The sequence below is a fragment of the Malus domestica genome, chromosome 12 (assembly GCF_042453785.1).
Source record: "Malus domestica chromosome 12, GDT2T_hap1".
Taxonomy (NCBI): domain Eukaryota; kingdom Viridiplantae; phylum Streptophyta; class Magnoliopsida; order Rosales; family Rosaceae; genus Malus; species Malus domestica.
In genome coordinates, this window is record NC_091672.1 from 16,400,868 (window position 1) to 16,464,556 (window position 63,689).

General features: G+C 37.8%; 2 protein-coding genes, 3 long non-coding RNA genes and 1 pseudogene across 5 annotated transcripts; 3 read left to right on the plus strand and 3 right to left on the minus strand.

The window, feature by feature from the left end:
- Positions 1–9,767: 9,767 nt before the first annotated feature.
- On the plus strand, positions 9,768–14,969 carry LOC103423343 (carbonic anhydrase Nec1-like; annotated as a pseudogene).
- An 8,533-nt stretch (positions 14,970–23,502) lies between these two features.
- LOC139190180 (uncharacterized) lies at positions 23,503–24,204 on the minus strand. Its single transcript, XR_011574235.1, has 2 exons — positions 23,999–24,204; positions 23,503–23,825 (listed from the first exon to the last, which is right to left on the minus strand). It is a non-coding gene; the product is annotated as an uncharacterized lncRNA (long non-coding RNA).
- Positions 24,205–25,986: 1,782 nt separating this feature from the next.
- LOC139189988 (uncharacterized) lies at positions 25,987–28,832 on the minus strand. The gene is made up of 2 exons (XR_011573894.1): positions 26,384–28,832; positions 25,987–26,274 (listed from the first exon to the last, which is right to left on the minus strand). It is a non-coding gene; the product is annotated as an uncharacterized lncRNA (long non-coding RNA).
- A 7-nt stretch (positions 28,833–28,839) lies between these two features.
- Positions 28,840–32,138, minus strand: LOC139189987 (uncharacterized). The gene is made up of 3 exons (XR_011573893.1): positions 31,554–32,138; positions 29,940–29,985; positions 28,840–29,035 (listed from the first exon to the last, which is right to left on the minus strand). It is a non-coding gene; the product is annotated as an uncharacterized lncRNA (long non-coding RNA).
- A 4,338-nt stretch (positions 32,139–36,476) lies between these two features.
- On the plus strand, positions 36,477–40,514 carry LOC103436151 (probable pectate lyase 12). Its single transcript, XM_008374579.4, has 5 exons — positions 36,477–37,002; positions 37,107–37,573; positions 38,459–38,762; positions 38,925–39,272; positions 40,193–40,514. The coding sequence occupies exons 1-5, from the start codon at positions 36,872–36,874 to the stop codon at positions 40,386–40,388; spliced, it is 1,446 nt and encodes a 481-aa protein (XP_008372801.1). The 5' UTR covers positions 36,477–36,871; the 3' UTR covers positions 40,389–40,514.
- A 12,476-nt stretch (positions 40,515–52,990) lies between these two features.
- Positions 52,991–56,382, plus strand: LOC139189834 (uncharacterized). The gene is made up of 6 exons (XM_070809070.1): positions 52,991–53,490; positions 53,957–54,022; positions 54,359–54,654; positions 54,868–55,161; positions 55,816–55,933; positions 55,983–56,382. The coding sequence occupies exons 1-6, from the start codon at positions 52,991–52,993 to the stop codon at positions 56,380–56,382; spliced, it is 1,674 nt and encodes a 557-aa protein (XP_070665171.1).
- The last annotated feature ends 7,307 nt before the right edge of the window (positions 56,383–63,689 follow it).

A 63,689-nucleotide genomic window follows, 5' to 3' on the forward strand; every position in this document is an offset into this window, starting at 1 on the left:
TCGAAGCAGGCTTCATTCAGGAAGTGCAATACCCTAAGTGGATCTCCAACATCGTCATCGTTCTTAAGAAATCTGGACAAATACGTGTTTGTGTAGACTTCCGGGACCTCAATGATGCTTGCCCGAATGACGACTTCCCCTTGCCAATCATCGAAATCATGGTGGATGCAACCACTAGCCATGAAGCACTGTCATTCATGGACGGCTCTTTTGGATACAATCAAATTCGTATGGTTCTCGAAGACGATGACTGGCCAAAAGGTATCTACTGCTACAAGGTGATGCCCTTTGGTCTAAAAGACGCTGGAGCCACATATCAACGCGCAATACAGAAAATCTTCAATGACATGCTACACAAAAACGTAGAATGTTACGTAGACGATGTGGTGGTCAAGACAAAGAAAATATCAGATCACTTGAAGGATTTACGAATAGTGTTCGAAAGGTTGCGAAAATACAACCTTAAGATGAACCCGTTAAAGTGCGCATTTGGTGTCACCTCTGGAAAGTTTCTCGGCTTCATTGTCAAGCATCGTGGCATTGAAGTGGACCAATCAAAGATCAAGGCCATTCAAAGCATGCCTGAACCAAGAAACTTGCACGAGCTGAAGAGTCTACAAGGACGACTAGCTTTCATTAGGCGTTTCATCTCCAACCTTGCAGGGCGTTGTCAACAGTTCAGTTGACTTATGAAGAAGGATGTTGCGTTCGTATGGGACGAAGCATGCCACAATGCTTTTGAAAGCATAAAAAAGTATTTATCAAGTCCACCAATCATAGGGGCGCATGTGCCCAGAAAACCACTTATATTGTACATCGCCGCTCAGGAAAGTTCAGTTGGAGCACTCTTGGCACAAGAGAATGAATCCCAGAAAGAATGAGCGCTTTACTACCTTAGCCGAACTCTCACAGATGCCGAGTTGAACTACTCCCCAATCGAACAATGTGCCTTGCCTTGGTGTTCGCCATCCAAAAGCTCAGGCATTACATGCATGCTTACACCATCCACCTGGTTGCTAAAGCTGACCCAGTCAAATACGTCATGTCCAAACCATTCTTAACATGGCAACTAGGTAAATGGGCGTTGCTTCTCAATCAATACGAGATCATCTACATCCCAGCTAAGGTCGTCAAAGGACAAGCGCTACTAAATTTCCTTGCTGATTATTCAATCCTAGCCGATTGGAAAATCTCATATGACTTGCCTGACGATGAGGTGTTCTACATCGACATCTTCCTGACATGGATGATGTTCTTCAACGGATCTGCATGAGCAAACGGAGCAGGGGCAGGAGTAGTATTTATGTCGCCACATAGGCAAATATTACCTTATTCCTTCCAACTAAGCAAACTATGCTCCAACAACGTCACTGAGTACCAAACACTGATCATTGGGCTCCAAATGGCGATCAACATAGGAATCACAGCCCTTGAGGTATTTAGACTCCAAGCTCATAATCAATCAACTCTTAATTGAATATGAAGTGTGGAAAGATGATCTCATCCCATACTTCCGACTGGCAACCCAACTACTACAAAAGTTCGAGACGTGACACTGGAATATGTGCCAAGAAAAGAAAATCAAATGGCAGACGCTCTCGCTACCCTAGCCTTGAGTATGACATTAAGAGAAAATGAAACTACAGACGTGGCAGTTTGCCAAAGATGGGCGATCCCGCTCGTTACTGAAATGATATTGGATGATACAAACGTCATCTCAGTACTTTCAGTCGACGCTAAAGAGTAGAGACAACCGTTGATCGACTACTTGAAGTATAGAAAGCTTCTAGATGATCCTAGACACCGCTCTGAAATACGTTGACGAGCACCTCAATTCCTTTACTACAAAGAAACACTATACCGATGCTCTTTTGAATGAGTACTTCTAAGATGTCTGGGCAAAGAAGAAGCCAATCAAGCCATGGAAGAAGCACACTCAGGTGTATGCGGAGGGCATCAGTCTGGACCAAAGCTACATTTCCAGCTCAAAAAGATGGGTTACTATTAGCCAAGCATGGTGAAAGATTGCCTGGAACATGCCAAAAGGTGCCAAGCCTGCCAATTCCACACCAACTTCATACATCAACCGCCTGAACCTTTACACCTTATAGCTGCCTCATGTCCATTCGATGCATGGGGATTGGACGTCGTAGGACCAATTACGCCAAAGTCATCTGCATGAGAAGTTTACATTCTAGCAGCAACATATTACTTCTCCAAGTGAGCTGAAGCCATACCTCTAAAGGAAGTCAAGAAGGAAACTATCGTCCGTTTCATCAAGGTACATATCATCCATCGATATGGTATGCCTTGCTACATTATCACTGACAATGAAAAATAGTTCTCCAACCAACTCATGGACGAGCTCTGTGAGAAATACAAGTTCAAGCAACACAAGTCTTCCATGTATCATGCTCCGGCCAACGGTCTTGCGGAAGCATTCAACAAAACATTGTGCAACCTCTTAAAGAAGGTGATCGGCTGAACAAAGAAAGACTGGCACGAAAGAATAAGCGAAGCATTTTGGGCATATAGGACAACACATATGACTCGTAGCCAAGCTATGCCTTATTCTCTCGTATATGGCGTGGAAGCTGTTTTACCGCTCGAGAGTCAAATCCCCTCACTAAGGATGGCCATACAAGAAGGCTTGACTAACGAAAAGAATGCAAAGTTACGCTTTCAAGAGCTAAAAGCACTGGATGAGAGAAGGCTCGAAGCTCAGCAACATTTGGAGTGTTATCAAGCACGACTCTCCAAGGCCTTCAACAAGAAAGTTCGCCCTCGTTCTTTTCAAATGGGAGATCTCGTCCTTGCATTACGTAGGCCTATAATCACAACTCACAAAACAAAAAGCAAGTTCACATCAAAGTGGGATGAACCTTATGTAATACGAGAAGTCTACACTAATGGCGCATACTTAATCATGGCAGAAGATAGCATGGAGATCGGCCCTATCAATGGCAGATGCTTGAAGCGCTACTACCCCTAAAACAAATGGACCAAATGCTCCTTGCATGTACGAGCTGAAACTGCAAACGGCACCAAATGCTCCTTGCCTGTACGAGCTAAAACTGCAAACAGCACCAAATGTTCCTTGCCTGAACAAGCTAAAACTGCAAATAGCACTAAATGTACAACCCGCAAGAGCATAAACTACGTACAACACAAAAGAAAAATGTATTTGAACTACGTCATGACTTGATCCCTTATCAATCGAAGGTATGTAGGCAACTTGAAACTTCAAAACTTCAAGTACAGTCACATCATCAATAAAAAAACGCAAACACTTTGAAGAATAAAGAGCAAATTCAAAATGTGAAGACTTTATTTCTTTAAAATGAAGGATTTGGCTACAAAACTTTATTACAATAATCAACAACAAACAAGGTTTAAGGAAGACATTACTAGAGAACTATGTCTTTAAAATTACGAAAATGATCCTCAAGCAGGCCTTCCAAAGTCTTCAAAGTCTCTACATCGGTGGAAGACAAGGTGGGCAACTACATAGCCATGCCTTTTTCTTGCTCTAGGCATGACATTTCCTTCTGGTACTGAGAAATTGTAGCTTCCTGCTTCAAGAGAACACCTTCAAGTCGTGATGCTTCGATTCCCAACTGCTCTCACTCCCGCTCCAACTCTTCTAAACGCACTCGGACGGAAGCTAAAGAGGTCCTTATAACTTGATAATCTTTCAAAACAACTTGCTGAGAAGACCAGACTTAGGCAGTTGATAAATCCATTGCCGCAAGCTGTTGAGCTCTAACATCTGGACTTAACTTCTTCAAGGAAATAGCACGCAAGGAAGAGTACTCAGTAGAGGTGGCCTTATGTTCGGCAATCTGGACCCTCAAGGGCGAAGAATCAACGTTAAGGTTGTCAATCGCAAAAACAAGTTTCGACAAATCATCCTTAAGCAACGCAAAGTCTTCTGATGGGCACTTTGAAATCCTCTCCTCAATATGGCTTTTGACATTCATGGCCGCATTAAGTCTGATGTGATGGATAAGCTACTCAGTACCATGAAGGTTCGACCCTCTTAAAGAGACTTCAGAGCTAGCTGGTAAAGGTGTTGGACTCATGACGAGCCCTTGCATACCCTCACTTACAGCAAACTAGGGCAACTTGGCAAATTCGAAACGAGCTCTGCACCAGGCGGATTCCCAATCTCCCCGTCTGTAGGTAAATTACCTTCAAATAGCATCTCCATATAAGAATGAATGCCTGTGTTAGCCAAATCAAAAGAACAAGAAGGCCCAGCCTAAACAAGACAAAGAAAGATGTTAGAAATCAAAGCTAAAACAATGAAAGCAAAAAAAAAAAAAAAACAAAGTCACAAGAAAGAAGGAAACATGTACATCTTTCTCAAGTGACACATGACCATCAAATTGAGGAGGTCTAAACACTTCATTCTTCTTATGATGAAAATTAACGTCGTTATCAGCATGAACACTTTTCAAGTGGTCGCTTGTTTACAATTTGTTGACGTTATTGCAAAGCAAGTCCATCTTCGCACAAATCAACTTCATCACCCGCATCTTCATAAGCATCCAAATGTTGAGGAGACAAGCATGGGCGCTGAAGAGCTAGAACCACAAGTCTATCTTGCAAAAGAGTTGCACTCGCACAGTCAAGAGGTACCAACTGCGCAGAAATCACAGAACAACCCTCTCTCAAAGCATCATTACGTGAGTAAGGGGAATTAGTACCACTTGCCACCCCCAAGTTTTCATAATGTACCTTTGACCACCAATTTACGTAAGCACGGGTCACCGGATTGTTCTTGAACTCATCCTTGGCCAACAGGATGATAGAAGCATCTATACATGCACGGGAACAAGACTCAAAATGAGTATACACAGCTTGCAGAGACTCTGACTGGGCGTTTTCTTTGAGCTTGCCTAACGCATGTTGGACAAAACCAAATTGTCTACTGAAACGGTGAGGATTATACAGCTGAATGATGCATCGGTCTCCTTACCGCAAAGAAACATACCCCGAGCGAAGACTTATAAGATAAGAAAAGTCTGAGAAGCAAAGACGCGAATCATCTATGATGCCTCACCGAGCCGAGCTAACTCTTGCTAGGTAGTCCATCCTCAAGCCTACACAACTTCTGTACAATGCTTGCGCCTGCGAATCGTCGAGGCTCTTCACAGAAAGCACACCAGAATACTTCATCATGAAAGGCCCCAACTTGACTGAAGTCAATAAAGAAGACCCTGGTTTGCCTAAAGTTGACATAGAAAAATAAGTGCCAAAGTACTCACCTAACCAACCATACACATAATGGTAGAGAAATACTGCAACATGATCTTCAGTGTTTGACGAGTTTAAAACAACACTCAACCCTAGTAAATGTTGGCTAAGACTGGAATAGCAAGGCTAAAAGATTCTCCTGCAGCCATCTTGCTAGCGACTTTAAAGACTCCGGGGCGGATAAAGTTGACATCGTCTTTGGGGAAAACAAACTTACAAAGCCAACAAGCTAAGAAAGCAGCTAGGTAAGATTCTTCCAATTACTATGATGTTATGCCAAGATCCTCAAATACCCTCAACTTGGCAGGGGTACGGCGTCTAGCTGGACCAATGACGCCGGACGGATTCGAGTTTCCCTTAGGCGTGGTTGTCTTGATGCGGCCACTTTTCTTCAAAGATCTTTTGTACTTCATGGCATCCCGATACCAAAATCGGATCCATGAGGAAATCTTCAAGCCTGACTTACTCTGAGACTTCTGGAAAAGCTTATGGTACGCCCAAAACAAATAGCGGCAGCACGCAGGAAACCCTTGGCTGTTGCTATGAGAAAACTCCTCCGCGCTAGGAACAACCTCGTCATAAAACTTTCCTTGCATCGACAAGCCTCCTATCTTGTGGAGATCCCAAAGTGAAATCGACATCTCCCCTTGAGACGTGTGAAGTGTATTAATTGCTAGACACCAATGCTCAAAGAATGCACGAAGGACGAAAGAATGGCGATCATAACTAAACAAAGACACATAGACAGCATGATAAAGGCCCACATTGGTAAGTACATCTTTGGAGCAGCTCAAGACATCTTCAAGCCACTCCCAGTAGAACTCGGCAAAGGCGGCTCCTCCAGTAATCGACAAGGTGCTACTCCAAGTCACAGCTCTGTTACAGATACGTTGGCCAATAAGCTCAAACAAAGCTGGAGAACAAGATAAGAGTTCTCGATGTACACACATTTTTCTTTATATTTGGTCAACAAAAACTGTCACCTCGCAAGATACTTCAGAAGACCACGACTTGATATGCATTAAGTTGTCTTTCGCATGAAGGGTAAGCGCCTTAGAGCCAGTTAACGACACACAAAGCTTCAACGTCGTTCCCCTATCTTGTGAATCAACTTCATTCGCAAGAATGGTGATGGTGTTGCTCTTAAAACACTTAAAAATACCATGGTTGCAACGGAAAGATCAGCCACAAAATTGAGCAACACAACAAAGAAGATAGCTGCAAGACGGTCCTTCCAAGTAGCGACAAGAGGCATGGCGAAGTCACCACTGAGGAAAGTCGTGACCAAAAGGTACAACACAGCATAAACTCACTGCAGTCTTTTGCACAACCCCACACGGTAAAAGTGAAGCACTTTAACAAGCTCCAAGTAACAGCAAGGACGAAGTCACCATCGAGGAAAATCGTGACCAAAAGGCACTACACAGCATAAACTCGCTGCAGTCTTTTGCACAACCCCACACGGTAAAAGTGACGCACTGCAACAAGCTCAAAGCAAGGGCAAAGGAACCTCCGTCAAAACAGCAAAGAAAATCCACCAATGTAGTGAATACCTAAAAAAAAAAAATATATATATATATATAAAATAATAAAAAAAAGGAGTCAAAATCAAAAGCCACGTGAACCGTGTGTGTGTGTGTGTGTGTGTGTGTGTGTGTATGCACACATGACTAGTCAAAATCAAAAGCCACGTAAACATATACATATATAAACACACACGCACACATATATATATATATATGACTAGTCAAAATCGAAAGCGTGAACTCTGTGTGCGTGTGTATTTATATATATATAAACATAACATTCTTTTGGTGCCCAAAAAAAAAGAAGAGAAAGTCATAGCAAAACTTGCGGCAGCAAGCAAAAAAAAAAAAAAACGCAGTAAGAGGTGGTCAATGGTGGTCGTAGCACAATCTAAGCACTCTGCAAATTGAAGGAAATGGAATGGGGATTAGATATCTGTCTAAAACCTTGCATAAAGGTCTATTTATACACAACGGGAAATGAAGAACTTGATATCTGGCACGACAACAAGCATCTGCTTTTCTCCAATGCTAAAGTATCTGCTTTTCTCCAATGTTAAAGCATATGCTTTTCTCCCCAAAACAAGGAACATGGTCCCTTATTTTTGTCTTATTTATTAACCAAACAAAGTGGGAAGCCGAAAGTAGATTTAGAAATGTCAATTAAAAAGTTGATATCCTAAAAAGAGAAAACAAAACGGGGGGGGGGTTGCTTCCATACATCTAGAATAAATAATGATGGCATGTGGAAAGCAAAAAAAAAAAAAAAAAAAATATATATATATATATATATATATATATATATATATAAAGAGTTGAAAGTAAAGAAAGTGTAATGATGGACATCATTACTTGAAAGATGGTGCCATGTGTGGATATATTTGTTATATAGAAGTTGTAATTTTGTGGAGTTTGAAACTCACATGGTGCCAGTCGCACCGGCAGCATTAAAAAAAATAAAAGGTGATGGTGTCGCTATTGGATAGATATACCTTGAGTAAAATAAAAGCTCATTTACTCATATCTCTAAAAATTTACAAAAAAAAAAAAAAAAAAAAAAAAAAAAAAAAGCCTTCACAAAGGTTGATCAGGTAGCGCCTCATCACTCGGCGGAACTCCAGGAAGAAGAGGAGCCAGAGGTTTATTGTTTGGAGTTTCAACACTCGGTAAAACTCTAAAGGACGAAGGCAATAGATGCCTCTGGAGTAAAGGCACAAACATCTGATGGTCACTCTTAATCCGACTTTCGGATTCCCGCAGCTGATCAAGCTTTCTCTTCATGCTCGTCGATTAACTATTGACAAGCATGTGCAACTCTCTGTTCTTGTGCCGGAGCCCTCTAATCTCTTGCTTAAGACTCGCCACCTTAGCCATCAGTGACTCAACTTGACGAGTTCGAGCAAAAAGGCGTTGGCCCATGTTCGATACAGAGCTTGCACACTGAACACTGAAAGCCAAAGAGTCTTGAACAGCCAGCTCATCAGACCGCTTGGAAAGGATCCTGTTATCCTTGGGGGTGAGAAGATTTCTAGCAACCACCGTGGCAGTTATGTCGTTCTTCATCACAAAGTCCCCAATTGTAAGAGGATCGTTGGGGGATACGAAGGATGGGTGCCATATATTATCTTGAAAAGGCATGTCGACATCTTCCCCAATATTCAAATCAAGACAACGATCAGATGGGCAAGCCATTTTTAGAGATGTTAAGGGAAAAGAAGAGGTTGGATAGATTAAGATCTTAGAAGTGTAAGAAGGGAACTTCTATAAGCAGCAACTCTCAAGTGTGCTTTTGAAACACAATTATTACCTCTATAAAAAAATTAAAAAAAAAAAAGGGGCAACAGGGCTGTTTATTCAGAAATCGAAAAGACGCTTGTTCAGAAATCGAAGAGGTGCTTGTTCAGAGCTCAAAGGGGCACCGCTCTCCAAATTTCAAAAGATCGGCTTTCCGAGATTTGTCAGCACCTTTCACATGCAACCTCAGCTTTGCAAAAATCACGGGCAACTTTGTCAAAAATTTCTAACAAAGTTGAAAACACGTGAATCTTACTGTTTCAATTACCCAACAGTTGATTACAAAAGTAAAGGAATAGTGCCACTACTGGCTATTGGGAAATTCCTATATATGTCGACCTCGTCCTCCATAGCAAGGTAGACCTGCAAAAATGCCCAACCCTTCCTACCTCCGATAGTACACTCCCAGTAGAGCCTCTTGAAATACTCAGTTTTCTTCCTCTCCGGGAATACCTCTGCAAACAAATGACACCAAAGCAAAAGTATCTCATATCACCACGGTAGAAAGCAAGAGTATCTCATATCATGCTTTTTTCCTATCTTTTCCTTTACCCTTGCCCTTACCTGCAAGACAAGGAGAAAGAAAGCAATCAGTCGAAACCTGAAATCAAACTTCCGATCTGGAACTGATTGCCCAGAACCTTTGCCTGGTTGCTTACCTAGCATTGCTTTTAAGTGCTCATCGCCGCTGAGAAGTAGTGCTCTGAAAGACCATTTAAATGCAAAGGTTGTATTCCACTCCTGCATCGGGGGTAAATATTGCAAGAGATTGAAGTAGAAGGATCAATGATGAGTTAGAACATATCATTATAGCACGACGCCCTTCCCTGCAGAACCGCATAACCTAGATGGAGGAGTCTAAATCAAAGCCAACCTCGGCATCGTTGCCCTAATCAAAGAGCTCGAGAAGCTTCAATAGCTTTTCGCTGGCACCATCGTCGAAGAGCAAAGCCTCGTTGTGCAACGCTGTCAAATCGCCACTACTTTTTCGAAAGAAAAAGTATCTCATATCATGCTTTCTCCTTGTCATTTTCCTTGTCCTTGTTCTTACCTGCAAGACAAGAAGAAAGAGAGCAATCAGTTGGAACTTGAAGTCAAACTCCCAATCAGGAACCGACTGCCTGGAACCCTTCCCTGATTGCTTACCTAGCATTGCTCTGCCGGGGAAATAGACAAGTCTAGCAGAAGATGCCACATCTGCCTAAAGAACAGATAAGGCAAGTGAAAATGATACTTTGAAGCATGTGGAGACAAGCACAACAAAACATGTGCCAATTCATCTGCTACTTCTTCAAAAGCAAAAATATCTCATATCATCAGGGTTGCAAATACTCTAGATTTGGCGAACTTGTTTTGACCCTCAAATTCTTGAGTCAACTCGCTAGGCGTTATGAGCTGCACGTACCAATTCACCACCCTTGAATCAAATTCTTAAAGATCAAGTCACAAACTTGAAGAAATCAAGTCCGATTCAAGATCAAGTGTCCACTATCCTTGAACCAAATTCAGCTCCAGATAAAGGAGTAAATCCAGACACTTTGGGGTAAGTCTAGAAGAAGAAACCTCTCTGCCCAGTTCAAGAATAAGCCTGTGGAAAGTCAACAATTGGAGGAAACCAGAAAATCCTCCAACCCAGTTCAAGATCAAAGCTTTGGAAAGTCAACAAGCACAACAAAATACGTGTCGATTCATCTACTACCAAAGCCAAAGATCATCTACCACGTGAAGCTCCTTGTGGTCCAATTTAATTCAAGATCAAGCCTCGACGGCCCTTGAAGAAATTTCAAACAAAGTTCAAGAACAAGCCTCAACAGCCGTTGAAGAAACTTCCAGCCCAATTCAAGATCAAGCCTCAACGGCCCTTGAAGAAATCTCCAACCAAATTCAAGATCAAGCATCGATGGCCCTTGGATCGACATCTACATTAAGGGACTTCAAAACGCATCTCCTACATGTGACAAACACATGTATACGACGCGCATTGAAGTGGGGGCATTTGTAGACATCGAAATTTCGGTGAAATAAATGTTGACTAATAATTACAATTTCAACGCTCACGTGTCACATAAATTTTACACGTAGCATGTGACTAAACGAAAAAATCAAAATAAATCAAAAAAGTCATCAAATAAGGACACGTGTCAACACCTGGTAGAAATGATTTATTTCATCTGAATATTATATTCAAAATTAGGCCTTGAAAAATTCTATAAATACAAGGTCATTTCATTCATTTTGGGAGGACCAATTCATAACCAATTCACATTACTCCAATACCTTGAAGCTTTGAAACTCTAAAGCTCCAAAGCGAATACCGAAGGATCAAGAAAGCTCTCTTCGTTCTTCGTCAAATCCTTCTTCAAGATCAAGCCCCGACGCCCCTTAAAGAACTTCCACCAATTCAAGATCAAGCCCCGACGGCCCCTCGAAGAAAGTGTTCATCGTTCATCGTCTGTTCATCCTAAGATCAAGCCCCAACGGCCCTTTGGATCAACAACATCAACAAATCCACACATCCAACCGTTCTTCAAGATCAAGCCCAAAAGCTCTTGAAGATCTGTTCACCCATCAACCTTCAAGATTAAGCCCAAAAGCCCCTTGAAGAAATTCGCACAACCGTTTCGTCAAGATCAAGCCCAAGAGCCCCTTAAAAATCTGTTCGTCAACCTTCAAGATCAAGCCCCAACAGCCCTTGGATCAACAACACAATCCATAAATCTACACATTACGAAGATCAAATCAGAGGCTAAAATTGTAAAAGAGATTGTAACCCCTAAATCATTAATACAAATATTATTTTGTACACGTGTTCTTGTCTCATTCATTGCAGGAATTTCAGTGTCTCTTCACCATTTCTTGTTTTCTTTTATTTATTCTTTTTTTATTCACACATTCCACATCAGTCACAGCTCAAGAAGTTGGTAATGTAGAAAGCAAATATATATATATGTTATTATTCCTTTTTTTATTGTCCTTTTTTTTTTTGTTATGGAAACTAATATGAGAACACACATAAGTTCAGAGGATGAGAGGAATTTTGATTATATTGAAGGGAGCGAGAAGGGGCCAGCTTTCTGGGGAGATATTAAGAGAGAGTGGGCAGCATGTAAAAATGGACGCTTGCAATCTCCCATAGATTTATCAAGTCTGAAAGTTATAACAATCCCAAGCTTGGTGGGGCTAAAGACGACATACAAGCGTTCTAACGCGACTCTCAAGAATAGAGGCCATGCTATGAAGGTAAGGGTTATCTTCATAAATTGTCCATGACGGTTTCAAGAGTCATCATTTTGGTCATTGGTTTCAAAATTAATCAATGTCATCTTCTACATTTTGTTCCCACAGTCTTTGCCGATAAATTTGTTAAACTTTCTATCAAATTTAATAATGAGCTACCTGGGGTAAGAGGTCCAACAAAATTAGGAGAAAATAATTATGCTAGTGTGTAACTCAATAAAAAAAGAAGTATTTGGAGGGTGCAGCTTGAGTGGGCAGGCTATTCAGGATCGATTGAGGTCAATGGCATTGAGTTTACCTCCAACAAAGTCATAGGCACTCACCCTCCGAGCATTCCATCAATGGCAGGAGGTCTCTATAGTGCACCCATAATTAAAGTTAAATTTTAAACAAGTAAAATGAGTTTCTTAATATGTATTTTCCTGTGTTAGGTATGCCATGGAGCTCCACATGGTTTATCAAAGCCCGGATCCGAAAGTGGAAAACTTGTTGGTGTCCTTTACCAGATTGGTCACCCAAATGCCTTCCTTTCTAAGGTAGAATGCTTTCTAAATTATTCAATGTATACCATGTGGCGGTGTGATGGACACATCCAAGTTTTTTTTATCCGAGTTACCTATTTTGAGTACCAAATAGGGAGATGATTTTCATACGCCCTTTTGGATTCTCACACACTCCTCTTTAGTTCTGGCTATCATACTAAATTAAACTAAAACAACTAATATGATTAAATAGGGGTGTATAAGAGGCTAAAAATGGTGTGTTTATCATTTTCCCTAACTAAACCCTCATGACTTATATTATGTCCCGTTTGATAACTATTAATTTTTAGTTTTTAAACAGTTTAGTTTCATTTTATGTGCTAAAAATAGAGAGAAAGTACATGAGAGAAGTGAAGAATGGAGAAGATGTTGGAGTTTGAGTACAAATCTCATTCTATCTCATTGTCTCACTTTGCTTACCACCAAAAATTTCTCACACTTTGTCCCTCTTACCAAGTGATTGGAAAGATAGACCATATGGAGAACAAAATTGGGCATGAACCTTGGGTTTGGGTTTTGTGGTGTGATTAATTATATATAAAATTAATATATATTTAATTATCAAAAGATGTACCTTGGACCTTGAAGCTCGGGCTTTAACATTAAATTCAAAAATTTATTTATTAAATTAATGTCGAACTTAAGTAATCTTTTTATTTTTCAATTGAGAACGTCTAAAAAAAGTCTGAGGAAAACATGAAGTCACACATCCCTTCTGTTGAACAATCACTTCCCCATTTCATACCTGTTGTAAACATGTATATGATTACTATATATACATGCATCTGCATATTACTCAAACACACAGGAAATCATCTTTCATATGATTCTTACCAAAACCAAGCATATTGAGAGAACCACAAAGAAATTCGTAAGAAACTAAGTTTTACAATGCTGAAATCTTAGTTTAGATCGTTGAATCCTAGTGAAGCAGATACCTACAAAACTACAAGCATATAGTATGGCGAATTTTTGTTTCAAGGATATTGCGGTACACAAGCCTCAATCTTCATTTCGTTTGTTTAAATGACTGTCTTGTTTGTTCTAATTCTGTCAATATATATAGTTGCAATTTTTTTATATATTAGATTATAAATTTTCTATGTATGTTTTGTTTTACCCCTGAAAAAAAAAAAATATATATATATATATATAGTGATTGATTGTTGATTATTATCCAACAGAAAGAGAGGCATGGGAGGGAGATACTTAAAAATGAAAGAGATTATTTGAAAATATAAGAAACCCAACTTAAGATACACGTTCATTTCATATATCTTCTACCATCCTTCCTTTACCTTTTTAATTTCTCATTTATTTGACATATTTTCACTCTATTCATAACACAAAAAATAAAACCGAGAAGGTTATCAAGCAATAATCGAGTTATATTCTGCTCAAATAATTTTTGCGCGCAGAAAACTCTGGTTCACTTTATACACACCAAAATATTTTGTTTTAAGCTTTTTAGCCAAAACGGTCCATACGATTTGTATAACTGATCACTTTGGTCATTGAGATTTGAAATCAATAGAAGTGGTCCCTGATTTTGTTCACCATCAATCATTTTGGTCATTTCTTGAAAATTCTTCATTAAATAAGGATAAAATGACAAAAATTTCCTTAATTTTTGTCAAATCATTTTGGTCCATTGTTTATTAAATTGAGGGTATTTTTGTCATTTGTTCCTTATTTAACATAATTTTTCAAGGAATGATCAAAATAATTGATGGAGGATAAACTCAAGGACCACTTCTATTGATTTCAAATTTCAGGGATTAAAGTGATGAGTTATGCAAATCTCAGATATCATTTTGACTAAAAAGCATTTGTTTTATTCTATTTTTTGTAATCGCTAATTCAAAATAATGTACCCTAATACCCTGCATATCAAATGCCATACAACTACCATATCCATTGGACCGTTAATAATTAGAATTGATCTCTAACATGTTGCTATTCTGAAATTCAGTTGATGAGGGATGTAGCATTCATGACTGACCAAAAGACAGAGAGGAGCATTGGGGTGATTGATCCTGCTGAAATAGTCCAACTGAATGGCAACAACTACTACAAATATATCGGCTCGCTCACCATTCCTCCCTGTAGTGAAGGCGTTATTTGGATCATCAGCAAACAGGTAAACCCAAGCCCTTCAACTATGTGTATTAGTGCCTTTCTTTTAATTTTTGTTAGTCTGTTTGATTTCTGCTCCTGAATTACCTACATTTCAATTGCTTCTGTATGCGCCGTTAGGGACAGTTTCAAAAGAACAAATAGATCTTTTTCGAGTGGCTGTGTATGATGTACGTACAAAGACATATCTTCTATCCTTTGTACTTCTTATTTGAAGACTCGAAGCACATACATGCACATCAATTATTTAATGATGTTCTTAAACTAATTGCAGTACGCAGAGATGAACGCAAGGCCAGTGCAACCACGCAATCTGCGAAGGATATTCTCTTTCTATGGCAAAAATGCCGAGAACAAACACAATTGACGATATCAGAGAGTTCATACGTAACTGAAAATAGCGGATTCAAAAATAGAATTAACTCACATGATATTGACGTCTTGGTCTATCTCAGATCTGCAAGAATAAAACATATTTTTTAAATGTAGCTTCATAAATAATTAAATACGATCATTTATCCGTGTTATAGGTAAGCCATACTGCCTATATATAAAATACTTAATGTGATCATTTATCCATGTTATAGTTACGCCATACTACTGTCTATATATACTTAGATGTAATCATTTATCCATATTATGGTCATACAAGCAAAAGTTAATAGTTAGATGTAATCATTTATCCATATTATGGTCATACAAGCAAAAGTTAATAGTTATCAAAAGGTTTGCAGTGTTCAACTACTCCCTTGTTAAAAAAATATAGAGATGCCACGAAAGTTAGATTTATGTACATAAGTTCATAGTTGTCAAAAGATTGGCAGTATTTAATTATTCATTGTTCAAAAGATATAGATACTACGAAAGCTAGATTTATATACATATCTATAGTTATTAAAAAGTTGGCACTACTCATCTACTCAATGTTCACAAAGACTTTTCTTGGTCATATTTGGTCTTGCTAATTTGCGAATGAGCATTTTTCCCTTGGCCATCATGATGTTGAAGCACTGCCTCTTCTTTTTTTGTTTTGTCCAAGAGTTTTCTCGTGCTTGTTGTGTATTAGGACTTGAAGTCTGTAAGTACTCAATATAAAGAACTAAATTCGTCAATTTATTTAAATTTATTCTGAGCTTCATCAAATCAACCAAGAGTATAATTCAGCAAGGCTACATTTTTCATTTTGTTTAATTAAAATCAATTATACTTGTTCCCATCTATTTGCACATCCCTTCAACACTCTCATTGTTATTGTCTGTTGAGCTATATCAGGCATGCATGTACTACTAGAAGTAGGAAAACTATGGCTTTCTTGTATCACCTGTTGTCTATTGCTAAGCCTAGTTTTTTTTGCGCATTGTACCTCACAAATTTATATCGCTAAACAACAAATTGATAGATGGAAGGGGGAAAACACTAATGAAAATGAATACTATTTCAACTAAACCTATACCCTACCAAGCAAACCAAGTGCATACTAACAAGAGGAATGCTAGCTACTTTTCCCACTTGCCTTTTCCCATTTGCCTTTCCCACTCATCATTTGATACATGGTTCCACTTACACATTAAGCTGAATAATTGAGAGTGCTAATATACCCACCCTAATGTCTTATCTTTCCAGCCATCTTATATTCTCATCCACCATAAAAAGTAAAAAAGAAACCTGTACTATTTTCCCACCCACCATTATTCCCAAAGCACCCTTACCCCCAACACCCTGCTCGTTGACCTCCTATTCCGATCATTACTGGCCGCTTAATTAAAGCCCAGATCCTATCATATCAATGCTTGATTTCCTTCTCCTGTAACATGTTTTCCATTATAGTTTCAATTCTTTAAATAATATTTCCAAATATGATGGAAGTGTTGGCTTTCCTTGCTGCATTCATCGGTATAAATAATTAGTCTGAGGTACAAGAGTCCTACTGGGATACTGAGTTCCCATCTATATCGAATACACAATATTACAATTATCACATCCTTTGACATATTACAATATGCTTATAATTAACATGGGGCTTTTGTTTAACAATTTTGAAACAAAATAGAAAGGAAAATGCCAAGCTCGTCAGTCACTTGATACAATCATACACATACTCTGCATTTCCATTGCAATTTGCAAGCTCTGCCTGTGCCTAGCTAGCGGGTTTGTCAACGGTAGCGGAAGTGGCATCTCAATCCGTAATAATCGCCTTCCCTCCAAATGCCTCATCCTCGTCCTCTCTCTCCTCACCATTAACCAACACAAAGTAACAGAGACGTGACCCTCACTTGTGTCACCTGTCCACGAGATCCAGTCTGTCTCATAACCTTGATCACAATAGCATGCTTAATCGTGTTGTCCATTCTGGGGGTTGGAGTTTTGGAAAAGACTGAGAGAGCTGAGAGGAGACGATAAAATGGCAATCCGAGAAGTGTGCTAAATTGCTAGGGACGAGAGAATGGCGCTTCCTTTTTTACTATCCTTATATGTTATTTTATGAGAGGATATATTAGTCCTTAAAAATTTAATAAAAAATGGGGTGGGATGATAAGACATTGAGTGGGGTATAGTAGCACTCATAATTATTTATTTTGAAAACACAAACTTCTTTCCCCCTTTACCCTTAGTAAATTTGATCAAGGAAAATAAAATAATAAAGGATAATGCTAGGGAGACCAAATTTCCAAACCAAATGATGTGTTACAAATAGAAAATAAGCACGTTTGTGATAGTTTGAAAGAATTGTTTGTATTGAAAACTGTAAGGTTACAAGAAAGAGAACTTATACAAGTGGAGAATGTCGTGAGTCACCCGATGAACATCACACACCATGCTTCACACACTAATATTCTAACACCCATACTTTACACAATAACCCATACATATAACCCATGCTTTGGATATTAAATAATCTACCCATACCTATAACCCATACTTTGGATATTAAATAATCTAACACTCCCCCTCAAACGAAGGCTAGTATATTCATCAAGCCAAGTTGGACCAAAAGAGTGTTGAATTGAACCCGAGACAATCCTTTGGTGAAGATGTCTGCTAGTTGATCTGTGCTCCGAACAAAAACAGGTTGAATGACATCAGATTGGGTTTTTTCTCGAACAAAATGACAGTCCATTTCAATGTGTTTGGTTCTTTCATGAAATACAGGATTAGATGCAATGTAAATAGCAGCTTGGTTATCACAGAAAAGAGGCATAGGCAGTGTTCTCTTGAACCCTAAGTCGTTGAGCAAACCTTGCAGCCAAATTAACTCACAGGTAGTAGATGCCATGGCACGATATTCAGCTTCTGCACTTGATCGAGCCACCACACTTTGTTTTCTGCTTTTCCATGTCACCAGATTTCCACCAACAAATGTACAATATCCAGTAGTAGATCTTCGATCAATTTTGGAGCCACCCCAGTCTGCATCTGTGTAGCCAACAATGTGAGCATTTCCGATCTTCCTCATCACGATCCCAGTTCCAACGGTGCCTTTCAAGTAGCGCAAGATCCTTCGAACAGCTTGTAAGTGAATTGATCGAGGAGCATGCATGAACTGACTGACTAGGCTCACGGCATGCATGATATCAGGACGAGTAATGGTAAGGTAAATAAGTTTCCCTACCAATCTCTGGTATAAACTAACGTCTGTTAGCAAGTCTCCATCTAATCCAAGTTTCTCTTTGCAAGCTATTGGGGTTGCCACTGGTTTTGCCTCAAGCATTTTGGACTCTTGAAGTAAATCGAGTATGTACTTGCGTTGGTTCAAGAGCAAGCCTTTACTAGATGAAGCAACTTCAATGCCTAGAAAATACTTCAGAGTTCCTAGATCTTTAATTGCAAACTTTTTGTGAAGAAAGCCCTTAAGTCGCTGAATTTCTGTCAAACTGTCACCAGTCACAATGAGATCATCGACATAGATGAGAACAACAAGTTTACCTGCTGAACTATCTCGCACAAATAGTGAGGAATCTGCATTGCTCCTTTTAAAACCAATGTTCTCTAACACAGAACTTAACTTGGCATACCAAGCTCGAGGAGATTGTTTGAGGCCATAAATGGCCTTGTGTAACTTGCAAACCATGCCCTCTCCTTCTTGTGGATGTCCCGGAGGCAATTGCATGTACACATCTTCTTTAAGTTCTCCATGCAGGAAGGCATTCTTAACATCCATTTGGAATAGGGGCCAATCATGGTTGACAGCAACCGAGAGAAGCACTCTTACCGAGTTCATCTTTGCCACAGGAGCAAAGGTTTCCTTGTAATCAATGCCATAAGTTTGAGTAAAACCTCTAGCCACCAATCTAGCTTTGTGTCTCTCCACTGAACCATCACTCTTAAATTTGGTTTTGTACACCCATCGACACCCCACAGCTCTCATCCCCTTAGGTAGCTTGGTGATGCTCCAAGTTTTGTTTTCATTTAGAGCTCTAAGCTCCTCATCCATAGCTGTTTTCCAGATCAGTTGAGAGTTAGCTTCTTGGAATGAGCTTGGTTCAGATGAGGCTGAAATTTTGCTTAGGAAAGCAGCATGAGACGAAGATACTCTTGAGTATTCAAGATATTTTTCTATAGGATGTCTTGAGGTATAACTTACATAATCTTTAAACCAAGTTGGCTTACCCCGATTTCTACTAGGGTTTCTCCTTGGAGTGATCACTTCAGGAGTAATAGCAAGGTTCTCCTCAGACGAAATTTGATTTTGTTCAGTGTCTTCAGTTGATTCATTATCAACAAGTATGTCAGATGATGAATTACACTCAACTGGATCAATCGAAATTTCATTGTTGCTTGGTTGATCTGGAACTGAAAAATGATGAGGCAGTGCATTGATTTCCATAATTGGCGTGTGGATTTGATCAAGAAAGTCCTCCTCCCCCAGAAGATCTTCACCCCTGGTACTAGCAAAAAAAGGAGTTTTCTCGTCAAAAACCACATCTCTAGACACCAAAAGTTTCATGCGCTTTGGGTCATAGCACTTATATCCCTTTTGAACAGATGAGTACCCTAAGAACAAACACCTTACAGCTCTAGGGTCCAATTTATCTCGATGCAAGGTTTGAATATGAACAAAGCAGACACATCCAAACACTCGAAGGTGAGACAAGTTAATTTTCCTGCCATTAAGTGTTTCAAGAGGTGCCTTGAATTTGAGAACCTTGCTTGGAAGCCTATTAATTACATATGCAGCAGTAAGAACCCCATGGGACCAGAATTTCTTGGGTACACTCATTTGAAGCATAAGTGATCGAGTTTTCTCCAGTAGATCACGGTTCTTTCTTTCTGCTACTCCATTTTGTTGCGGAGTACCAACACAGCTCGTTTGATGAATTATTCCATGACAAGTTAGATATTGAGTAAAAGCATTAGACATATACTCAGTACCATTGTCTGACCTTAAGACTTTAAGTTGGGTTGAGAACTGATTTGTAACAAGACTGTGAAATTCTTGGAACACATTAATAACTTCATCTTTTGATTTCAACAAATACAACCAGGTACATCTTGAGAAATCATCCACAAAGGTGACAAAGTATTTAAAACCATCAAAAGAAACCAAGGGTGCAGGTCCCCAAACATCAGAGTGCACAATCTCAAAAGGTTTACATGACTTGGTTGATGAGACATCAAAGGGCAACCTCGTCTGTTTTGAAAAATGGCAAACTTCACAATCTTGAGTCATCACATTCTCTGAAGTTTTGAAGAGATGTGATTGCACAAGATTAGAGGGATGCCCTAATCGTCTATGCCATAATAGATGATTCTTCAAAAAGCCAACTTGAAGACCTCTAGCTTCAATAGGTTGCAATGAAAGCATATAGAGGCCATCTTTATACATGCCTTCACCAATCTTCTTCTTCGTGATATGATCCTGGAAAATCACATTGAATGGCGAGAATATAACATCACAGTTTAAGGAATTTGTCAACCTTCCTACTGACAGAAGCTGAAATGGAAAGGAGGGCACATATAGAGCAGTTGATTCAACATTAGTATCAATTAACTTGACTTTCCCTTCACCCAAAACTGATACACCAGTTCCATTAGCAACAGAGACAAATTGTGGAATAACTGCCTCTTTAAAGTCATGCATATATCTTTTTATATTTGTAATGTGATCAGTCGCTCCAGAGTCTATTATCCAAACATTTGCAAGTTTTCTGGAAGCAAGTGCAGCACTAAATGAGTTTAGAATACCTGACATGTCAACGGAAGATGACACCTTTGTCTGAAGAAATTTTGCGAACTGCTCAAATAATTCAGTGGTGCTAGCTTCACTGTTTCCCTTATGAAGATTGCTTTCATCTTTCTTCTGAGTGAAGGAAGAGAACTCACTCAAGAGGGCTGAGGGATTAGATGTGAAGTTCCCAACAGTTGAGGCAGTCTGCAAGCGAGAGACTTGATTTGCACTGCGACCAGGTTTGGTTTGTTTGGAAAAGTTAGGCTTAAGGTGTGGATACAACACCCAACAAGTGTCTCTGAGATGATTCTTCTGTCCACAATGACTGCATTGCATCTCTCCTTTCTTTCCTTTGAAAATTTTTCCTTCAAACCTTCTGTCACTTGCAACGAAAGCTCTGGACTCAGGATCACCAACCTTAGTACTCATAACTTTCCTTCTTGCTTCTTCTCGTTGAACGATAGTGCACACAGTATTGAGAGATGGTAGTTCAACACTCATCAATATGTGGCTTCGCAGGTCCTCATAGGTAGAGTCAAGACTGGATAAAAGCTGAAAGACCTTGTCTTCTTCAGCCTGCTTAAGAAGGATTGCTGGGTCTGTAGTGTGAGGCCGATAGAGATTCAACTCATTCCACATAGACTTCAGTCTTCCCAAGTGCTCGATAAAAGTCTTTCCATCTTGATTCAGAACAGAGAGACTCTTCTGCAGCTCAAATATCCTGGCTGCATTATTTTGATTTCCATACATCTCCTTGACAGCCTTCCACAGATCAAAAGCTGATTCTGAAAAGCTGAAAATTTCTGATACCTTTGGGCCCATTGAGTTGAGCAACCAGGACATGACGAGCTGATCCTTGCAGAACCATTCTTCATACTTAGAATCACCAACCTCAGGAGGTACGATAGTTCCATTGATGAAACCAAGCTTAGATCTTCCTCCAAGAGCTAAAGTAATAGCTCTTGACCAAGGAAGATAATTAAACTCAGTTAGGAGTATGGAACAAAGACGTTGATTGGGATTTCCATCAGCTTCACTTGAAGAAACTGATGAAGAACCAAGGATGTTCTCGGATGAAGCAGCAAGTATATTTTCTTCTTCCATTTCAAAAGATTTCAGAGAACAGGTTCTTTAGGAAGCCTGCTCTGATACCATGTGATAGTTTGAAAGAATTGTTTGTATTGAAAACTGTAAGGTTACAAGAAAGAGAACTTATACAAGTGGAGAATGTCGTGAGTCACCCGATGAACATCACACACCATGCTTCACACACTAATATTCTAACACCCATACTTTACACAATAACCCATACATATAACCCATGCTTTGGATATTAAATAATCTACCCATACCTATAACCCATACTTTGGATATTAAATAATCTAACAACGTTAATCAACACTTAAATAATTATCCAATCATCAACATCCACATCATTTGGTTTACAAAATTTAATTTAGAAATTTGATCTAGTATTACCCAATAATAAACCCAAAATGTTTTTCTCTCTCATCCCTTCCACTTCCTCTTGGCTGCCATGGCTTTTATAAGAGCTAATGGGAGAATTTCGAAATTTTAACAATCACCACATTCTTTATTAAACACCGAATTTACAAGCATAAAAAAATGTGTATGGAAAATCATTGGCCATTACATGGATAAAGAATTGATGGGGTTAGTCACTGGCCATGGCGGCTGCTCGGAGGAAAGCGTAGAGAAATGAAGTTGGGGAAGAAGGTGATCCTACCGGGCGGTTCCCTCTCTTCCTATCATCCACACAACAGGCATGGACCGTAGGATATGGCTCTGCCACAGGTTGTGGGGGACGACGGATGTGGAAGGAGAAAGGTCTGCCGGTACGTTATTTGGCTTTTTGGGTTCCTTGTCCGCTGCCCTGGCTCTACTCTTCTCTAAAGGTTTTCCTACTTGGGTTTCTATAATACAAACCGGTTGTCATCCATGCTAATATAAAATCAAACTTTATGGTGGTCGCATTAGAAAACTACTTACTTTGGAGTAGCTTAATCAAAAAGTTTATATATAGATCTGTTTTGTATTGTATTATGTATATATGAATAAGACAACAAACTGAAGCAGGCACGATGACAAGTGACAACGCTAAGATTTAAAGGCCTCCTTTCATACATCAAACAGTTTATATAGATCTATTTTGTACTGTTGTATGTATACATGAATAAGACAACAAAATGAAGCAAGCACGATGACAACACAAAGATTTAAAGACCTCTTTCACACATAAAACAGTTTATTTTCAAGTTGCCAGCATCTTATCTTTTCTTTACTTCTTTCTTTGTGTTTTACGCATGATTTATAGATGGTGCCGTGAAGTGAGGAAGCTTATTCGATTTTGCAGAATTAATGTTTTGGTGGATCATTTCAAGATGGCCTTAGATTGCTTCTTTGCAGTCTTGTTTGTTGTAGGCAATGTGTGGATTTTTGGAGGTCATTCTTCTCGTTCTGATACTCCTCAACTCTACAGGTACATAATGTCAATATGTACTGCGTTCCAGTCTTCTAACATTTCGTTGATTTCTTCTAGGTTATCGAGTCATTTAACGTATCCTGTGTTTCTTATAGGTTATGCAGAGTGTTACATACCTTTAGCTGTATTGGATACGCCATTCATACTATGTGCAACAACTTGCTGCTGCCTGCCTCGCAAGAGTGCTAAATTTTTTTTGCCAAGTGAAAATGCATACATCATCGTGCTTGTGGGTTATTCATTCCTTAAGTTATAACATGCATACTATGTCCAACAACAAGTTGCTGCTACCAAAGATATTTGTTATCAAGTCATGAATTCACATAAAAATAAACCAGAAATTTTAAATAAAAAGTTCTTTATAACATGCATGTTGATAATACCATGAAAAATTCCACTACATTATCCGTGCATATTATTTTCTTATTTCAGATATGAATTTGACATCATCTCTTCCAAAACCACCAACCAAAATCATTTCTCGAAGAGATTATACATAGAAGAGAGGGGAAACTTACCCAAAGCCAATTTCGTGCTGCTATTAGTAGTGAGGTACTGCTCTCTCCTTTTTCTTCTTATTTAGACCCAACAATTTCTGCATTTAATTGCAGAGTGTTCACTCGTAAACCTGAATAATTACTTTGTTCCCCTCCCTGCATTTTCTACAAAAATCAGAAATCAAGTTAAATAAAAAAGTCCAACAAAATTTAAACGAAAATTTCATCTGGTAATTATCAAATATCGAAAAAGAAGATTAAAATGGTCAAAGGAGAGAATCAGAAGAAGACTTGGAACATTAAAAAAAATTAATAATAAAAAAAACAAAGGGAAACACCAGCTAGAGATGAACCCAACATCACCAAACACGAATGAATCATGAAGAAGAAGGGGCCGGCACAGATCGTAGTATTTATGTAATAAAATTCTACAATTATCTAAAGAGGTGGGGAGCAGTTTGTTTCGGTACGGTTTTAAGATAAATTGAAATCGAAACCAAAATTTATTTTGGTTTGGTTCGGTACAGTTTTGGAGTAAAACCAAAATGGAACCAAATCATTTGATTTATGTTCAGTTCGGTCTCAAACCATTTCTGTTTGTGCCTCACTTGTAGGACCGTAATATGCATTAATACGAGTGTTCAATATTCAAACAAACTAAAAAGTTTAAAACGTAGTCATTTGCAAACTAAATGTTTTATGACATTAATACAACTCAATTGAAAAAAAAAATCATGGTCACCATCACCATACTAAAATTCAACTTGAAAGAAAGTTCACCATCAAAATGTCTTTTATCACTACTTAGTACCATCCAATTGAAAAAGTTAAATTTATCATACTAAAATTAAAGTTCAAACAAAGTTCAACATCAAAAGCCTTATGGCATAAGAATTAGTACAACCCGAAAAAATAAATTGTTCATGCAATTCAACAAAAAAGTTTTGGTGTTTCAAGTCACTACTTTGAATTGCTCAACCCTTTTCCTTTTCCTTTCCTTTCCTTTTCTTTTTGGACACTTACCCTTCGAAGGTTTAGGAGGCCTTTGAGCTTATGAACAGGGTTGCGAAGGCATTCGATCTTGAAAAGGCAATACTTGGTAAGACCTTGGACCTTGTGAAAGTGAAACGGATAGATGAGAAACCATTCAACCTTGTGAACTAGAAGCTTGAGATTGCCTTGGAGCTTGCTATTGTGGATGTGGATTAAGAGTAAAAGAAGCGATGCTTGAATTCGAATGGGTTTAGCCATATTACGATGTGGTTGAGTCTATACTAAATGTATGGACTCAACCAAATAAACAATTAATTATATTATGCCACCTAATTGACTATTAAATTAATTCAGTTCCAAATATTAAGAACCGAAACCAAAAAGTTTATTAAGCTTGTGGTTCAGTTTTAAACCGAATCCATTTCAAAACCGAATAGTTCGGTGTGGTCCGGTTGGTCCATGTTTTAGTTTTGGTTTTCAGTTCCAAGTGCCCACCTATATTTACCTAATACTTTGATGTGATTGCGGCGAATGAGAGGGGCGATGTCGAGATGGGGAAAATTGGCGAAGGGGGAGGTGGAGTTTGAGAGGCAATCAAGGAGGTTTCGATATATGAGGTAAGGACGAAAAAGGGAGAGTAGGAGTCGTCGAGGGTAACCAGACCTTTTCCTAGGGATCCTGCAACCGTGTCCGTTCATCGTACATCGTGAGGTCAGAAATCATTTAAAATTTAAAATTCAAATATAAATAGCACCTAATGAAAACTGACCGCATAATGTACGATGAACGGATACGATTGCAGGATCCCTAGGAAAAGGATCCGACAAGGATTCTACGACCTTTATGAGAATTGGTCAAGAGGTCAAGAGAATGTGATCCCACGTGTCAAAGAATTAACAAGGCAAACCGAAGAAAACCTAGAATAATATAAACTAAGCGGGGAAAAATCGGAAACACACTGTTCCTAAGCTACGGAAACCCAAAACTTGGTTTTAGTATATATAATATCATTTATAATGGCATATTAGCTAGGGATGGGCACGGGCCAGGCCAGGCCCAATTTTGAAGGGACCAGATCAAATTCGGGTTTAAAGGATACGGGCTAGGCTGGGCCAGGGACAACATTTTCTAACATAGGGACCAGGCCGAAATGGGCCTGGTACATGGGTCCTTGGTTTTTGTTTTTTTTTTTGAAAAAAAATAAAATAAAATTTGCACAGATTTGCACAAATTGCAATTGCATAGATTCACTACCACTACAGCACTACCAATACAGACTGCAATTATGCAGACTTTGCACAAATTCACTGCAATGATTCACATCCAATCTAAATACAAAGTTCAACATCCAAGTTCATATATTAACAATACATCCAAAATAACAACATTACATCGTCCAACATCGTTCGATACATTAAATTTGAGACATTCAAAATAACATCCGGGAGACATCTAAATATCAAATCAACATACAAAATACCCGAGAGTCCAGGAAATCCAAATTCCGAAGTCCAAAATCAAATAATCCAAAACAACATAAACATGACATCTGCAATAAATTCCAAATTAACATCCAAAACCACATCCAACGTCCAAGTTCCAACAACATTCCTCATTGAATCTATAAGGAAAAATAGAATATAAACATGACATTTTTAATGTCCAACATCATATTATCCTCATTGAATCATTGAAATTTAAAGTTTATTCATTTGAGTTTAAAATATTACCGCAATTCATTTTCCTTTATTCGTTCGAGTTGTTTAAGGAGCTTCAATTTCAGGAACACTTGGTGAGATGGTTGAACTTGTAGATATAGCATTTGCTCTTCTTCTTTTATATTCTTCAACAAAGAACAAAAGAAGCACGTTAATTGTAAACTAATTAATATAAAGTTATAAACCAAACTATACAAAACAAAATAATTACCTTCTTCACACTCTTGATAAAATTCAAGCTTCATCAGACTTGCTTCATACTCAATGTTGCTAATTTGTTCACTTCTTAACCAGTTTTGGAGGCATATCAATGACTCAACTATTTCAGGAAAGAGAGATTATCTAAAGGGGTCAATTACTCTCTTTCCTGTACTAAATGCACTCTCACTGGCAATTGTTGACACTTGAATTAGCAATACATCTTTTGCTATCAAAGCAAGTATGAGATAAGCGCTCCTCTCCTTCAACTTCCACCATTTCAAAACGTCAAATGGTGAACCATGTTGTACTTTCTCTAGAGTGTCAAGGAGATATCTATCCACCTCATGTGCAAGCGCAATATCCCCGGTGTCTTCTAATTCCTTCTCTCAATCATCCATCATTTGACTAAATATCATTGGATTTTCTGTTGGCACACTAGAAGATGATTGTTTTACCATTGAACAAGTAGTGTCAACAACAAAATCTTCTCTACCCTTTTGTTGTGTTTGTGGACCGAAAGCTTGGTGAGCATATTCATCACACATCGCCTTCAACAATATCTTCACTTCATTACTTTTCTATTGAATCTCTTCTTTAGAAAGCTGTAATTGCTTTCTACACAAGTACATGTAGTGCCTCAATTTGAACCTTGGGTTTAAGACAAGGGCAACTACAAATACTTGATTAAGGGACTTAATTGAACCAAAATACTTTCAATATTTGGCTCTCATGCTCATTGACATATCACGTAGCACCAACTCTACAGTTCCTTCAGTTTGCATATATTCAGGCAAAAAAAAAATTTCTATCTCGTTCTTCATAGCAATGACATCATGAACTGTATTGGATGTGGGATACTTTCTTGCACTAACTTTCAAAGTTATAAGATAGAAAACCTTCAAAAATTCCACAAACACTTCTATATCATCCCAATCTTCCTCTTTAGATGGTCCAACCATCCCTTTACTCGCCACTTCTTCTCCTTCATCATTAAGCATCTTTTCCCTGAAATAGGTGGAGTATATATTGGCTTCATCATTTTCGGACATCTTTTCAAATGCTTTTTTACACTTCAAGCAAGATTCTAGCATCATGTATGTGCTATTCCACCTAGTAGGCATATCCATAACAATTAGACCCCTACTATCGAACTTCTCATTCTCCACACATTTCTTGAAATAACTAAACCTTCAGAGACTTGATCTCACAAACCGCACGACATTTATAAGAGCATCCACAATTGTATTTAATATTTTCAACCCACCTTTCACTACCAAGTTGATAATATGAGCTAAGCACCTCACATGTATAAACTTGTCATTCATAATAATTTTACCATTAGGCCATTCTGCATTTTACGAACAACATACTCTATTGCTAGCTTATTAGCTAATGCATTGTCAACTGAGATACACATCACCTTTTCAATCTCCCACTTAACCAAACATTGCTCAATCAGCTTTCCTATTTCTTTGCCTTCATGACTTGAAATCAAATAAAAGTTTAGAATCCTTTTATGCATATTCCATTCATCATCCACAAAATGAGCAGTTAGCACCATGTAGTTCAAATTTTGTACACTTGTCCATGTATCAGTAGTCAAGCTCACTTTATGCTTGTGTATCTTCTTTTTTAATTGATCTTTCATAGTATCATACATATTGAATAACTCTTTCAGAATAGTTCTCCGAGATGGAACATGCAATCTAGGCTGAACTTTGTACATAATCCGCCTAAACCCCTCGCTCACAACTCATCAGTTGGTTTATATGACTTGCAATGTTTATTGATATGTTTAATGTAAGTACTAGTTCCAACCCCACTAGTATCACATGCAAAAAGGGCGTTACAATGGTTACACTTAGCCTTCAATACTTGTACCTCCGCCATCTCTTTCTTTCCATCCTTTCCTACTTGTTGTATTTTCGAGACGGTACACTTAGTAACATGATCCCAAACCCAAGATCTCTCAGAAAAAGATCTCTCTAGTGAAGCTAATATAGTTGGTTGTTTTGTCTTTGGAATAGGTGGTGTTTTTCTTTTTCTGAAGGATGAGGGTTTTTTGGGAAGCATTGATGATTTTGACTGTGTAGGTTGTGCTTGTGTTGGTTGTGGAGGACATGGTGATGTAGCCGTAAATGATGTCACATTAGTACTAAGGGTGCTTTGACTTTGAGACATAATATTAGAAATCTGTAAAAGGTACTTTAGGTAAGTTAACTGAACAAACTAAATGAAAATGGAAATGGAAATTAAAAGAAATTCATCATAGGTAATCAAATTCAGTGAAGGGATGAAAAGATGCAGACTTAAAAGAAATTCATCATAACTATAAAACTTCAGAGTTCAGATCGTGAATAAAACCAACTACCGATTAAGTACTTACATTTGTTGGGTTCCAAAGAAGAAGACTAGTACTTTCTTCTAATCAGCAGAGTAGCCCTACTTCTCTTGTTCACTTCCCTACATAATGATTAGGAATAATTAAGAATAAGGAGAGAAGTAAACTATAAGTTTACACACATTCCTATATGCTACAAAAACCATGCTAAATTTGTCTAAGAAGACAAAAACCAAATCAGAAGCTGAGAAGACATAAACCATGCTATAGCAACCATGCTAAATTTGTCTTACATTAGCATAATAGCAGTTATCAAGCAATTTAGAAAGAACATATTATGCTTCTAAAAGAACATATGAGCACTCACCTTATGCAAAACAACATCAAGGTGTCCTTGATCTGAAAATGGCTTGTTTACATCAATTGCAATAAAGAAGATCCCTTTTTCTTGCACCCTATAAATGTTTTACTAAAATCCATAGCTTTTGCAGTATTAAACCAAAGAGTAGTTGTTTTTCTTCCACAACTTGACATTTTATTATACTAATCAGTTTGGGCATAGAAGAACATTTTGACTTAGCGTTATACATATTATGTAATATGATAATTATTTAGTGACAACATTCTAGATTAACTTTCCTTCCCTATATAGAAAGAGGGGAAACTTAGTAAACTTAAAACAGGTTTGAATACTAAGTGAACTAAAGCAGAACAAATCCCTAAACATTGCTTAAGTTCAATGGGTTTTCTAGTATTTTATCAATAATATCAGGTCAACCTGAAAATCAAATCTAATTTTGAAAATAGATCAATATAAGAACATCTAAAATTGAATTGTATCATCATCAACCAAATCTACACCGGCCATTGGTGAAACCAAACGCATACAATCACCGAATTACAAACTTTTTGAGATGCAATCGAAACACAAATCGACAACTGTGAACAATAAGAAGAATTGGACTATAGTGCAATCAGAGAAGACAACTAAGATTGGAAGGTTTGAAGAAACAAACTAAAACTCACCAGAGCCATGGTTGTTCCAGAAAAACATTTCGCTCAGAATTTAGATCTGAAATATGCAAAGCCAAAAAAGACCCAAACTTTGTTATCAGTATTACAGTGGAAAACAATTGGTAGATACGAAAAGAAGAACCATAAATGGTGGCAACAGATCAATCATCAATCTACAAATGCAATTCAAAATTTAAAAAACCCTAAATGGTGGCAACAAGATTCAATCATCAATCTACACATTCTAACTTAAAAACCCCAAAATCCCTACACTAGAAATTCACATTAATAATAAAACCTAATTCAAAATTACCTAAATTTTAAAGGGATGATTGCTGGTAGCAGTGTCCTCAACGGTGGTGATAGGATGATGATGGTGGTTGCGACGGCGGAGGTGGTGTTGTTGTGTTGGTCGCGACGGCGGTGAGCATTGTGAGAGTCTGAGAGTTGGAGCTCGAGTGGTGATGGGGTGATGGTGATTGTGATGGAGGAGGTGGTGATGTTATGTTGGTCGCAATGGCAATGAGCACTGTGAGTGTGAGAGTCTAAGAGTTGGAGTCGAGGGAGAGTCTGAGACTGAGAGTGATTCTGGAACTCAAGAGAGGAATTGGCTAGTGTTGAAACTAACAGTGAAGATTGAATGATAAGTTATCATTCAATCTCGGCCGTTCATTAGAATTAAAAATGGGCTGGTCTGGGGCCTCGTTTTTTAAATTATATGGAACCAACCCACCCTGTTATTGACAGAGACATGGCCTGGCTCGGACCGTTTTCTCTCTACAATTTTTGGAACCGGCCTGTACTCGCCCCGAACCTACATTACCTGCCCCAATCCACTATTCCTCTACCCGTTTGCCCACCCCTAATATTAGCATCACAAATGATCATTTGGTGTAGAAAAAATTTAGAGAGAATGGGGTTGATGGCCAGTGCCGCAAAGAGAGAGAAAGGGGATCATAGAATTTCTAATGTGTGTTTTTCCACTACGTAGTGTCTTCATTTATACCAACCTAAGTAAGGTTTAGGAGAGTTCAAATATGCTGTGCCGATTTTTCCTCTGCCCACCCTATGACTTACGCCTACAAAGAATACGATAAGTACATGGGCTTTGTCCAATAAACCTTATTTAATCCTAATTCTAGTTTACACAATCATATTCATAAGTAAATGCTATTTACAACACTTTACTTTGAGTGTGTAAAACTCAAGAAATAGTCGCATCATATCTTCAAATAAATGTGAAAGCAATTGATAAAGTTGTCTCGTCAGGCTCACGAGAAAGAACGCATAGGTCATGGGGAATGCATAGAGAAAATGCTACACCAAAACCTTTATGCGTGAAATCCAATGGGAAAAAACTATGGTTGAAGGATGAGAACATGCAATATGAGGATACTTGACATCTTCAAGATGCAATGAGACTATTGAAAACGTACACAAGGGTTTGCCTCATTAAAACATTGTTAGCTAACAAAAATCTAATGGGAAAAATGTTCATGATTGAAGGGAAAAAGGTACATTAAGGTAAAGTGAGTATATTCTGGGATAGTCCCTCTGCGTTCGACATAACTCCCTTTAAGAATTAGAAACGACGTTGCAAATCAGATAACATACGCAAATAGATACCTTGGACAAGTTTCTAGAAAGTAGGCTTCAGCAGGAACTTGGGTGAAGATCTCAACAACATTGTCTTAGCATCATATCTGCTTGACTTCATTCTTTTGATGCTCTTGTTGTTGATGTGAGGAGAAGAACTTTGGTGCAATATGCTTGGTATTGTCTCCTTTGATGTAACATTTCTTCATTTGGACAATACAAGCGTCATTATCTTCATAGATGGTAGTAGAAACATTACAGATGGATGGAAGAAAGTCTGCAAGCACTTCATTTGAGGTTTTTTAGTCAAGTAAGATAACACTAATAACCTATAATTTAATCTCACACTTTGGCTTACCTTGACAAAACCTTTACCCTAATGAAGGTTTAAAGGTGAAAAGGTGTTGAGTCATTGCATGACGACATGGTTCGAAATACTAATCCCTTGAACTTGAACCTTCTTTCTATAAAACATCCTGCAAAACCAACTACCCTGCAAGAAACAAGCATTTTATCACAAAATAAATCATCAATTCCAATATTATAAGCCACATAAAATCTCAAATCCCTCCCTCTTTTTTGTGAAGGAAAGACAAAGAAACTCCTTTAAATACAAGAGGTCAACATTATAAATGGACTACTACTGAGCGACTTGAAGACCAAAGCTAACACAAGGCAAGACATATACATTTGGAATCTAAATCCAGAACCTCTAGCATGATAATCTTCCTTTCCGTCAAAGGTGTGGGACCTTAAAATAAAGTAATAATAATAAAAAAGGTCATCAAACTTACCTATTAGTGGGCCGATGAGGCATGAAATATTCACTATCCCAATTATTCAAGAAGAATTTTTGTATATTAACATTATTCAAAAGAAAATTCTTTATACATTCCCAAATATTTTCTTTTAAGTCGTTTTTGTAGAAAAGAAGAGACATAATATTCTTTAGATTTTTTATCAAAAGCTAGAGAGGTGACAGATGGAATAAAAGAGGTGGTTTTACTAATTGGCCCTTTGAAATTGAATAATGTTTGGCTACTCAAAGACGAGTAGGAATTCCTACTCAAAATTTTTTTATGTTCGAATCACAGAGAATTGTGCTTATGATCAGAACTGTTCATATTATGAATCACTTTCTAAAGATCATCTATGCAAAAAATGAATTAAAACTAAGGTCATTTAGTCAATCTATTGTAGCAAATACATATACGGCTCGTAATGCTTTTATCAATTCCGTTCATTTGTTTTTATACAATTCGATTACTAAACAATCTTAGTTTTACTTGATTTTTTGGAGATGCGATATTTATAGAGTAAGTTATAATATGAACGATTCCGATTTAAACACAATATTCAATAAAAGGACAATGAACAGTTTTGCGTATGAATTCATACTCATCATTTGAGTAGCTAAGTTATTCTTTGAAATTTATGGCCATCTTATTTTCCCCCAACTTTATCAAAAAACATAGGACTTCAACTTTTTTAATTAGTTAATTACCCTCTAATTGTCGAATTTTACACATTTCATCTAAAGTATCACGTGTAAGTTAAATCTAACACTTCGGATGAGAAAATTCACATTTCAACATGTTTTTGGGTCAAAAACAAAAATTCTAAAAGCTCCCACTCCGAAATACGTACATGATGTTAAAATTTGATCTTTGTGCACAAATTGGTGTGGAAAGTAACCCATTAAAGTGTTAGACTCGGATGTATAGAACTTTGACTATGAGGGTAATTTGGTCCATCAAAATAGTTCTTTGAATCCCAAACTCTTCAAAAAAACAAAATTAGTTTGCAAATTGACAGATTCCTTTAAAAATAAAAATAAAATAAATAAACTCAAAATTAAGGGATTTGCCTGCTGCATATATACTTTGAACTTCTAAGAGATTTTGATCAAAGAACAAAACTTGATAGATTATAGATTGGATTAACATTTCCAGGGCGGGCGTTCTGCTTTGCTCATTAAACCCAAAAAATGGTGGGTCTGTAGGGTTACATTTTAAATCCTTTGACAGAACGATGAGTGGGCCAATGGTATGCAGTTAAAGTTGATCGAGGGTGTTCTGCTTTGCTTTGCATGTTGGAGAGGAAAGGAATATGACTATAGCTCCTTTCTAACATAAATATTCAACAATGGACATCCCATTTGTCTGATTTGAGAATCTGATGAACTGGTGCGTAGATTACGTTAGTGCATGATATTGTACACGACTTATGCAGCTAACAAGCTGAGTTAGTGATTGGCAAGAGAGTTGCATTCCATCTAGGTGTGTGATGTTTTCTCACAGTATCTCAATGCACTTTAGTAAAATATGTCACTTTACAATTAGAGGATCACTTCATTCAATTTCAGATTATATAATTTGAGCTAACGCTTGTTTTGGACTACTTCTGAAATGAATAAAAGTGATTTTCGCAAATAAAAATCACTTTTAACTATACATGGCAAAAAAAAAATAAAAGCATTGTAGGTCATACAAATATTTTCGGGAGAAGAATCTGTTGGGTAAATAAGCACATCCCAACCCCAAGTGTGTTTTATTTTTATTTTTATAAAATACTTGAATTGTTTGACATTTATACTTAATAAAAACACTTATAAAGTGTTTCTTATAAATGTAATCCCAAACCAGCTCTTACACATTTTCTAACAAAAGTTCACATTAAAAGATTATAGGTGTTTACGTCCATTTTTGGACGAGCTTAAGCAAACTAAAATAGCCTAAAAACTATAAATTGCAGTGGAGATTTTGGATGTATAAGAAACCATGCAGCGAAGTAAAAGTATATACATAGATTGATAAAGATTAGACCAAAGAGAAAAAAAAAAAAAAAAAAAAAAAAGGAAATCAAAGGTAGCATAATCTAATAATGACAGCACAAAACAACGTAGGGAATATATTTTAGGTTGAATAGATTAGGTCATTTGAAAACTAATTAATAAAGCAGATAACAGCATCCATGTATGTATCTTTGCTATAATTATATCTAAGGCCAAGTTCATCTTTTTCCTTTTGGTGGACCACTCCTGTCGAAGAAAGATGGAAGACCGGAGACTCTGTTTGCTAATCAATTTGTTCCCGGATCCCGCGGGAGGAGGCTCCATCCGCTACCATTGGTTGCTGGTGATACTGATCTGCATGTGCACTTTATAATGTAGGCCCTTTATTTAATTAGTTTCTACGCGGTTTGTTCAACTGGGTTTTGAATTAACCAATCGGATTCGTAACTGGCATGGATGAAAGCTGGGGGAAAAGGACTAATAACTGTTGAAACCAAATGAAAAGGAAGCAAAAGTACTGTATTTATACAGCTTAATTTATGGATGATTGTTTCAAAAAAGAACATAATCTACTCGTCCCAATAGTAGGAAAGTGAACCGCACACTCATTTCTTTTCTCCTACACATTCATGTTTATTTTTATTGTTTGATAAATTAAAGAAAAAATATTAGACATGAGTAAAATTATTTTTACAGTACTCAAATATTCTTGTTCATGGTGTGTTAGAACTAGAGCTTCTTGTCAAGATCAATATTATATAATAATAGGTGAAGAGAAACTACATAACATTATTATGTTGGATTATTAGTATGGAACGTTACATTCAGGTTTATCTGTATTATAGAAGTCTTTATCCTCGTATGAACGGGGGAGCTTCAAACAGATATGATGTTGAAAATGTGGTGAAAGCTGACACTGTACGACCTGAAGACAGAACTTGGGCAGTGCACAGCCCTCAACCGTGGTTTGAGTAAGGTCCAAAAAGTCAAAAAGACACCACGAGATACCAACTTCTTTGCCAACGTTTCCATATCGCATAACCCTAGCATAATGGTCCATTTCGCTAGTGCCATGTCAGCAATCCATTAGATCTAGCTAAAAGCCACCTAGTCTAGGAAAAAAAAATTTAATTATACAAGTGGTTGGATACTTAATAAAGGAAAAGGATCATGGGTTTTCTAAGAATTCTACAATCGTGTTCATTTATCGTACATTGTGTGGTAAAAAATCATTTAAAATTTAAAATTCAAATATAAATAATACCTAACGAAAACTGACCATACGAAGTACAATAAACGGACACGATTGTAGGATCCAGAGGATCCTCTTAAAAAAAAAAAAGAGTTTTAACAAAACACTCCCGGTACTATTCAATTTTAACGAAAAACCACATTTTTACCTTTAACTGGCACTATTCACTATACCTTTAAAAGGGGCTTTTCGTTAAAAGATAAGTTTTTTTAGACTTTTCGTTAGTTTTCCTTAAAAAAAAAACTTTCAACTACTTATATTATGATACTTAATATATCAGACCGTGTTTCTGATACACTGAAAATTTCTCTTCGTCTATAGTATCAAGCTGTTTGGCAAATTGGCATTATAAAACATGTTGTATTTGGAGCACAACTTTACTCCTCACGGTTAATCATTGTGTACTATCTATCACTCCTACTTAATTAAATATTCAGAAGAACACCAACCATTCTATAGAAATTTTGGCAGCTGGTTGATTTGTGTACTGGATGACAAGTAGGATGTGCTCTTTTTCATTTTAGAGTCTAATTTTTTAATATACGGAGACTCAAACTTGCTTATTCCAATATAACATTTTGTAATTTGAAAGAATGACACCAACCATTCAAAAGTGCTATTGGAGTGGTAATAATAGAGAATTTTTTGCATCTGTAACAATATCATGTGACATGTATGTCGATTTGATATTAAAATTTGACACTACACCACTCTCCATTTGCAATTTTTCTTTGCACTAGCGTCAACCAAATTCTATCTCCTATTGTAATTTAGATGTGTGATTATATTCATTAAAAGTGAACTATAATCAATGTATTTATATTGACAAAGAATCGTTAATGTATTTCCAAACACATTTACTCTTCCAATAGCATCACAAAATGACAGTACTAATCTCCATTGCAAGTAATGCCGGAAAAAGTAACTTGGAGACCGTTTCCTCGAGAGCAGGCGGATTCCATTCTAGTGATTCTCTCTCTCTCTCTCTCTCTCTCTCTTTACCTCCATCAAGTGAAAATCCCAAAGTCTATATCAATGATTATAAAAGAACAACACTGAAATGACACTAACGGATACAGTAAGAAAGATGAGAGTGGGAGAAGAAGCAAGTGCCCATCTTCTCCACTCAAACACACCCAAAATTCACTACATACATGAATCACAATGTACAACTCAGTTACTGTTTATTATCCTCTCAAATAACCATGCAACTCCATAAACCCTAACTACACACATTCTTGTACCAAATTGGTATAGAATTCCCAACAAAATATCAAAAACCCTCCAAACATTACCTAAAAAATGATCCCCAGAACCTGCATTGTCCTGCTTTCTCTTCTCACCTCATTTTCCCCTCTTGCCACTGCATTCCTCAACCTCACTCTCCCTGGTCAGCATCCCAACCCAGATGAAGTTGTTCTACAAGTTAATAGGTACATATATAGCTTCGTTTACTTCCTCTGTTTCTTACCCTTTTCCTAGATCTAAGTGATAAATTTTTACCGTATTTTTTCCTAATTTTTTTGTGTGTTTTCAGGAAGGTTAATGCTTCGTTAGAAAGAAGGCAAATGCTGCAAACAACCCAGAAAGACAATCTGGATTCTACGTGCCTGACCGGAAACCCGATAGACGACTGCTGGAAATGTGATCCGGATTGGCCAAACAACAGGCAAAGCCTGGCAGATTGTGCAATAGGGTTTGGTCAATATGCTCATGGAGGCAAAGGGGGTGAGTATTACATTGTGACGGACGACTCAGATGACGACGCGGTGACTCCGAAGCCAGGCACTCTCAGATATGCTGTGATTCAGACTGAGCCTCTCTGGATTGTGTTCCCTCGCAACATGCTCATCAAGCTCTCCCAAGAACTTATCTTCAACAGCTACAAAACCCTCGATGGCCGCGGAGCGAATGTCCACATTGTTGGTGGTGGATGCATCACTCTGCAGTACATAAGCAATGTCATCATCCACAATGTGCATATCCACCATTGTTATCAGTCAGGTACATGAATTTTTATCTGCCATAATTAATTGGCCACCAATATTTTGTCTCATGTGCAAGGAAAACTCGATTTACCTATGTGTGTTGTTTGTTGATAATTGTACCTGTTTCAGATTACCTAATATACTTTCTGTTAAACGTATTTTAACTTTTTCAATATGTATCTCGATTTGTTTGATACACACCCATTTTACCTAGTGCGCATGGTTTGCTGATACATGTAGTTTAGTTTTCCAAACAGGAGAGGCTATAAGGGAAGAGATTTTCATTTTTTTTTTAAACAAGGATTAGTTGTTGGGTCCATATCACAACGAACTTCAACGATTTGAACCGCCTATTTTTCAAGTTGCACCTCATAGCTCATTCTTGCAAACTATTAGCCAAATCGGAAATATTTGAGATATCTAATTGAGTTGAAAAAAATTAACGAACACTTTGTTCTATAAGAAACAATGAAATTTCATCGTGATAGTTAAATAGGCAAATGCTTTCTGATTGAATTAATTTTTTGCAAGGATGATCTACTAATCGAGACTTACAAAATAGACGGTTCAGATTGTTGAGGTTCAATGTGTAGTAAGTCCCACGATTAATTCTCTTTTTTTCTAAAAAGAAATAGGGGGCCCTTTGATGTATCCAGATTTATTTGGTATATACCATTTTCATAATAAATGTGCTTTGTTGATAATTGTAAATATTTGCGTTCACCTAATATTTATCTGACTTTACATAATATCAAGATTACTCTTTTTTAGTTTAGGATTTACCTTAATCTCATTTGTGTTAAGATACACATAGTTTACGAATGATTACATTGTTGCGCCTAGTTTTAATTTATCTAGTCCTTCAAAATATTATTAGTAATTTGTTTGGGCGACTATGCAGGTCAGGCTAATGTGCGTTCCAGCCCAACTCACTACGGCTTTCGCACAGAATCAGACGGCGATGGGATCTCCATCTTTGGATCCAAAGACATATGGATAGACCATTGTAGCCTATCACACTGCAAGGATGGACTGATAGATGCAGTGATGGGGTCCACAGGAATAACAATATCAAACAATTATTTCTCTCATCACAACGAAGTCATGCTGCTTGGTCACAGCGATGACTACTTGCCCGACTCTGGAATGCAAGTCACCATATCCTTCAATCACTTTGGAGAAAAGTTGGTGCAGAGAATGCCTAGGTTAGTCCTTTTATTATAGATCAAACATTGTTTAGCATACATTACTTTTTAAGCGGCTCAGATTAATCCGTAGGGTTTCTTTTCAATTTTGACCATACATCTAACTGCTAAATTGAGAAATGTATGTTGTATATTGATGTACTCTCGAATTCTCGTGCCTAGGTGTAGAAGGGGCTACATCCACGTGGTCAACAACGACTTCACCCAATGGGAAATGTACGCCATCGGAGGCAGTGGAGACCCTACAATTAACAGCCAGGGCAACCGCTACACTGCTCCGTCAAACCCTAACGCCAAGGAGGTGACAAAGCGTGTGGAGACGGCGGAAGGGAAGTGGAGGAACTGGAACTGGAGATCGGAGGGGGACATAATGGTAAACGGAGCATTTTTTGTAGCATCTGGGGAGGGAGTGGAGCTTAACTATGAGAAGGCCTACAGTGTGGAGCCCAAGTCTGCTGCGCTTATTGACCAACTCATCATGCATGCTGGTGCCCTTGGTGTTGGTGGCAGGTCTCTTTCTTTTCCTTGTTGCTCTTTTTCTCTCTCTGCACTTTTTTGTCTCTCTTTTTACATCCTTTTACTTTTCCTAATTGGCTATGAACTCACTTTACTGTTCAATAATTTCCCACTAGTTCATGCCAAATTTACGGTGCATGGGTTGAATTCAGGCTGAAGTTAATTAAAGTTAGATTTACTCCGTTTGGGGTTGGGGTCATCCTAGGACTTAGTAGCATTTTTTCACTTTCTTAGATACTCCACCCATCAAAATGATCCCAATTTGTACCTTTTACTGAAGAGAATTGAAATGACTCTCAATCCATATGTTAAGAGTGATATAGAGAGAGAATCGGGTGTTGAGTAGTTATTATTGTGATTGAAGTGTGTTTTTTTTAGAAAAAATGATTTCCACTTTTTTTTTTTTCTGCACAATTTTCTTTTTAGTTTTCAATTTAATATATTATGGCTAGGGGAAAAAAAAAAAAAGGAGGGAGATGGGAGAGTGCAATGGTTAAAAAAAATTGCAGAAATCACTTTCCTTTTCAAAGCTATACATATATATACCTTCTAATTACCAAAAGCGTTTTTGGTATTTTTCAGTTAAAATAAACAAAGTGCTTTTTGGATGGTCAAAGATTCGTTATTACCTCGTACTGGTAGGGATTTTTCGTATAGAACTTACAAATGAATATGCAATAAGCATAAGAATTCCACAAGCTAGAGCACTCCGAAATACACAGTACATACTCATTTTTTTAAGCCTAGCTTTAATTAATTTACACTATTTAACTTGAAGTATTTACTGAACTCATTCGTTCATCATGTTAACTTATAATTAGTGGTGACTTCTTGGTTTGAAATGGTAAAACTTGTACGCGATACTATATTCTGAAAAAAATGTGACAATGCCTAATGCAATTTTGATTGGGCAGGGACAACAACCTGGGGAAGTGGAGCTCGAACGGCGACGGAAATGGTTTAGGCTCAGGTCCAGACTATACGGATGACATGTCGGGAAGCAGCCGTATTCCACAGCCGCCACTTTCATCCACCTCCACCATCTTCTCATTTTTCATCTCGTTGTCATGCTTGCTATTTTTGTATATTATCCCAGACATGCATTTATAATATCTGAAAATAATCAATGATTTTAATCTCCTTTATTAACATTAACAATGTCTACACGAAGCATATTTGGTATCCAAGACCAAGAGAAAAGAAAATATAAGAGCAAGCTGTTGCCTTTTGCTTTAATTGGCCTAATTATGATTACAGTTTATTAATTCACTTTAATTTAGGATGAAAAATCTTCTGAAAATGGATAAAGGGTGATGTAGTTCTCATCTAGTTTCCCAATCACTTTTATATTGAGGTTGAACAACTTTTTATCGTGCCTGTTGTTTGGGTTAATATTTGAACTTTGGACTGTCAGGAAGAGAAGCCCAAAGATCACATCTTTAGTGTGTCCTCCAGGGATCACATCTTCAAATTCTCCAACCATTGTGTGGCGTTCGAAGACAATCCCAATTATAAGATGAGGTTATTTGGGAATTCATTGGTAGTGTTAGCATCTCAATGGTACTTTTTGTTACCCCCAAATTTCATCGCCAACTGGAGACAAATGGAGATGGCTTTCCACGAGCAGCTTTACAGGATGGAGCCAGAAATGACCATTAACAATCTAGTCGAAGTGAAACAATATGAGCATGAATCTACGGAAGATTTCATTATGAGGTTTAGAAGGACGAGGATGAGATGCCAGTTTCCCATTAACCATATCCAACTCATAGCTATTGCTCAGAAAGCCTTAAGGCTACCCTTGAAGAAGAAGTTTTATGATGTACAGTTTAATGAACTGCAAGAGTTGGTGATCGCTGCTACCAAATATGAGAAGCTGTTACTTAAAGAACAACAATTGAAACACTCCTCTAAAGCACCACCTTCCTACCGAAATAAAGTTGTCATTCACCAAGTAGAGTTCAAAGAGCGACTAGAAGAAAATGATGGTCATGGGAGAGAACTTAGAGAAGCAATAGACATGTGTGCACCAGAGATGACCACTCCCTTTAAACCCTTGATAGTAAAGGGATTAGTCCAACCAGTCAAAGATTAGAAGGTAGTGATGAATGATAGAGGATTTATCCCTATGAAACCTCCGAAATACCAGAGTTATTCCTTTGACTTAACCAAAGCTGCAGAAATAGATGAGGAGCTAGTACGAGCAAAAGTGATTGTGACTGACAGTACTAAAAAACAGCCTAAACCCGAGGAGTTAAAGGGGAAAAAGTATTGTAAGCTACACCACACCTTCAACCACTTTATCGCCAATTGTGTCCAGTTCAGAGATTGGATATAAGATCTCATGATTAAAGGGAAGTGGCTATTAGAGAAACCTCAGACCAACATGATGATTGACACAGATCCTTTCCTAGAAACCCTAATCAACATGATCAACTTAACATGGGCCAGGAATGAGAAGAAAAATGCCACTTGGGAGATAAAGGTAGGATGAATAAGCCTATAGAGGGAGTTCTCTAACTACCCAACAAGTCCAAAGCAGCTGTAATAAAGGGGTGGATGTTTGTACAAATCAATACCAACAGAAACACATGATAAATGTGTCTCTAGCAGAAACCATAATCTATCAAGAGTTGATCAAAGAATAGAAAGAAGGAAAGAAACTTCTGATATTAAAAACTCAAAAATAAGGATTCGGATTAAAGAACATTTCATTTCATAAGGGGATTATAGAAATCTTAACCCAACAACTTTACATCTTCGGCTAAAGCAACTATTCTATAAAAGTAAGTTTGCATAACAACAAAAATTCTACATGGCTCTCCTAAGTACATATTGCTATTCACTAGTTGATTCTCGGAGTCCTCAACTTCTTGAAAGGCTTTCTCCATCTCCTCTACTTTCTGGGAGAGTTGGTTGGTGAGGGTCATCTTTTCAGCTTTAAGTAATGACAATTGCTCCTCCAAACTCTGAATTTCAAAACCAACCACTGTGATCCTTGCTTCCATTGTTGATTCATCCTCTACCAATTGCCGGAGCACGGTTGTACTCTTCACATGCTTTTCTTGAAAGCACTTTACTCTATTAGATGCTCGCTCTGCCTTAAGATGCTGATCCCTTAATGCCCGCAAATTCTCGAAGAAACTCATAAAAGACTTGTACTGAGCTGGGGGCAGCAACTCAGCTTGGTGAAGTTCAAAAAGGGTTTTTTCTGCATCATAAAGGACCTTAAGACTAAAAGAAGCTGTGAAGCCCTTTTTGTCCAATCCTTGAAAAGCTTGCGAGCATGCTGAAATGAAGGGGGCTCAAAAAATGTTGGAGGAGATTGCAATTTGTTTTTTATCTGGCCAAACTTCTTCACTAGATTGTGCAAGGATGTTGTTGATGAAGTTGAAGGCATGTCTTTGACAGTTTCAGTTGTAACAGCAGGGACAACTTTAGAAGATAGAATGGGAAGGTCCTCAGAAGCAGGAGCGGAAGTAGGAGAAGTTGCTGCAGTAGTCTTGGTTCGCTGCTCAGAATTGGGGATAGAGGCCCCTGTAACCTCGAAGACCGAAGAAAGATGTGAAAGATCTCCTTTACGCACCAAGCACGGAGGGGACTTGCCCGAACCCTCTCTGGGATCCTATTGCAACCAAGACAAATATGGCAAGGATGTTGTTGATGAAGCTGGAGGCATGTCTCTGACACTTTCAGTTGTAACAGCAGGGACAACTTTAGAAGGTAGAATGGAAAGGTCCTCAGAAGCAGGAGTGGAAGTAGAAGAAGTTGCTGCAGTAGTCTTGGCTCGCTGCTCAGAATTGGGGATCGAGGCCCTTATAACCTCGAAGACCGAAGAAAGATGTGGAAGATCTCCTTTACGCACCAAGCGCGGAGGGGACTTGCCCGAACCCTCTGCGAGATCCTATTGCAACCAAGACAAATATGATAAAAGATAAGTGTTCAAGCCAGGAAAAGGTAAAATACAAAAGGTCAATACACCTGAGATAAGCCCGAAGCTTTAGAAAGAGGGGGAGGGGGAGTAATTTCTTGTGTTTGTTGGGAGAGATTATCTCTACCTACTGGTGAATGAGAGATGATACCCGAGACCTCAACAGAAGCCTACAAAAGTAGAAGAAGAAGTGAAAGCCAGTAACTAACCTGTAAAGAAAAGAAAAGCAAGAAGATTCAAAGCAAAAATATACCTATAGAGGAACTTGAGGCTGAGAAACCTGTGGATTGGTCACCTCGGACGCTACAGGAATCTCAAGAACTATCGGTTCTCCAAAAGTAGAAGTTGGTGCGTACTGAAATTCCTGTACCAGGGCAGGCTGAAAATATTGAAGGATAGTAAGTTCAGAAAAAAAAAGTTTTGAGCATAGGATGTTAGGAACAGATACTTACCAAATCACTGTCATCCTCCACATAATGCATCATCTGCTCAGTTGAATGATCAAATTGAGAAATTGGAGTCACCTCTAAAGGGGTGGGTTTTGCTTGGAAAAAAGGGGTTTGCCTTAATCGGGTTGAAGGAGAAGAAGCTTCAAGCGGAGAGATCTTTTCTGCTTGAATCTCCTAATATAGATAATCGAGTAAAAGAGTTATCAGAAAAAGAAAAAGAGGAAAGAATTCTAAGAAAAAATGGGGGCAGTCTATACCTCTAATTCTTCAAGGACCGCATCCTGGTGATCTTTAGCCCTTCACTGCCTTTCTACATCCAATGGCGCGTCCTTTAAAACCAAAAGGGCTTTTTTGATATCGAATGTCCTAATTACAAGAAAGACCAAACCGTTGGTTCCCAAGCGTGAGGTATGAATGAAAGATTAAGGCAAAATATACTTACTGGGGGCTTTCTGTTTTTTCTTACCCATGGCAGCAGTAGAGGTCTTTGAAGCAGAAGTAGCTTTGGAAAACTTGGAGGTTTGGGCTCTCGTATTTCTCCTGGTTGGGGTTGCCCGCTTAGATTTGAGTCGTTATTCATGATCATAATAAGAAGTATCTATCACAACTGTTTGTGACCGTTTAAGGGCCCGAGTACTTATTTTGGACTCTCCCTCAGCCTCTGAGTCTCCAAAAAGGTCGGAGGTATCCCCACCTCCTCCAATCTCTCGCCTTTTAGCTTCATTTGTAGCTTCTTGAAAAATCAATGTGTCGGCAGATTCTTCTTCTAACCCGACGTCTGTCGTTTCTGTGGTCCTTTAGGCTGGAGGGAATGAAAAGAATGAAGAGTTAAAGAATCATTGATGTATAAAGTTTTTTTTATAAAGAATGAATTGAGAGAACAGAAAGTACCGATCAAAAGAAGCTGATTCTTTCGAGAAACCATTTCTTTCCAACTTTCAAGTTCACCCGAACTAGGAAAAATTTTGAAAGAAAGTTAGCTTAAGACACGGTCATGAGCTTCCCCCATATCTCCTCCATATTTCTTGATCCATTTCACCTCCCATCAAGAAGAAAAAGATGAAGTACACTCAAAATTAAGGACCAAACATTTTCGGGCAACCTTGCTCATAACCTCAAGGCTACAACAGGTAGGTCGAAAAATATCTTCTTAAGGAGATGGGAGGCGGTATGAGGTACCACAATGAATAGAATAAAAAATGGGATTGGAATAGCTTGCCTAAAGCCTAGTTGTCTAATACATAAGTTGTGATGATAAACCTCCAGCCCACGTTCATAACGATCGCTGCAAACTCCCTAGGCTAAATCCCGCAATTGAATACAGCTGATAAATTTCTCTCTACATGAAGGGTCAGCATCCTCTCCAAGAGCATCTTGGAAAGTTTGATCAAGAAACCACGGATCTGCGAAAAACAGATGCTCCTTACTCTAAGTCTGCCCAAGTCCTGCAGACTCTAAAAAAATAAAAGCAAGCAAATGTTGAATGATCTGTAGGGGAGCTTTGGCTAAAATTCGGGCAGGGGTTACACCCTCTAAGAACTCCAAGTTAACTGCCCAAAACTCTGGGAAGTACCATTGCAACCATAATTGGATCATCCAGATTGGCCCATTAAGGTTGGTCTCAAATGGTTCACCCCGAGTCATCTAAAAAATGAGATGATAAAAGTGAGAAAGGAAGAAGGAACCTATGGCTACATCTTCAAAATTATGAAGGGCTTCTACCAAAGGAATCCATTCGACATTCACCCCTTTGGATTTATTGGGAAAGGCATGCTTGTTGAGCTAGTACAGAAGAAAATACATATGCTCATGATCTATGTTGGCATTAGAAGAACTCGCACTGAAGTTGCTCTTCACAAAAGGGATAAAACCCTTAAAAGACGTCCCATAACTCTTGTAAGTTGTTGAGTTGTATTCTAAATGAGGAAGGGAAGCCGATGTGCCTAAGCTTATGCCTGAACTTTTAGCAATCGGGCGAGGAGGGAGAGCCCAATCATGAGTTACGTCCATAATTATGCCCGATAGTCTTAGCCCAAAGACTTGTGCCATATCCAAGATAGTATGAGACATGAGACCTATCTGAAGTCAAAGGTGTTGGTGCCCGAGTTCCAGAAAAAAAGAGCAATGGTCAATAATTCTGGCTTTATGACCACGGTGGTCTTTGAGAGCATTATCAGCTCATAGATACCATTGTTCATCCATTTCTTTTTTAAGATAGGCTTAAGCTCATTTATCCATTTAACCCAAGCTTCATCGTTCATTAGAGGGAAGCCACGGAGGTGATTTGACCACTTGGACGAAGAAATGCCTGATTCAGCCCGAAACAGGTTCGGAGTGAACCAATTAGCCTTTGGCATGCTGGCTTCTATTGCAAAAGGAACTTGAGAAACCCATGCAAGTCCCAGTGAATGGACCTCTTCCTCTTCAAAAAGAGTTTAGAACGTAAACCTGCCTGAGGATGATGAAGGGCATTAAGCAGACGGCGTAGGGTGACTATACCCTCACCAGATTCGTATGAAGATCGGTTTGAAATAGTTTTTCGGGCCATTGATTAGATTTGGAGGGAAATACAAAATAAAAAAAATTAAAAGGGTAGAAAAGAATAAACCAGAAGCAGGAAAGACTTTTGAAGACCCTAGTAATTCTAGAGAAATCTAGGGAATTCTGGAAATTTAGGGGTTTTAAACCTTTTAAAAGAAATTACATAATGAGCTGTTGATTAAAAGGCAAAAATCATGGGTTAGTAGAAAATACTCAGTTAGCGACAGTTGCATTAAATGGCGCTCATACCGAGTGTAAGCGCGCAGTAACTATTCAATCATTATTAAACGCCTTGGTTTGCAGGCTTAATGACGATTGAAGGGGGCACTGTTTGGGTTAATATTTGAACTTTGGACTATCAGGAAGAGAAGCCCAAAAAGAACCAAGGATGAGGTTTTGTCCGAGGCTCATCACCTAAGCCCGAATATTCATTTCAAGATTTATAAGGCACTCACCCATTAAATGCAAAGGCTAATAGCTTGAATGAAGTGACACTTGATGGAAATCGGCCTACTCTTAGCCCAAAAACACTTTCTGGATGGCAGAGTACGTAAATTACTGATGAGTCACTACCCATTATGTTGCTTTCGAGCAAGAACCAAGCTGCAAGCAGTTAGGCTAATTCGCCTATAAAAGGAGGAAGAGGGCCCAAAGACAAAGACACTCAACCAATCAAACAAATAAATACACAAACTCTTCTCAAGCCAGATTTGCATACGAAGCTGTAGTCAGCCCCTAACCTCAATCATTTTCAGGATCAGCCCTTACAAAAGCCATCTTTTGTCTAGTTTAATAGCTCTGCTGCTCACTAGTAGTATCGATTTTCTTGTGTAAATTTATTTGTTATCCATCTTCTTTTAAAACCCTCAAATCCCTATAGTTGCAAAGAAAAGAAACGGCGAAAGGTCCAACCTTGCCTGACAAGGTTCAATCTTACCCAATTCCCTTTGTTTTGTCTTTTAGTTAATAGATCTAGTGTTGTAATGAATTCCCTAGTATGTATTCAAATCATTTTAGGTCTTTTAATGATCCAAAGTTCAACTTACTCTTAGATCTGGTTTTAGTTAAATGGTTTTACTATCTTAAGAGTGAATCCACTTAATACCTTGATTAGATCCTGACCTCTGCCCTTTTACCATACAAGATAAACAAAAGTCCTTGATCTCTAGGCATAGAAAATAATCTAATGTGGACTTAACCCATCCACGACAATCCTTTGATAATGAGAACTAAGAGTAACTTGGGGCGCAAGTAATCCACTTAAATCTACTCATTTTACATCTGCCATACTGAGATGGCAGTGGCACACCTCAGCACTTAAGTTAGTTTTGATTGTGAGCCTCACGGCCTATACTTAAGGCCCGACAAAGGCACATTTCAGAATTAACTATGTCCTCTTCTTGCAGCCCGACAAACAAAGCGAGAACCCGACAGTCAACCAAAGTGCCAACTCCACGGGGACCTGTGTGCTCGAGCCAGGATCGCCCACTAGCGACATTCCTGCCCAAAAACCTGTGTTTATGGTTTTCTGCTTTATATCCATCAAGTTCAAGTTACCAACTTCGTGTTAAGCTTGGCTGGGAGCCTGGGTGGATAGAATTAGAAGGTGATGATGTAGTAGGTTCTGATGCCAAATATGTTGTTCAACGGACTAGTGTACTGATATTGTCTCAAACCTTAACTATTTGAGTTTAACACGTATGGATACATGTTGAGAATGAATGTCACATTGATGGGAGAATGGACCTTGCATGGGCTTATAAGTAAGTTGGGCTACTCTCCATATTACCAATTGATTTTATAGTGGAAGGTGTGCCACAGGCTTTTCTGATCAATTGATTGGTGTAAGGGTATAGATTTAGTCATTGAAATATAGAATTTCAACACTAAATAAGGTATTGCATGTATGTTCAATGAGAACAACTTTACCGTCATCTTTTAACTCACATGATAAAGACTTTCACACTTTTATTTTCTCTCCTAACACACTCTATTTTTAATTTTTAAATTGAGTAAATCAAAATAAAATCAACACATAAATTAAGAGAGAAAATAAGTGTTTGTATAGATCGATCATGTACATGTTTATCTGCTTATATATCAGATATATCAAGTGGTATATTTTTAACTCTTAAATCACATGTCGAATATAACAAGAAAGCTCTCTATCAACTAAAAATACACTCAGTAGAAGCATATTATTGGAGGGATTATAATTAATACTTGACTCGTTATATTTAAGGAGTCATTTCTCTTTATATAACGACATGACATCATTTTACCATAAAAATGTAATAATTGATGTGGCAAACAAATTGATAGTTATTAATGTATAATCTATATATAAAGCCAATGGAAAAGGTGAATAGTGATACTTGGTGTCACCAAGTATCAACAAAAATATTTGGCCAAAATGCCCCCAAGACAAAAAACTTCAAAGGCATCCCAAAATAATGCATCAATAAGGCATGGGCATTTTCATCATTTTAACAGTACTTTTTTAATAATTAATTTTTTTGTGGTTTTTTTTTAATTAGTACCTCACAAAATGTTAGCAATAATGTGATTCAATTTTTCTATTTTTAAACATGTTCAAAACATCTTAAGAGATGTGTAATGTCGGTTATAAAAAAGGTATTTCGCATACGAATAATAATTTAGTTGTCAAATGATTGTTTTTTTTTTAACAAACAATATTATCTACACTAAGGGGGAGAGGGTGGGCTTAGCCTCACAATAGGCTAGCAATAATGTGATTCAATCCATTATTTATTAAATATTATTTTTTCTATTCTCAATGTAAATTTTATAGAGACCGATTTTATTATATGGATTCAGTTGCTTTAATATCTTGAGAATTTTTCCCCATAAACATTGGCCAATAGGATGCCGCCATGTGTAGAGTAAAACCCTAACACTATGGCCAGCCCTATCCCCTATAAATACCCCATAATCTACCAAATTTCAGAAGCTTTTGCTACCCTATAAAAGCCCTAAATACTTTATTCTCCTAAGAAAAATTGACTTAGGCATCGGGGTAGGTTGCGACAGCCTGTCCCAAATATGTTTTATCGATGGTGTGAATTGACTAATTTACCCTTAGACGTTGAGTTGTGTTGTGTGTTAAGCTTAATATTTTGACCAATTAAATCCATTTCCTAAGTTTTTGGGACCTAATAGGAAATTTAAAATTTGTTCTAGTGTTTTGTGGTTGGTGGGGTGACAAATGTGGACCACACACTCACACCAACCAATCACGTTGACTCTCTTCCTTCTCTCCCTCTTGGACTTACTTCAGTTTTCGTACAATTGTACAGATAAATTTCAAACCAACCTTTGCAGGCTCGGATCGACGTCGAAGAAGTGGTTTTCGTGTTCCTTGTGAGCTTGGGACTCAATCTATACCTTTGGTTGGTCGTGAAAGCTTCGAAAACCTGAAAACCAAAAACCCCCGATGAGCTGCACAGTGACCTCGATGTGATCGCGAGTATTTCTTGAAGTTTTGAGCTTTTCGAAGGTTTTAAATCATCTTTGTGAAGCTTTTACAACAATTTTGGAAGGTTTTGAACGTCTGGAAGCTCGGGTCCGTTGAGTTGCAGAGGTGGCCGGACTATCGTGGGTTTTCCGATGAATTTTCGGTGGATTTAAAACTTGAGAGTGGTAAGATTTTGTTCCTCTCCTCTCAAGCTTCATTATGGTATATAAGTCATGAATTTTGGTTTAGAAATGGAAGAGATATGAAGTTTTAAAGATTTTTCCAATTTCCGGTGATCGCAGCGGCACCCGCGTCGGACTCCGATAAACCAAGGTTGAATGAGGAGAATATTCCGTGAACTTTGACGGAATATGCTAACGGCATCAAGTATAATTAACAGTATATGATAATTTTTAAAGGAATATTCCCTAACGTCGTTAGGGAATCCGTTTTGTGTGCCAGGTATGTGCCTGCGCGTGAGCTGCGCGTCTAGCCATGCCTTGGCCGATGCGTGAGGGCGCGTGGGTGCTCAGAAATTTTTTCTAAAAATATAGGGATGTTCCTGAGGCTAAGTAGGTCATGGTGGTATATTCAAATACCCCAATTGAGCTATGTATGAGAAGTTATTACCTAGTTTTGTGTATGTGCTTTAAAATAATGTTTATGTAGTTGTTTCGCATATAGGTGAGACCTATCCTGAGAACGAGCGCAGTCAAACAAGGTTTCAGTGATTGGGCTTTTGGTTTTCAGTATATACTTATATACTTGGTATTTTTCCCAAAAAATTCGTTTAATGAAATTATGTTTTGAAATGCCATGCATATTGGTTTATACTTAGAGTATGAATTAGTATAGTATGCATAAATGTGATTTGACACTGTGGACGCTCAGGTAAGTACCAAGTAAGTTGTAGACTGTTTATATGTGATTTGATGATGATGTGAGATGTGTTGAGAATTTATAAACCTGCACCTTGGTGTTAGTGCTCCCGCCCGTGGCCAGGGCACAGGCCTTCACGTGATGTTCACCTCTCGCACCATACGCTCACTTTGGATCTAAGTTAGGTGCACAGTCTTGTTGTACAAACCATTGTAGGTGGTTCCGGCTCGTAGGTGACCTGCGATTATTTGCACAGTCTTCACGTGATCGTAGTACTAGAGCGTATTTATTTATTTACACCCAGTCCTGTCGTATAGACCACTTTAGGTGGTTCCGACTCGTGTGCAGGCATACTTGTTAAGCTATAAATTCAGCCGTACAAGCCACTTTAGGTGGATCCGGCTGATATGTTGTTTCACCTGAGTTACTTATTCTGTTATTTTGAGATATTTGGCATGGTATACTTATGATTATCATTTTCTGAGTATGGTTTTGAGATATGTATATATTCTATTTTCTGGGAAATTATACAGGTTTTACGGCGAGGGGTTAGAACTTTTGATAAATGAAGTGGTTTTGAAAAACTTTATTTTTGCCCACTCACACTTTCTATTTTGCGCCCCTCCAGGTTCTAGTTAGGAGTGCTTGTCGGTGGCTTACGAGGAATTCACGGTAGCTCTGACAGATTATCACCAATGTAGGATTATCTTTGGTGTTGTATAATTAGTATTTGTCCTGCTGGATTGCACTTAGGCTACTTATGCTCTGATTGTGAACTCTCTTAATGTCACACTTGCACATTATCTTATCTAGTACTCTAGTTAGTTGATTTTTATTTATTTGCATTTCTTATATCTTCATTGCTTTCACACTGTGCATATGGCTACGTCACCCTCACGTGACGACCAGTATGCCTCGTTCTAGGTTGGGGTATGTCAGGTTGGTATTAGAGCCTAGGTTTGGCAGTCTTGCATATCTTGTGAATATTCTAATTATTTTGGTGTCTTCTATCAGAATTGTGACGCCTCGTAGAGAGCCACGTCCTTCAGTTGAGTCTAGTTTCCCTGATATTGCTCAGTTAAGGGAAGTTATAGCTAATGCTATTCAGTATTCGCTTCGTCCTCCCCAAATGACTCATCTGGAGACTGTATATAATTTAAAGTTGAATCATTTTATGCGTAATGAAGGGTTTGAAGGAGCAGAGAAATGGATTAATCATCTTGATAAGACTTTTCATTTTATGCATAAGCAAGGGAATTTTCCGGAGGATAGGTGGGTTGAGACGACTACCTGGTTTTTAGGTGAGCAGCCTGCATCTTGGTAGAGACAAGAGTCGTATCAGTTATCACCAGAGGAAGCTGCTGATTGGGAAGTTTTTAAGCAGTTATTTCAGAAGAGATTTATTCCTCCAGAGTATATAGATCGCAAGAAACAAGAGTTTACAAATCTGAAGTAGGGGAAGATGACGGCTAATTAGTACTACAGGAGGTTTACTGATTTATCTCGCTATCATTCGGAGGTTGCTGCTAATCTGGTTGAGATGCTTCGTCGTTTTAGATTAGGTACTAAAAAGAAGTGGTGTTCTATGGAGACCACAGCTTCCCGTGCTACTTACCAAGAGTTTTATGAGGTTCTACTACGAATTGAAGATTCAGAGAATATGCCTAGTGATAGTGAGGAGGAAGAAAATGATGGAAATAAGAAATAATATGATAAAGGTAAAGGTCAATCATCTTTGGGACCTCACAAGACTCAGAGTTTTAAGAGAGGTGGAACTAGTTCCAGTTCTTCTAGAGGAGGTATGAGTTCCACTAGTCAGAGGAGAAGTGGTAGATTTTCTGAATGCCCTCGTTATTAGAGGCAAGGAGATTCTGGTGGCACAGGTGCGCCTTTATGTCGTAGGTGCAATAATCGGCACTTTAGAGAGTGTAGGTGAGGCAGTAGTAGATGCTATACTTGTGGTCAAATGGGGCATAGGGCGATGCATTGTCCTCAGAATCAGCAGAGGCCCCAGCAGCCCTCCCTACCACCATTAGTGTCGACCCAGCAAGTTCAAGGATCTAGTGGTTATGGTCAGACGGGTCGATGAGGTACTTATCATTACCAAGGCGATGTAGCTCCTTATTCTACATGGCAGTATCAGTACTCACAGGACCTATATCAGCAAAGTGGTTATCTTTAGTATCTTGGAGGTAATATGCCATATCCGCTGTATTCAGCTGGTGGATCTCAATGGTATCTTGGAGGACAGTCCTAGCACGTGAAGGTTGCTTCTAGTAGTGCGGGATCTTCGAGATAGCCTGGTCAGTCGAGTCAGGGGCGAAGTGTGCAGGGGCGAAATAATCAAGCTAGCAGAGATCATGGATAAAGACAGTAAGCCTAGGGACGTATTCACCACATGACATTGCAAGATGCTTAGAATAATCCTGATTTGATCATGGGTACGTTCAATATTCTTGGTCATTTTGCTAGAGTATTAATTGATTGTGGTGCTATGCATTCTGTTATTTCTCATACATTTGCTCAATTGACACAACCTCATCCTACACCTCTTGAGTATGATTTAGAGTTTGCGATGCCTAGAAGGGAGAGATGTTATGTTAGTTGTGTATATCCAGGATGTCCCGTGTTAGTGGAGGATGTAGTTATGCCAGCTAATCTCATCCCATTAGATATTATGGATTTTGATATGATTTTGGGCACAAATTGGTTGCATTACAATCTTGCCAATATAGATTGCTATAGGAAAGTAGTTAGTTTTCATCGTCCTGGATTACCCGAGGTTATTTTTGTGGGCGAGCGTAGTACGGTGAGGTATGGTGTTATTTCTACCGTAAAAGCTAAGAAGTTGTTAGAGAAAGGTTCTCAGGGGTATTTGGCTCATGTAGTGTTGAATGATAATGTTCCTAGCAATGTGGATGATGTTCGAGTGGTCAGGCATTTTCCTGATGTGTTCCCTAATGATTTACCTGGATTGCCGCCAGACTGAGATGTGGAATTCACTATTGATTTGCTTCCAGGTACAGATTCTATATCTTTAACTCCTTATCAAATGGCTCCTGCTGAATTGAGGGAATTGAAGATTCAATTGCAGGAATTAGTAGATAAGGGTTTTATTCAACCTAGTACTTCACCTTAGGGAGCTCCGGTGTTATTTTTCAGGAAGAAAGACAGGACTTTGAGGCTATGTATTGATTATAGGCAATTGAATCAGGTAACGATTAAAACGTTATCCATTGCTACGTATAGACAATTTATTTGATCAGCTTTGAGGTGTCTATGTGTTTTCTAAGATTGATTTAAGGTCTGGTTACTATCAATTGAAGATTAATAGATAAGATGTTCCCAAGACAACTTTTAGGACTCGATATGGTCATTATTAGTTTCTTGTAATGTTATTCAGGTTAACTAATGCACCTGCAGCTTTTATGGATTTAATGAATCGAGTATTCCAACAATATCTAGACAGGTTTGTTATTGTTTTCATTGACGATATTCTAGTATACTCTAAGGCTAAATCAAAGCATGTTCAACATCTTACTTTGGTGTTGAAGAAATTAAGGGAACATCAGTTGTATGCTAAGTTTAGCAAATGCCAATTCTAGCTGGATCAAATGGTATTTTTGGGACATGTCATATTAGCTCAAGTTATTCAGGTGGATTCTCAGAAAGTGACAGCTGTTGAGAATTGGGAGTAGCCACGAACCGTAACTAAAGTACGAAGTTTTTTTGGTTTAGCAGGTTATTATTGACGGTTTGTTAAAGATTTTTCAGTTATTGCATTACCGCTGACGAGATTAACCAGGAAGGATGTTAAGTTTGAGTGGGATGATAATTGTGAGCAGAGTTTTCAGCAGTTGAAATATTGTCTCACTCATGCACCTGTTTTGGCGTTTCCTGATGATAATGGTAATTTTGAGATCTTCAATGATGTTTCCTTGAATGGCCTAAGTTGTGTGTTGATGCAGCATAGTAGGGTGATTGTTTATGCGTCACGACAGTTAAAGCCTCATGAGATGAATTATCCTACTCATGATCTTGAGTTAGCAGCTATTGTCTTTGCTTTGAAGATTTGGAGGCATTATCTTTATGGAGAAAAATGTAGGATCTTTACGGATCATAGAAGTCTTCAGTATCTTTTCACTCAAAGGGATCTTAATCTTTGACAACGAAGGTGGATTGAATTACTCAGTGATTATGATTGCACGATTGAGTATCACCCTGGTCGTGCAAATGTAGTGGTGGATGCACTTAGTAGGAAGCCTCAAGCGAGAATTAATACTTTGTACGCTTGTCATGTCCCTCTTCTTGCAGATTTAAGGTCCACTGAAGTGAAGTTAGGAATGGAAGATCGAGAGGAAGCCTTACTCGATAATTTTCAAGTCAGGCCAATATTAATTGATCGAGTGCTCGAAGTTCAGATGAATGATGAGGAAACCCATGAATTAATTCAGGCAATGAATGATGGGAAAAAGAAAGATCTCAGAATTCAGGAGACTGATGGCATGCTTATACAGGAGAACAGAATGTACATGTCGAATAATGTGGAATTAAAGAAAGAAATTTTGGATGAAGCGCACTGTTTGGCTTATGCAATGCATCCTGGAGGTACTATAATGTATCATACCATTCGACCATTTTATTATTGGCCGGGTATGAAAAGAGAAATTGCTGAGTATGTGAGTAGGTGTGTTATTTGTCAGCAAGTCAAAGCTGAAAGGTAAAAGCCTTTTGGATTGATGCAGCCACTTCCTGTTCCACAGTGGAAATGGGAAAACATTACCATGGATTTTGTGTACAAGCTTCCATGTACACGAAATGGTTATGATGGAATTTGGGTGACAGTTGATCGGCTTATTAAATCGGCGCATTTTATTCCAGTGAGGGAGAAATATCATTTAAGCCGATTAGCTGCATTGGTCATATGGAAGATTATGAAGTACCATGGGATTCCAATTAGTATTATCTCAGATCAGGATCCTAGATTCACTTCTAAGTTCTAGGTGGCATTTCAGGAGGCTCTTAGTTCGAGGTTACTTTATAGTACGGCATATCATCCTCAGACAGACGGACAATCAGAGAGAACTATTCAGACACTGGAGGATATGCTAAGATCTTCAATATTACAATTTGGCGATGCCTAGCATTAGCGGTTAGATCTGATGGAGTTTGCATATAACAATAGTTATCATTCGAGCAACGGTATGTTACCATTTGAGGCACTTTATGGTAAATCTTGTTGTACACCTTTATGTTGGTCAGAGGTTGGTAAAAGAGTTTTAGTGGGCCCTGAGATTGTGGATGAGACGACTCAGAATGTTCGGGTAATTAAGTCTAACCTGAAAGCGGTCCAAGATCAACAGAAGAGTCTAGCAGATAAGTATGCCACAGACCGAGTGTATAAAGTTGGTGATTGGGTGTTTTTGAAGCTATCACCGTGGAGAGGTATGGTACGGCGGGAAGAAAGGTAAGCGAAGTCCTACGTACATCGGACCGTACCTGATCACCGAGCGAATCGGTGAAGTTGCTTACAAGCTTGAGTTGCCTCCAGAGTTGTCTGAAGTGCACGATGGTTTTCATGTTTCCATGCTTCGTCATTATGTTTCTAATCCATCGCATGTGATACCTCCTCAACCATTGGAAATTAATCCGGATTTAACTTATGATGAGGAGCCAGTGACGATTTTGGATTTGAAAGATAAGGTTCTGAGGAATAAGACCGTACGCCTGGTGAAAGTTTTATGGAGGAATCACTCGGTGAAGGAAGCCACCTGGGAGACAAAGGAAAATATGAAAGAGTTATATCCGCGCTTATTTTATGGTTATTAGCGATTGTTTATTGTTGTATGGAAATTTCGGGGATGAAATTTTCTTAAGAGGGTAGGTTGTGATAGCTCGTCCCAAAATATGTTTTATTGATGGTGTGAATTGACTAATTTACCTTTGGACATTGAGTTGTGTTGTGTGTTAAGCTTAATATTTTGACCAATTAAATCCATTTCCTAAGTTTTTGGGACCCAATAGGAAATTTAAAATTTGTTTTAGTGTTTTGTGGTTGGTGGGGTGACAAATCTCGACCGCACACACACCAACCAATCCCGTTAACCCTCTTCCTTCTCTCCCTATCGGACTTCTTTCCATTTTCGTACAATTGTACGGACAAATTTCAAACTAACCTTTGTAAGCTCGGATCGACGTCGAAGAAGTGGTTTTTGTGTTCCTTGTGAGTTTGGGACTCGATCTATACCTTTGGTTGGTCGTGAAAGCTTCGAAAACCCGAAAACCAAAAACCCCGGATGAGCTGCACAGTGACCTTGACGTGATCGCGAGTATTTCTTGAAGTTTTGAGCTTTTTGGAGGTTTTAAATCATCTTTGCGAAGCTTTTAGAAGAATTTTGGAAGGTTTTGAACGTCGGGAAGCTCAGGTCCGTTGAGTTGCAGAGGTGGCCGAACTATCGTGGGTTTTCCGACGAGTTTTTGGTGGATTTAAAACTTGAAAGTGGTAAGGTTTTGTTCCTCTCCTCTCAAGCTTCATTTTGGTATATAATTCATGAATTTTGGTTGAGAAATGGAAGAGATATGAAGTTTTAAAGAATTTTCCAGTTTCCGGCGATCGTAACGGCACCTGCGCCAGACTCCGGTGAACCAAGGTTGAAGAAGGAGAATACTCCATCAACTTTGATGGAATATGCTAATGGCATCAGGTATAATTAACGGTATATGCTAATTTTTAACAGAATATTCCCTAATGTCGTTAGCAAATCCGTATGGTGTGCCAGGCACGTGCCTGTGTGTGAGCCGCGTGTCTGGCCGTGCCTTGGCCGGTGCGTGAGGGCGCATGGGTGCTCGGAAAATTTTTCTAAAAATATGGGGATGTTCCTGAGGTTGAGTAAGTCATGGTGGTATATTCAAATACCCCAATTGAGCTATGTACGAGAAGTTATTACCTAGTTTTGTGTATGTGCTCTAAAATAACGTTTATGTAGTTGTTTCACATATAGGTGAGACCTATTGATAGGAGCATATTTATGAGACTTAGCTTGTTTTCTTGCATTTTCATGGTTAGTTTGTGTTTATTATAGCGATTTAAGCTATTTTCGTTTGTTTGTAGGTCTAATTGGCAAAGTTGGCAAGAGAGTGCATTTTGAAGCATTTTAGAGCAATTATGGGCTGGAATGGATTGCATGCATGTGGAGCACAAGGAATGGACGTTTTTGAAGATCAAGTAAAGCTAGGAATGTGCTAAAGAGATGGAGAAATCAATTCAAGACTTGGAAGATGAATAATCAGCTGCAAGGGCACCTAAAACCCTTCTAGAAGGCCTATATCTTCCCTTAAACACATGCCGCACTCACCTTTCTAGAAGCCCTAAAAAGGTGGTGCCCTAAAACCTTCTAGAAGTCCCAATTTTAGCCACAAAACAAGTTCTTTCTAAAACCCTAAAAAAGTGGCGCCTATTCTCTTTCTAGAAGCCTAAAAATCTGCCACAAACCCTAGTTCTTTTCCACCTTGGATTGGGCCAAGCCTTTTTCTACAAAACCCTAGCCTTTTCCCATTAGGATTTGTGAAAACCCTAGCCTATAAATATAAGTTTTTCAGCCAAAATTCGTACCACCTCTCTACCATTCAAAAACACCTCTCAGCCGCAACAATTCACCATTCTACATCATTATCCACCACCATACATCCTTGCCGCAGCCCTATTCAACCAAAAACATATTCCTGATCCCAAAGCTCATCTCATACACTTCATCCACCTTTGTGCCGCAGCAAGAAGAAAGAAGGGAGGCCTTTTGGATGTTCGAGCTTGATTGCTGGAGCATTCTAGGTGTAATTCATTCTATGTTTACAATGTTTAATTTCTTTTTCTTTCGTTTTGCTGTGAGCATGAGTGGTTGAATCCCTATTTAGCTAGGGGGAAATTCAAAGCCATGAAAATCCTTGAGATATGAATTGATTTCTTCCAATTGTGATTTGATAAGTTGTGAATGCAATTCAATTAACTGTTTTCTTCAAAACTGATTCTTGTATGTTGATTAGGGATGCATACTTAATTTTCATGCATGAATTTGATGCTAGAATATAAATGAGTTTCACCTAATCGTTACAAATTTATATTCATGAGTAGTAAAGGTTGCTAGTCACAATCGCGTTAATTGAATTCTTGGCAAACATATCATGCATTCATAGTTACAAATGTCTTGTCAACACTTATGATTTTCATGGAACATAAAGATCTTTGATTGTATCTCTATTATGCATTCATATAGGGGACTTTTGGAGAATGATTTGGGTTGTCGCATGCATTCATCCAATTCAATGAGTAAAGGAAAATCTGAGGGTTAATTAGTGCATCACTGTTAATCTGGGGTGTTGAGCTTCATAATTTATTGAAAAGCAATTGGAAATCGATTCATGTACAAGGGTTTCATGTGTGAAGAATGGACCTCTAGCTAATCCATCAACCATCTTATTTCCCAAATTCGTTTTCAATATGTTCTAAGTATTTAGTTATTTGTTTTTACTTTAAATTCGTCAAAACCAAATCCCCCTTTACTTTGTTGAGTCATATTAGTTAGAAATTGTTTTCATTTGTGTTTTTAAGTGTTTTGAGTCAAGCCAAAACCCCAAATTCGTCCAAAGTTGTGTTTAGAATCAGAAACTACCTAGTTGGTGTTTCTAGGCAGTTTTGAGTGTTTTTAAGTTGTTTTGAGTCCTGTGAACCTGTTTTGAGTCCTTTGAGTCTATTCAAACGTTTTTAACTTTGTTTTTTATGTTTTTTAGTCAGTTTAGAGGTTTTAGCAAGCCCTCCTAATCCCCGATTTAGAACGATCCCTACTTGCATTTATACTACAATTTGACAACAAGAGGGTTTAATTTGAGAGCTTAACTTTTATCACATCACCTATCCTGAGGACGAACGCAGTCAAGCAAGGCTCGGGGGTTATGACCCTTCCACATATCAATGAGTGGGCTTTTGGTTTTCTGTATATACTTATATACTTGGTATTTTTCCCAGAAAATTCGTTTAATGAAATTATGTTTTGAAATGCCATGCATATTGATTTATACTTAGAGTATGAATTAGTATAGTATGCATAAATGTGATTTGACGATGTGGACATTCAAGTAAGTACTAGGTAAGTTGTAGACTGTTTATATGTGATTTGATGATGATGTGAGATGTGTTGAGAATTTATAAACCTGCACCCCGGTGTTAGTGCTCTCGCCCGTGACTAGGGCACAGGCCTTCACGTGATGTTTACCTCCCGCACCATACCCTCATCTTGGATCCAAGTTAGGTGCACAGTCCTGTCATACAAACCATTATAGGTGGTTCCGACTCGTAGGTGACCCACGATTATTTGCACAGTCTTCACGTGATCGTAGCACTAGAGCATATTTATTTATTTACACACAGTCCTGTCATACAAACCACCTTAGGTTGTTCCAACTCATGTGCAGGCATACTTGTTAAGCTATAGATTCAGCCGTACATGCCACTTTAGGTGGATCCAGCTGATATGTTATTTCACTCAAGTTACTTATTCTGATATTTTGAGATATTTGGCATGGCATACTTATGATTATCATTTTCTGAGCATGGTTTTGAGATATGGATATATTCTATTTTCTGGGAAATTATACAGGTTTTATGGCGAGGGGTTAAAACTTTTGATAAATGAAATGGTTTTGAAAAGCTTTATTTTTGCCCACTCATACTTTCTGTTTTGCACCCCTCCAGGTTCTAGTTAGGATTGTTTGTCGGTGGCTTACAAGGAATTCACGGTAGCTCTGACAGATTATCACCAATGTAGGATTATCTTTGGTGTTGAATAATTAGTATTCATCCTACTGGACTGCACTTAGGCTACTTATGCTCTAATTGTGAACTCTCTTAATGTCGCACTTGCACCTTATCTTATCTAGTACTCTAGTTAGTTGGCTTTTATTTATTTGCATTTCTTATATCTTCATTGCTTCCGTACTGTGCACATGGCTACGTCATCTTCACGTGATGGTCAGCATGCCTCGATCTAGGTCAGGGTGTGTCATGTAATGCCGGTTATAAAAAAAAAAGTATTTCGCACGCGGATACTAATGTGTTTAAATTAGTTGTCAAATGATTGTTTTTTTTTATAACAAACAATATTATCTACACTAAGTGAGAGGGGCTAGGCTTAGCCTCACAATGGGCTAATAATAATGTGATTCAATCAATTATTTATTAAATATTATTTTCTCCATTCTTAATGTAAATTCTATAAAGACCGATTTTATTATGTGAATTCAGCCATTTTAATTAGTTTATGAGGGATTCTTCTAGCATGATCTAAGATTATTCATTTACTTCAAATATTTGACTTTCCTTTTGTCAATTTACGCATATAAATACATTTAAAACGTGTAAATCACACGTAGCAAGCCAATGGAAAAGTGAATGGTAATTTTGGTGGAGAGCTACTGAACTCACCCCATTGTCTTATTTTCCCACCCACGTTATAATCCCACCCACCTTAAAAAGTTAAAAAATTAAAATGCTATTTTCCCACTCCCTATTATTCCCAATATAACCTTTAATACATACGTACATATGAAATTATAAAATTGTCTCTTAAAAAATATAACAAATAATATGTAAATGAAAACCACTAAAGTTTGCAAATTCAAATAGAAACGACATATGTATCCAAATTCAAAAGAATTCAACAATGACAAATTTAAAAATGGGAACTTTAACGAAAAGCACCTGGTACTGTTCACTTTAACGAAAAACCACATTTTTACACTAAAAAGTCAATCCTGGTACTATTCACTTTACCCTTTATTTTGTCATTATCATTAAAACTCAAAGTTTTCAAGCCCTTTTCATTAGTTTTTCTTTTAAAAATACGATGGACAAATTCAAATGATCTACACACAAATTATTCTTCTACCTTTTCAATGGAAACATAATCTTCTAACTTTTCCATATAAGCGTCATCTTCTACCTGTTCAATGAAAAAGTCATATTCTAAGTCCATTGCTATTTTTTTACTTTCTCTGAATGAAAGGAGATGAAAATATGAGTTAGGATTTAAGGTAGACAAATTGTCCCCCATGCCCAACCTGTGTTTTTTTTTTTTTTTTAAATTAAGCAAAACAAGATAATTAATGTCCTTAACAATCTTTTTGTAAATGGACAAATTTGTAATTAAAAAATTCATTAAAAGGTGGGTCAGAAGATAAGACATTGGGGTGGTAATAACATCACTCTTTTGGTGTAACCAAGCTTCAACAAAAAATATTTGGACAAAAATGCCCCCAAGATAAAAAAACTTCAAAGGCATCCCAAAATAATGCATCAAGTAAGGTAGGGGTAATTTCATCATTTTAATAGTATTTTCTAAAATAATGAATCTTTTTGTCATTTTTTTTAATTATTACCTCACAATAGGCTAGTAATAATGTGATTCAATTTTTCTCTATTTTTAAACACGTTCAAAACATCTTAAGAGATGTGTAATAAATTAGTTGACAAATGATTGACTTTTTTTCTAACAAACGATATTATTTACACTAAGGAGGATGGAGAGGGCTTAGCCTCACAATGGGCTAGCAATAATGTGAATTCAACCAGTTGATTATTAAATATTATTTTCTCTATTTTTAAACACGTTCAAAACATCTTAAGAGACGTGTAATGTCGGTTATAAAAAAGGTCTTTCGCATGTGGATAATAATGTAATTAAATTACATTAAATTAGTTGTCAAATGATTGTTTTTTTTTAACAAACGATATTATCTACACTAAGGGGGAGAAGGGTGGGCTTAACCTCATAATAGGCTAGCAATACCATGATTCAATCAATTGTTTATTAAATATTATTTTCTCTATTTTTAAATACGTTCAAAACATCATAAGAGATGTGTAATGCTGGTTATAAAAAAGGTTTTTCGGACGCAGATAATAATGTGATTAAATTAGTTGTCAAATGATTTTTTTTTTTTAACAAACGATATTATCTACACTAAGAAGAAGGGGGTGGGTGGGCTAGCAATAATATGATTCAATCAATTGTTTATTAAATATTATTTTCTCTATTCTTAATGTAAATTCTATAGAGACCGATTTTATTATGTGAAATCAGCTGCTTTAATTGATTTATGAGGGATTTCTTCTAGCATGATATAAGATTATTCATTTACTTCAAATATTTGACTTTCCTTTTTACGCATGTAAATACATTTAAAACACGTAAGTCACGCGTAGTACGCCGTGATTCAAAAAATATCTTCGTCATTTTAATTTGTTTTTTGGTGCTTTTTTTTTAATTAGTACCTCACAATAGGCTAGCAATAATGTGATTCAATTTCCCATTTTAAAACACGTTCAAAACATCTTAAGACGCGTGTATTGCCGGTTATAAAAAAAGATATTTCCCACGCAGATAATAATGTGATTAAATTAGTTGTCAAGTGATTGTTTTTTTTTTTTAACAAACGATATTATCTACACTAAGGGGGAGGGGGTGGGCTTAGCCTCACAATAAGCTAGCAATAATATGATTCAATCAGTTGTTTATTAAATATTATTTTCTCTATTTTTAAACACATTCAAAGCATCATAAGAGGCGTGTAATGCCAGTTATAAAGGTCTTTCGCACGCAAATAATAATGTGATTAAATTAGTTGTCAAATGATTCTTTTTGTTAACAAACGATATTATCTACATTAAGAGAAGGATGGTGGGCTTAGTCTCACAATTGGCTAGCAATAATATGATTCTATTAGTTGTTTATTAAATATTATCTTCTTTATTTTTAAACACATTCAAAACATCTTAAGAGGCATGTAATACCGGTTATAAAAAAGTTTTTTGCATGCGGATAATAATGCGATTAAATTAGTTGTCAAATGATTTTTTTTTTTTTTAACAAACGATATTATCTACACTAAGGGGGAGATGGGGTGGGCTTAGCCTCACAATGGGCTAGCAATAATGTGATTCAATCAATTGTTTATTAAATATTATTTTCTCTATTCTTAATGTAAATTCTATAGAGACCGATTTTATTATGTAAATTCAGTTGCTTTAATTGGTTTATGAGGGGTTTCTTCTAGCACGATCTAAGATTATTCATTTACTTCAAATA

Coding starts and splice junctions, on each gene's coding strand:
- LOC103436151 (XM_008374579.4), top strand. CDS start 36,872: ATGATCCCCAGAACCTGCATTGTCCTGCTTTCTCTTCTCACCTCATTT. Junction 37,003..37,106: donor GTTGTTCTACAAGTTAATAG/GTACATATATAG, acceptor GTGTGTTTTCAG/GAAGGTTAATGCTTCGTTAG. Junction 37,574..38,458: donor CCACCATTGTTATCAGTCAG/GTACATGAATTT, acceptor GCGACTATGCAG/GTCAGGCTAATGTGCGTTCC.
- LOC139189834 (XM_070809070.1), top strand. CDS start 52,991: ATGGGTACGTTCAATATTCTTGGTCATTTTGCTAGAGTATTAATTGAT. Junction 54,655..54,867: donor TTATCTTTATGGAGAAAAAT/GTAGGATCTTTA, acceptor CTCTTCTTGCAG/ATTTAAGGTCCACTGAAGTG. Junction 55,162..55,815: donor TTATGCAATGCATCCTGGAG/GTACTATAATGT, acceptor TATGTTGGTCAG/AGGTTGGTAAAAGAGTTTTA.